Raw genomic sequence first — 64,654 nt, 5'->3', positions numbered from 1 at the left:
CCCCCACTCTCCTCACCCCCCGCCCCAACACTTATATTCTTGATGTGGGAATTATTCAAACACAATGTTTACAATCAAATACAATCAGGGTGTGTGGTGTATGTATTTGGGGAAGTTACAATGTAGGTTTAATTCTCTTTTGATTCATCCCACCTCATTCTACCTTAGCCAACCTCATTTTGCCTTATCCAGTCTCATTCTGTCTTAGCCAACCTCATTCTGACTTATCCAACCTCATTCTGCCTTATCCGACCTCATTCTGTCTTATCCAACCTAATTCTGTCTTATCCAACCTCATTCTGTCTTATCCAACTTATTTCTGTCTGTTCCAACCTCATTCAGCTTTATCCAACCTCATTATGTCTTATCCAACCTCATTCTGTCTTATTCAGTCTCATTCTGTCTCATCAAACCTAATTCTGTCTTATCCAATCTCATTTTGACTTATCCAACTTCATTCTGTCTTATCCAACCTAATTCTGTCTTATCCAACTTTATTCTGTCTTATCCAACCTCATTCTGCCTTATCCAACCTCATTCTGTCTGTTCCAATCTCATTCTAACTTATTAAATCTTATTTCATCTCATCCTATCTAATCCTAACTCAGCATAACAAATCTAACCTGATCCAATTCATTACACCTTATCCTTCCTAATCCTGTTTTATCCTACCTCATTCTAGCTCATCCTACCATATACCAATTCTTATTTTAACTGAAACAACCTGCATCCTTCCATATCCTACCTTTTCCTTCTTTCTTCTCCTAACTCAAACAACTCATACTTCCACATCCTATCTTTTCCTTTATTCTTCTCATAACTCAAACAACTCATCTCTTCCTCATCCTATCTTTTCCTTTTTTCTCCTCATAGCTCAAACAACTCATACTTCCTCATCCTATCTTTTCCTTTTTTCTCCTCATAACTCAAACAACTCATACTTCCTCATCCTATCTTTTCCTTTTTTCTCCTCATAGCTCAAACAACTCATACTTCCTCATCCTATCTTTTCCTTTTTTCTCCTCATAACTCAAACAACTCATACTTCCTCATTCTACATGTTCGATGTCTTCCTACCTTTTGTCCTTTCTCTTTCTAACTCAGCCATCTTTCCCAGCCTTCCTCATCCTACATTTTTATCCTTTCTCCTCTTAACTCAGCCACCTTCACTATCCTTCCTCGACCTACCTTTTTCTCTTATCTTCTTCCAACTCAACCAATCCATCTTCCCTAATTTTATCTCATCCTCTTATCTTACCTCATCCAACTCATCCTTCGATTCATCTTACTTTAACCAGTTTCTTCTGTTTTACCCTTTCTCACCTTACCTAATTCTCAATAAAAATTAATGCGGGGGCGGGGTGTAAATCATCCCACGATACCTTTCAATATAATTTCTACGTTTCAACCCTGCTTATTCCATCATGGCTAGCTAGCTCCAACCATTTAAGCTATATTTCCAGGACCTACTGTTAGGTTAAGAATACTACTGTTGTGGAGTGATAATAATTCAATAATTCAGTAATAATCCAAACACATGCAGGATTGGGCTTAGAAGGAAAAGGGAGTGGAATGGAGGGGGGGGGGGGGTATTCTTATGTTTTACTAAACGCGACGGTTTTGTTGATCCTGATATATATTAAATATTCCTGGCTCCGTCCCCCCCAACCGTGCAGTCTCCTATAGATTTGAATATGTGATATATAATCAATATTTTGACAGATTGTAAACTTAGAACAGTATCTAGGCTTGGTTTGAGAGATATATACGGTAACTGATATATTAAGGTTAAAATGGCCTAAGGTTATGAAAAATATAGAAGAAGGTTCCAACCAAAAAACCGTTTTGAAAAATTAGAATCGTGGATATGTTGATGGATCGATCGATTGCAGTGATAAATGGATATTTTGATTGTTTGATTGATCGAAATAAGTAATGGATTGCTTAGAATATGGATCACAAGAATACGGATTAAAGAAAGGATGGATCAAAGAAACGATGGATTAAAGAAGGGATGGATTAAAGTAAGATGGATTAAAGAAATGATGGATTAAAGAATGGATCACAAGAATATGGATTAAAGAATGGATCACAAGAATTTGAATTAAAGAATGAATGGATCGGAGAATATGAATTAAAGAATAATTGGATCACAAAAATTTGGATTAAAGAATAAATGGATTGCGAGAATATGAATTCAAGAACAAATGGATCACAAGAATTTGGATTAAAGAATGGATCACAAGAACATGGATTAAAGAATGAATGGATCGGAGAATGTGAATTAAAGAATAGTTAGATCACAAGAATATGGATTAAAGAATAAATGGATGGCAAAAAAATATGGATTTTTTATCCATATGAATCGAAGAATAAATGGATTGTAAATATGAATCAGAAATGAACGAACTAAAAGAATAAATGAACTAAAAACTATTGTAAGTACCAATGCAGCGAAGAAAAAAATTTATAAATGAATTAATTGATAAATAGATAAGTAAAGGAATAAGGATAATTGAATAATTGAATTGAAGAATAAACAAAGTAAAGGAATAATGATAATTGAATAATTGAATTAATGAATAAACAAAGTAAAGGAATAATGATAATTGAATAATTGAATTAATGAATAAACAAAGTAAAGGAATAAGTATAATTGAATAATTGAATTGAAGAATAAACATAGTAAAGGAATAAGGATAATTGAATAATTTAATTGAAGAATAAACAAAGTAAAGGAAAAAGGATAATTAGATAATTGAATTGAAGAATAAACAAAGTAAAGGAATAAGGATAATTGAATAATTGAATTGAAGAATAAACAAAGTAAAGGAAAAAGAATAATTAAATAATTGAATTAAAGAATAAACAAAGTAAAGGAATAATGATAATATAATAATTGAATTAAAGAATAAACAAAGTAAAGGAATAAGGATAATTAAATAATTGAATTGAAGAATAAACATAGTAAAGGAATAGGGATAATTGAATAATTGAATTAAAGAATAAACAAAGTAAGGAATAAGAATAATTGAATAATTGAATTGAAGAATAAACAAAGTAAGGAATAAGGATAATTGTATAATTGAATTGAAGAATAAACAAAGTAAAGGAAAAAGGATAATTGAATAATTGAATTAAAGAATTATTGAACTAAAAAAAGTTTAAGTAAATATATATGATCTGAATGATGAATAGTTGAATAGATGAATAGATAAATGCAATTATGAGTCAATGATAAAAAACATATTGATTTAAAGATTGATTAATTGCTTAAAGGGACTGTAAGGGTAATTCCAAAATGGCAATGCCCGATTCACAACGGTACCCTTAAAACCATTGTCTGATCAAGTATGAATTAGATATCAATTTTTATAATTAAGAATACAATATTTTCAAATGTGTTTCTCTACAAAGGTGGCTTGCGCATTTCTACAGCAGGAAAACATATAGGAATTATCAGAATTAAACACTAAATTACAAAATTTTCCATGTTATTGATTAGAAAACAGGTTTTAAGAGTGCCGTTGTGAATCGGACATTGTCATCTTTGCATTGAGGGTCTTTTGAAAATACACTTACAGTCCCTTTAATGTTGAAGGGTAGAATACCGAATTCCCACAACACAGTAAGTAGCGCTAGGACCAAAAACCAGTTGATGACGATTTTTTGTCAATCAATTCTGAGAAATCTTGTGCTCAAGGCAGCAGAGCTAATGGGTTCATAGGGTCAGGTCAACACTACTGCCTGTATAGTTGCCTTGTTGCCTTGTTACAGAGGGACCTTGTTTACTTTGTCGTAGTTTTTACTTTTAAATTTGCAAACTTGTGTTGCCTGGGAGCTTGAGATTTAATAAGCTGAGTAGCATCAGTGCAGAGGATTAATTGTTAATTGAGGTGTAATTGGTGAATATAATTCAACAATCTACCAATATTTAAGCGCAAGAAACTGAAAGATCATGAATAAAAATTATTGAATTAAAATTATATTTTTTTATTTTATTCATTTCTTTAACTATTTAAAGGGCCTATTGTTGTAATTTTAAGTGAAAGGGGCATACATACCCTTTAACCCCTTAATCAATCTTTTCCTAGCTTGAAAAGTGTTCAATTCTGAAATTTTTACATTGTTTCTGAAAGAAAATGATGGAATTCTCAATCTCATTAATTCCTGATCAGAAACCCCTTTTAAAGGTACCATTGTGAATAGGACCTGCTACTCTAAAAATGGAGAGTCACTTGGAATTACGTCTTCCCCGAAATTTCATTTGGGTTAACAAGGAGGTTTTCAATTTTAATATGATTATAATTTGTAATTATCATATTATAATCATAGATCGTGTTCGGTAAGTGTGAATCATAAATCGTATTCGGTAAGTGTAATGATTTCTGTAAATCAAATAATAATACTTCAACACTATAATTAGATGTTAAACCCATAATTTAGCCGGTGGGTAGTTGAATTTTATGAATTGTAGGAGGTGTGGATATATGAGTGATATATTGTCATGTATCAATATAATCAAGGTCTTAGATAATCAGACCTTAGTCGGCTTTATATAATTGGTTAGGCCTGGATACCAGGTGCTCAACCTAGACCTTGAATTATGATATATCAAACTAAATACTTGGCCCATCCCCCTCCCTGCCCCCCCTGTTCCTCCGCCCCCTCCCCCATTTAAACAGGTGGGAAAAGCACTTGTTAACCTATTTCTTTGTTAGTTTTATACTTTAAATAACCTCCCTGCACTCTACCCAATTGCAGTCATGCATCTAAAATATTTTGGCAAGAAAAAGATTTCCTGAGGTTTAAGATGGATAATTCCAATGAAGAATGAAGCAAGCAAGGTTTTGAAATAAAGTGTAAACCATAAACAACATGGTTGAATAGGCCAATTAGTTTAGAATTACTTAGGGTAAATAGTTACAGGAGTATATATAATTAAATCATAAAAAGGAATTGAGTTTTGGCCGCTACTTCATGTTTTCTAATCCCAATATCTTTTTAACCTTTGATTTTTCAATCCAACATAAATCATAGTTTGAAATATCTAAGGTCTACGACATCGGGTTGCAAAGTTACAGGGATTAGAAAATCAGAGTTTTGGCAAAGACGCAATTCCTATAGAATGGATTAGATCAAATAGTTCAAAAATGATTAGATCAAATATTTTAGGGTTCTTTTGGTTAAATAGTTTAGAAATTGATCAGATCAAATATTTCGGAATTGATCAAATCAAATTGATCTAAGAGTTAGGTTAAATACTTCAGAATTGATGAGATCAAATAGTTAAGAGTTGGTGAGATCAAATAGTTTACGAAGATCGATGATATCAAATTAGTTCGTTGCGAATCAAAAGATCAAATCTTCATAGTAAAATTAAATAAATAATTGGATGAATTACATATTTAATCAAGAAATTTTTTTATTCAGAAAAATGAAAATACAGTGAAAAAATTTCATTTCAGTACGTGTTCAATTGTGAAAAATGAGATACTAAAGAACAGAGTCCGGAGAGGGGGGGGGGGAATGCGGGATAGAGGGGGTGTTCTAATTGCCACGTTTTCATAGACATCCTGTAGTAACGTACCTCTATTGTTCATTGTCTTAAAGACACCTGTAATTTCAATACAAAAGGTTTCTCAATCCTTCATTTATCCAGACTCCAGGCTCTACCACTAGCTACTCATATATCAACCCTGTATTATATCATACCTGGATACAATGCATGATTATTTATACTTGAATACCTGAAACCAGACGATTATAAAACCTCAAACATCTACATTTAGCCAGCATATAAGTTTATATATTCCAAGTTCTCATGGTATAAAATAAATAAAAATCTACAATCGTTAGTAAATACTGCTAATTATCCGTCTTAACCTTTATACCCATCACCATCTGTTTTTTTGCAGTAATATATAGACGAATCTAATTACCGCATTTCCAGATCTTAATCGTATTCTGTTTGATTATCTCCAGATTATTATTGTATGACTATCTCCATATTATTAGTGTATGATTATCTCCGGATTGTTACTATAAAATTATCTCCATATTATTACTGTATGATTATCTCCATATTATTACTGTATGAATATCTCCAGAATATTACTGTTTGATTATCTCCAGAATATTACTGTATGATTACCTCCACATTATTACTATATGATTATCTCCAGAATATTAGTGTATTATTATCTCCAGATTATTAGTGTATGATTATCTCCAGAATATTACTGTATTATTATCACCAGAATATTACTGTTTGATTATCTCCAGAATATTAGTGTATGATTATCTCCAGAATATTACTGTATGATTATCTCCATATTATTACTGTATGATTATCTCCAGAATATTACTGTATGATTATCTCCAGAATATTACCGTATGATTATCTCCAGAATATCACAGTATGATTATCTCCATATTATTACTGTATGATTATCTCCAGATTATTACTGTATGATTATCTCCAGAATATTGCTGTATGATTATCTCCAGAATATTACTGTATGATTATCTCCATATTATTACTGTATAATTATCACCAGAATATTTCTGTATGATTATCTCCAGAATATTAGTGTATGATTATCTCCAGATTATTACTGTATGATTATCTCCAGAATATTGCTGTATGATTATCACCAGAATATTACTGTATGATTATCACCAGAATATTACTGTATGATTATCTTCAGAATATTAGTGTATGATTATCTCCAGAATATTACTGTATGATTATCTCGAGAATATTACTGTATGATTATCTCCAGAATATTACTGTATTATTATCACCAGAATATTACTGTATGATTATCTCCAGCATATAAGTGTATGATTATCTCCAGAATATTACTACATGATTATCTCCAGAATATTACTGTGTGATTATCTCCAGAATATTAGTGTATGATTATCTCCAGAATATTACTGTATGATTATCTCCAGAATATTAGTGTATGATTATCTCCAGATTATTACTGTATGATTATCTCCAGAATATTACTGTATGATTATCTCCAGAATATCACTGTATGATTATCTCCAGAATATTACTGTATGATTATCACCAGAATATTACTGTATGATTATCTCCAGAATATTACTGTATGATTATCTCCAGAATATTACTGTATGATTAACTCCAGAATATTACTTTATGATTATCTCCAGAATATTACTGTCTGATTATCTCCAGAATATTACTGTATAATTATCTCCAGAATATTACTGTATGATTATCTCCAGAATATAAGTGTATGATTATCTCCAGAATATTAGTGTATGATTATCTCCAGAATATTACTACATGATTATCTCCAGAATATTACTGTGTGATTATCTCCAGAATATTAGTGTATGATTATCTCCAGATTATTACTGTATGATAATCTCCAGAATATTACTGTATGATTATCTCCAGAATATTAGTGTTTGATTAACTCCAGAATATTACTATATGATTATCTCGAGAATATTACTGTATGATTATCTCCAGAATATTACTGTATTATTATCACCAGAATATTACTGTATGATTATCTCCAGAATATAAGTGTATGATTATCTCCAGAATATTAGTGTATGATTATCTCCAGAATATTGCTGTATGATTATCTCCAGAATATTAGTGTATAATTATCTCCAGAATATTAGTGTATGATTATCTCCAGAATATTACTCTATGAATATCTCCAGAATATTAGTGTATGATTGTCTCCAGAATATTGCTGTATGGTTATCTCCAGAATATTAGTGTTTGATTAACTCCAGAATATTACTATATGATTATCTCCAGAATATTAGTGTATGATTATCTCCAGAATATTATTGTATGATTATCACCAAATATTGGAATGAGTTCTAGTACTTTATGAAGATGCAAAGAAGGAAAAAGGCGGAAAGGGAAGTTGTTCAGGTTTAGAGTGTCACGGGGTAGGACGGAGAGGATTCAACCTGTAGTTACAGATGTATTCAGATCAAGTGATGGACATCATTTTAAAAAAGTTTTTTTTAATAAGAAATATATTTGATTTATAAAATAATTCCCCATTATAAGGATTATTGCAAAAATATGTTTGTGGTTTCAATACTTTTGACACGGTTTATGTTTATGTATTAAAATAAGTCAGAAATGAAGGTTATATGATAAAACATCATTTTTAAATTAATCTTTACTAAAGGGGAATTTTAACTTTGGAGATGTGTTTTAAAAATCTGAAGTTGTCTATCCCTACTGAGATATGTAGTTAGGACCTGGAGTTAAACCCGCAACATTAAACCCATCTCATTCTTCACAAAATCACGGTAAATGATATCTAGACTCATTCTCCATAATCACCTAAATAGCTTCCTCTAATTTTAGAAGAATTTGTCTTTTTTTACCCCATTTAGTAAAATCAAATCTTGATACAACTTAAATATATTCATACAAAGAAAGCATTATTAAAAAGGGTTGGCGTTAAAAATTTAAAAAGGGAAATTTTACATCTTTCTTTCCTTGTTTAAAAATGATTTCTCAGGTATTAAATTTCCAATTTCTGGATATCTATATGTTTATTTCTGCATTTTATTTTTTTTAATGGACAAAGGTTATCTAAAATACGCTAATGAAGTTTTGTTTAGTTTAGTTTATTTATTATCCAATATGAAGATTTAGTTTAGTTTATTTATTATCTAATATGAAGATTTGGTTTAGTTTATTTATTATCTAATATGAAGANGGAACAACACTTCCGACCTCCAAAATTATGGAGATGTTTTTGTTTTGTTGATAAACAAAAATGGTTTTAACACATAAAATGGAAAAAAATGTTAAAACTGAAAAAGATTGATTTTGAACTCGTCAAAAACAACACATGATGCTGCTTGCTACAGGGAACCAAGGTTATAATGCAAGGAAACTTATTTCAGAGATGTGCGCATCTTTTGTACTGCAGTGTACTGTTTCTTGGCGGTAATGTAAACACAAGGCGGATGTCGAAGCCTGACATGTGATCCATCTTTCACATAAAAAATTAATGAAATATTCTGGTCAAAGAAAACTATTATGTGAATTATCAAAATGTAATGCTTTTAACCTCCTCGGATACTAAACGAACACTGATGCATCTATTTCTGTTTACAAAGTACACCCAGAGAGAACTGGTTTCACATGTACGCAGAGTATACGCAACTGCAATTAACATTCCTTGCATTATAACCTTGCAGGGAACCTAGAACTGCGACTAGGATTAAACAGAAAAGAATTTTACGATAAAGTTGATTAGATGATATTCCAGCCAACTAACGCACTCCATCCTAACTACATTCATCTTAAACGTTGTCTTCTTATTTTACACTTTCTTGGGTCTCACTGTATATGTAATTTTTCTTATCTTTAGCTTCAGTTTAAAACAATTTATAACGTTTTGTAGGATTTAGTTTAATCCGACATTTTTAAGCATTCGAAATTTTATGACTCCGAAATTTGCTTTTTAAGGTTTGTAACCCACGACTCCGCTACTTGATGAAATTATGAGAGAAAACTGGGTGAAAATGTGCACAGATAAGTACAATGTCTGCAAAAATAATTTAACCGACCATTGAATTAAAGTTTGCATAATCCCTGTTATTTATATCTTGGGTTTAACCTGAGCTACTTCAAACTATGAATTCTGATTGATCAATCTGAGTATGAAATAGCAAAGGTTTACACCATCAGGTTGCATACATATAGGGATTAGAAAATTTGAGCTTGTGGCAAAAACTCAATTCCTTTGTACATTCGAATTTTAACATTATTTTCTGAAAGTTTAAAGGAATCATTCATATATTTGAGAAAATACGTAGGTGCCTAGTTTTTTTATATAACCTGGATCAGATTTTATTTTTCGTCGTTAGACTCTTTAAATGGGATGACCGACAAGGACGATATATATTAATACATTAAATAGACACAACTTTACTCTTTAAGTTGAATGCGCATCAGTCGAAAATTCCAAATTTATTACAGTATTCTGTTTTTAACTTAATAATTTATTTTCAATTAAATTTTACAATATTTTGAAATATTTATATGATATCAGTTGAAAATATTTTGATATTTCTATATTTCTTCTTCTCTTTTTTCTTGTTCATATTTTATACATCGTTCAATCATATAACGGCTAATTTTGAAAAAAAGGATGTTTTTGTAAATTAGCCATTTTTACAAGAAGGACCATTTTTACAGTATTCTGTAAAACTTCCACCACCTCTCATACATTTTTTTTTTTAAATCATCCCCCCCCTCATTATGTTAGGAATATAATTTAGTTGGTTTTATATCTTAATTGGTGAAAATTAATATTGAATAAAAAGTATGAAAAGAGGGTAAAACTTTCCACTTTGAAGTTCTATTTTTTATTTGTTCTTCAAAATCTTTGAAAAACAGATTAAAAAATGAATTAATAAAATTTATCTGTCATGTAAAAAAATAATTAAAAAAAAACATTTTAGCGAGGAATGTAATTAGGGAAAATCAAATTGTTTCACTATTTTAAGTTCAGACTTTTTTTAGAGCCTGAGATAGATCTTAAATCCATTCCTGTCTTCATTATTCTAAACTATCCCATGAAGTGCATATAATAGTACTGGGTGTTACAGAAAACATGGGAGTTAAGTGAAGGCTTTAACATCGTCTTTGATACTTATGGCACTGTTTATTTTCTTCACTCTACAGGTGTCGTATATTTCCAAATTGTAGTCTGTTGTTTGATGGAAACATCTCAAAATGTATAAAATATTATTATTTATTACACGCTTTGATGTATATTAATAATTCAAAATCAAAGCAGATATAAAAGTCGTCTTCAAATTCTTATGTTTATTGGTTCACCCTGTAAAACTAAGTATCCCTGGACCCGGCTAATCTTTGATCTGCAGATTACTAAAACTGCATCAAATGACCGGGCTGAGAAGTTGAAAAGTTTTGAATTGATCAGAAGGAAGCAGATCAGCTTTACACATGCAAATCTGTGAACCGTTAATATTTTATTGCAAAAGCAAAAAAGAGTTTAATTTCCGGATATTTTATGATTCAAAAAATGTTTTGTTATCACGCCATCACAAGCTTGTGACTATATACATATATATTATATAAATATATTTATATACATTTAAAATATACATAATATATATTTTGAATATATCGGAAGTGGAAGTATTCTTCATTTTTGGAGTTTTTATGCCATAGAGTCAAAAGAAAGTTTTTTGTGATTAGATGTCTCTGACGCTATTTTCAGAAATCAAAATATAATTAAAAATTTTCCTATTCAGACAGGCTGCACTTCGTTGTATAGTTTGTTTTGTGTTGACCGTATGTTTTAAATATGGCGCAGCTTTGGTGAAATACTTTTTGTAATTTTGTAATTTTTTTTGTAATTTTAGTGCAATACTTTTTGTAATGTTTGTTTTGTTTTTGTAATTTTAGTGCAATACTTTTTGTAATGTTTGTTTTGTTTTTGTAATTTTAGTGCAATACTTTTTGTAATTTTTGTTTTGTTTTTGTACTTTTTTTTTGCTACCGAAAAGTTTCAATTATACACCATACACGGTCATTTATAATTAACAAATAACAATTTGTAGCGGAGCCGTGCAAGCCATAAACAATTAGGCCACTATGAAAGATGTATTGAAGAAAAATAAAAAATAATTTATTCACAAGATTAAATTAATTGAATTTATATTTATGTTTATTGTTTAAATATGTTTAAATGTTTATTGACTTAAAATAATCAAAATTCAGTTGAGGTTCTCAAGTTTATAAACATTATGATTGTATAATGTGAGGATGCAAGAATGTGTTTGAGTATCCGCGGATTTAAACCAAGGGTTGGTTCGACCCGGGTTCGGAGATTCCAACGGTAGACGGCGGCTCTGGGACCCGTTCAATCCAATTCTTGAGATCAGTTCAACCTTATCAGTGGAGTTAAGAAGTGAAAACCAAGGGAAGAAAATCTGTGAATTTTGCGGAGAAATTTGAATATATAGTTAAAAAGTGCATTCAGTTGTTTACCAATTCAAATTGAATCAATATTAAGTTGTTGTATCATTGTGTATCATCAATTTTAAAATCATAAGTTTTTAAATCTCAATTTTTTTACTTTTGCGTCCTCAAAGAAAAAACGAAGGCTGTAATTTGAGACATTAACATTCTGTAATATGCAAATCAATCAATTTCGAACAATTTCAAAATGCGTAGCAGAAAGGTTTTTTTTTCACCTGTTCTTCAAGAGGGATTTTATAGATGATTTTTCGGTGTTAGTTCAACTTTTTCAGTATCTATACCACCAAACTGTTTCAGTATCCAACCACCAAACTGTTTCAGTATCTATCCACCAAACTGTTTCAGTATCTATCCACCAAACTGTTTCAGTATCTATCCACCACTAATTACAGAAAATGAAAATATCTGAAGAAGTGGAGTCTTTGCCACAAATTCAGATTTTGTAATCCCCCATATCTCTCCCACCCAATGTCGCGGATTTTTGATACTTAAAACTATTAAATATGATAGATCAAATAATCTAAGTTGAAAAGTCAAAAGATTTACACGTATATCAGGTTTAAAAATAGAAGGTTTAGAAAATTTAGGTTTTTGACGAAAGCTCAATTTCTGTGCAAACTGAAAAACATTCCCGATATTTAATATTTAAAGCAAATAATAAACAGTCTACACATTTCAGACTTATGTTTAAGAATTTACAATTTCATGATTTATTCTTCATTGTTAATCGATAAGAATTTATTTTTGAAAATAATATTTGCTAGCTCTATTTTAGGGGCAAATGTACAGTTCACAGAAATTATTGCATTTTATCAAATACGGTTCTGTTCATGGAAAACCATTCAATCTATATCTGGGTCTGTTCTTTGCATTCTGGTTCTATTCTTTATATTTTTATATTCTGGTTCTATTCTTTATATTCTTACTATTCTGGTTCTATTCTTTATATTATTTATATTCTTTATATTCTTTCTATTCTGGTTCTATTCTTTATATTCTTTCTATTCTGGTTCTATTCTTTATATTCTTTATATTCTGGTTCTATTCTTTATATTCTTTCTATTCTGGTTCTATTTTTATATTCTTTCTATTCTGGTTCTATTCTTTATATTCTTTCTAATCTGGTTCTATTCTCTATATTCTTTCTATTCTGGTTATATTCTTTATATTCTGGTTCTATACTTTATATAATAGTTATATTCTTTATATTCTGGTTTTATTCTTTATATTCTGGTTCTATTCTTTATATTCTGGTTCTATTCTTTATATTCTGGTTCTATTCTTTATATTCTGGTTCTATTCTTTATATATTGGTTCTATTCTTTATATACTGGTTCTATTCTTTATATTCTGGTTCTATTCTTTATATAATAGTTCTATTCTTTATATTCTGGTTCTATTCTTTATTTTCTGGTTCTATTTTGTATATTCAAGTTCTATTCTGTATATTCTAGTTCAATTCTTTATATTCTAGGTCTATTCTGTATATTCTAGTTCAATTCTTTATATTCTAGTTCTATTCTTTATATTCTATTTCTATTCTTTATATTCTAGTTTTATTCTGTATGTTCTAGTTTTATTCTTTATATTCTGGTTCTATTCTTTATATTCTGTTCTATTCTTTATATTCTAGTTTTATTCTTTATATTCTAGTTCTTTTCTGTATATTCTAGTTCAATTTTTTTTATTCTAATACTATTTCTTATATTCTAGTTCTGTTCTGTATATTCTAGTTCTGTTCTGTATATTCTAGTTCAATTCTTTTCATTCTAATACTATTCTTCATATTCTAGTTCTATTCTTTATATTTTGGTGCTTTTCATTATATTCTAGTTCTATTCATTATATTATAGTTCTATTCTTAATATTCTAGTTTTATTCTGTATATTCTAGCTAAATTCTTTTCATTCTAATACTATTCTTCATATTCTGGTTCTATTCTTCATATTCTGGTTCTGTTCTGTATATGATAGTAGTATTGTCATATTCTGGTTCTATTCTTCATATTCTGGTTCTGTTCTGTATATGATAGTAGTATTGTCATATTATGGTTCTATTCTTCATATTCTGGTTCTGTTCTGTATATGATAGTAGTATTGTCATATTATGGTTCTATTCTACATGTTTTCCTCTAATTCTAAATATGTTTCATATTTCTGATCTTCATACTATGATTCTGTTTACATAATTCTTATTTTTTTCCTTCCAAGATTTGATTTTGTTTCTATATTCTGAATTTCCTCTGCATATTACAGTCCAAATTACAATTATAACAATTTGTAACATGAACTTGAAACAAATTCTTTTGTTATGTTAAAAGTCGTGTTTTATTCAATATCATTGTTCAGTGTTCAACACCCAAATCATATTCAATTTGTCACATTTCCGATTATATTTTTCAAATCAACGTCTACATCCGGATCCGTATTCCAGATCTAACATCCGGATTCCGTATTCTATGTCTAACATCCGGATTCCGTATTCCGGATCAAATATTCGGACTTACCGTTCTGATACAAATATGTAAACTGGAAACGTAGAAGCTTTAAAAAACTTGGTGTCCTCAGCATGGTTGCGTTTTTTTATATACCTTTTAAAGGAACGTTATTTTCCATTTTCAACACTATTTAAAATATAAAAACGACTAAGTTTGCTCAGATAAAGGTGGTGTACAGAGTACCGTTGTGAATTNGTCCATTTCAGTTTCGGGCAGTGTGGAGCAGAGTAATCTATGGGTCCTGGTTATTAAGTCAGATAAACCTTAACTTTGGGACCCATTTTCCACTGTTAAATGGATGTTTTCATGTTGGCTATTTAATGGACAGGATGTACTGCCTTGTAGTTAGTTTTACGTAGAAGGTGCACTGTAAAGTCTAAATATTGAGCTATGACGTGAGCCGAACTCAATCATAATCATCATTGTAAACCCAATCCAATACGTAATCATTGTATAATATTTTCATGCTTTATCTACATATATAATCTTCCTTTTCTCTCCTTCATATATCCGGAACCATTTGCAAATAAGATCTTATCTATTCGAGAAATCTGTATCGTGAAGGATTGATCAAGTTGAAACAAAATATTTTTTAGAAGAACGCGATATTCTTTTAGAAATCATTAATTTTGTAAGCAGTGGTATTTATGAAAAGTTATTGTGTCCTGTTTTCGTAGCTCTTCCTATTAATTCTAAAAGTTGTGAAAAAAATAAATGTACGAAGTCAAAAAAAAAACATCCTGTGAGATATTTAAAATCAACGAAATATTTCCGATCCACCGATGAAAACAAATTAGAGTTTTACGGCACAAAAATTAGGGAAGTATGGCCAGTTTCAAGTTTGTCATTTTGTAAACTCGAATCATGATCAGAGCTGTAGTAGTATGTTTATCGACCCATGATCAGAGCTGTAGTATGTTTAACGAACCAAGATCAGAGCTGTAGTATGTTTAACGAACCAAGATCAGAGCTGTAGTATGGTTATCGAACCATGATCAGAGCTGTAGTATTTTTATTGAACCATGATCAGAGCTGCAGTATCTGTAAAAGGTTTTTTTTGACACCCTGTACATTTTGGCACACAAGCAATTTGAAGCAGAAGTGTTCATTAAAGTACCAAACATCAAACGTCAAAAAATACTTCATAATTTTTTGACAATAATCGAAAAAAACGCAATTTGATTAATTTGATGAATTTTCGCAACCTGTCTCTTTTGAATCAATTTTCCCTGACACACCTTTTCTTAGCTTGCTTTATTATAATTAGATACAGTTTCCTTTTTAGGGTTTCTACAATCTCAAACAAGCTCCAACGCCCTGTTTATTCGAAATTCATATTTCTGGCATTTCTTCCGGAGATTTTTCTTTCAGTATTTCCTGCAAAAGTCTGATTTTTTTAAAAAATTTTCATCTTTTAAAGGGAGTGTTCGCGAAAAATGAAAGGGGGTTAGGCTTAATCCTAAAAAGTCTGTTTTGCTCGCTACTTATTTTTCTTCTATTTGTTGTGTATATAAGAGTAGAAAATGATTGAAAACGCTTAGTGCCGGCCCAAGAGCGTAGAGCCCATAAAAACTAAAAGTTGCGTTATTCCACTCAAACCGTAATTAATTAGATTTTAAACTGGGACCGAGCTGGTTCAAATTTGAAACACTGATTTAAATCCTTTCTTTATTAGTAGATTATTCAGCAACGTAGCTCAAATTCATTAAATTCTATCCCTGGTTTCCTATGGGACGATAAAACGTATTTTATCAATAAAGGAACTGAGTATTTGTCACAAACTCTGATTTTTAATTCTTATATCTTTGCAACCTAATGTAGTACACCTTTTATATTTCAAGTTGTCAAATTGTATCAAATTGTAAAAATATTTGGATTAAAAAATTTGAGTTTTTGGCAAATACTCATTTCCTTGTTGGATATTCAAGCTTTTTTACAAACAGTTATAAAGGACAACAGTGGGAAAACACAAAATTATCTATATCTTAAATCTAGACATTTTTCAGACGTTTATAAGAAAAATAATATAAAAATGCAAGGAAAGGGATGAATAGATTGTCTCAGTATCATTCCTCCATGTCCCCTGTATCCCCTGTATCCCCTCCTCCCTCCCTGCCTAGGAAAGGTATCCTAGTATCCTCTCCTTCCTCTCTCCTTCAACCCTTCAACCTTAACTCAGGGCCTCAATCTTTACCCTGGTCTGGAGTTTCAGTAGGTTAGTTATTCCTCTAGTTTACTCTCCCTGGTCTAGTGTATCAGTTTATTCTAGTTTACTCCTCCTGGTCTGGTATATCAGTATATTCTAGTTTACTCCTCCTGGTCTAGTGTATTAGTATATTCTAGTTTACTCCCGGCCCCTGGTCTGGTATATCAGTATATTCTAGTTTACTCCCCCTGGTCTAGTGTATCAGTATATTCTAGTTTAATTCCTCTGGTCTAGTGTATCAGTTTATTCTAGTTTACTCCCCCTGCTCTAGTGTATCAGCATATTCTAGTTTACTCCCCCTAGTCTAGTGTATCAGTATATATTTTAGTTTACTCCCCCTGGTCTAGTGTATCAGTATATTCTAGTTTACTCCCCCTGGTCTAGTGTATCAGTATATTCTAGTTTACTCCCCCTGGTCTAGTGTATTAGTATATATTCTAGTTTAATCGCCCTGGTCTAGTGTATCAGTATATATTCTAGTTTACTACCCCTGGTCTAGTGTATCAGTATATATTCTAGTTTACTCCCCCTGGTCTGGTGTATCAGTATATTCTAGTTTACTCCCCCTGGTCTAGTGTATCAGTATATTCTAGTTTAATTCCCCTGGTCTAGTGTATCAGTATATTCTAGTTTACTCCTCCTGGTCTGGTATATCAGCATATTCTAGTTTACTCCCCCTGGTCTGGTATATCAGTATATTCTAGTTTACTCCCCCTGGTCTAGTGTATCTGTATATTCTAGTTTACTCCCGGCCCCTGGTCTGGTATATCAGTATATTCTAGTTTACTCCCCCTGCTCTAGTGTATCAGTATATTCTAGTTTACTCCCCCTGCTCTAGTGTATCAGTATATTCTAGTTTACTCCCCCTGCTCTAGTGTATCAGTAGGTCAGTTTTAAGTAAAAGTTTTCTATTTCATGGGGTAAGATTCTAAAAACTAGCTTTTAAAGTCACGTTTTATAATAATTTTCAAATTGTGCAGTTTATGATGCAACAGTGATGCAACCCCAGATGAAGAATTGAGATGTGAAAAATATTATCATCAACAAATACTAAAATCGAGACACATCTTTATATTAGTGAATTTTCGACAACTCATCGTTTTTAATCTGAAATTTCTGGAAATCAAACTTCGATCGGTGGTTGATTACTGACAAATCAAAATCTAGGTGAAGTGAAAGAAACGTTATAGAGCTTTTCAGCTGGCCCAGGGGGGGGGGGCACCTTAATACTCCTCATCTGTGTCGATGTTTTTTGATTATCCTTTCGACCGTGATGAAGTTATTTATTGTATTTTTAGGTTCTAAGTCCGAGTTTAACTCTGTAACGTTCAAGGAGAACAGTTTAACCTGGGAGAAGAAAATACCCAGGTTGGATCCATGGAGGAGAGAGGAGAAGGAGATAGTTCCCAGGTTAGACCAGGAGACTAGGTTTAAGGAAAGGTATAACTCTAGGTTAGATTCCTGTAGAAGAGAGGAGAAGGAGATAGTTCCCAGGTTAGACCAAGAAACTAGGTTTAAGGAAGAGTATATCTCCTGGTTAGATCCCTGGAGAATAGAGGAGAAGAAGATAGTTCCCAGGTTAGACCAGGAGACTAGATTTAATGGAGAGGAGAGGAGAATGAGATAGTTTCCAGGTTAGACCAGGAGACTAGGTTTTGGGGGGATGGGAGGGATGTTAATGAAAAGAATAGGAGATTAAAACTGAGGAGCGAATGTTTACTATGGGGGAAGATATTATGGTAAAGACAGGAAGGAAAAGAGTACGCTTGAATAGTAATGAATAATGAAGTTTAAGAAGTATAAGAAGGAAGAGAATACGGAGAATCAGGAGAATCAGGAGAAGAATGAGAAAGTTGAAAAGGGTAAAATAATTGAAAACATGGGGAGGAAAAGAAAGGTGGGAGAAACAGGAGAAACAGGACAAGGAGGATACAGAGGCGGGGGATGTACAAGAAATTGAAGGATAATAAAAGGAGTAGAAAAAGGAGATGAGGGATGAGAGGGATAGGATGAGGAGACGGATGCAGGGAAAATAAATAGTAAAAGGAGATAAGAGGTATAGGAAGAGAAGAAGGAGGCAGGGAAGGATAAATAATAAAAGGCGATGAGAGGTCTATGAGAAGAAGACAGGGAAGGATAAATAGTAAAAGGAGATGAGAGGTATAAGAAGAGGAGAAGGAGGGAGGAAAGAAAAATAGCAAAAGAGGATGAAAGGTAAAGAAAGAGGAAAAGGAGGGAGGAAAGGAAAAATAGCAGAAGAGGATGAGAGGGCTAGCGTAATGTAAATGAAGCGTACATATATCTACGTATATGAATAGAAGGTAATGAGTATAAAGGTGAGATTACTGCATGGAAGAAGAGTAGAGAGAGAGAGAAGATTTAAAACTTCTTAACACTAGCGGTGAAAGGTCAGGTTTTATTGCAGCTGTTAAACTTGAAGATTCTTTTCAAAATTAACTCCAGCTCTGATTACAGGAGGAAACAGTACTCTATGTATTCCTCATGTAGGTTGGAGCAAATCAGAGTTACAGATAAATCGAATCGGTTCCACAGTGATACAAGCAACCCGGAGCAGAAGATAAAATCAGAGTATGTCGGGTTGGATGAGAAGAGAAAGAAGGGGCTCCGGGTACCCTGGTACACTGCACTGGATGAAGATATCTCAGACCAGGTTCATTTCATCAAAATATCCAAATCCTTTTAAGATGGGGTTAGATATCAGAACCCGTTATTTTCTTATTTAACCCAAACAAATTCCCATGTCATTCATTTTCAAATCTTGGACTACACTCTCTTATTAACTGAAGGTTTTAAATCATGTGTTCCAGGGGAGTAGGTTCTCTGATTCCCGGGGTGGAAGAGGAGGAGGAGGAGAAGGAGGAGACCAAGATAAACCTAGGACCCGTCGTGTACTCAGAAACCAGGGATTTAAATAATTAAAACTTTCATAATTTTTATTATATTTTAAATTCTCATCAAAAGAACTTGAATGAAAAAATTACACAAAGAAGAACAAATTTTACTTCATTTTCATAAAATAATAAATAAAACGAGATATGTTTCAAGTTTTGGGATTTGAAATGTATTAAAATTACCTTACCAACCCTTTTTAGTGTAATCTGAGACGGTTTTGATATTCAATTATTATTATTGATTGTTCTGATCAGGGTATAGACGGAGAAAGAGTAGGACGTCTGGCAAGTTTAAGTATTGCAGATATGTCTCCGAAACTTGCTCTTCAGAGGATACTCACCCTCTGGCAGCGGAGACAGTATAGAGAAGCCGCGGCATTTCTCAGGTTTGTCTTGATGAATGAAGATCTACAGGACACCTCCTAAGTTTTGTTTACAAAAAGTGCACTTCAGTTTCTATGAAAGAAAGTAATCAAAGAAATTGAATTTTTGCAACAAAGTGTAATTATCTAACCCATATAAATTTGAAACCTTTGATATTTCAAACTTAGATTATTTGATATATCTAACAGAAGTCATTATTTAAATATCAAAGGTTTCGACAATGGGTTGCAAAGATATAAGGATTAGAAAATCACACGTTGTTGCAAAGACTCAATTCCTAACTACTGCATAAAATATTTAAAATCTGGAATTGAATAGTTTTTATATTTCAAACATGACACATTGGACCCTGCAGGAACAATTTTTGTTGTGATGAACAAACCTTTGGTGAGGGTGGACATAAGTCTATTTCACACTATATATGTTGTCCGTTGGCATTTTCTTTATGTCACCCTAAATAATACAGTAGACCGTGATCTTAGGTTAGGTTTTTGCTGTAAAATAAATCCCATAAATCTCGTAAATTAACGCTAATAAAAGATTGTTCTCTAGGCGTCTCTCCCTTGCAACCTTTAAGCAGGTTTCTTCCTCTCTCCCTACAGAACATTTTGTAGACTGTCTCCCGCACTCTTTACCCATCCTGGAGGCTTATTATTCTAAACTATTCCTAGCAGGTAGATAAACTAATCTGTATCTGTATCTGTATCTGTATCTGTATCTGTATCTGTATCTGTATCTGTATCTGTATCTGTATCTGTATCTGCGAAGATAATGAAAGTGAAAACTAATGTGAAATGTTTTTGTCAAAATAAATGTGATATTTTGAAAATACATTGCACAGTGGGGAGGGGGGGGGGTGTACATGGGAAAAGGGAATTATGAACTTGTATGAAGGGAGGGGAGTAAGATTTATGTGAGGGTGAGAGGGTTGTTAAGTGTGCTTGAGAAAACGCTAATTAAACTCTCACCCTTAATGTTTGTATTGTCATTGTATATTTTTGTCTTTGTCATTTTCTGTTAGATTTCACAATTTCCGGATGTTTAACCATTAAACCCAACCCAATCCATCCTTTAGGATTCTTTAATCCTAACACGTATTATGTCATGACCTGACCCATAGATAGATAGGATAATATCTGCTCATTTCCGGGGGAAACTTTATATTAATCTTTTCCCCTTCTCTTTTCAGTGTAATTTAAGTTGAACGCGTGGTAAATTATAGATTTATCTCTCTGAAATATTTAGACTTCATAGTTCCATATATGGAAGGATTTCAGAGAAATCTTGTTGAAAGTTCATCTCTAAAATCTTTAACTAGTACCATTTTACTGCACTGTTTGCAATTTTGGAAATTTCACAGAAAAACTTACATAAAAACTTTCATTTACAAAATTTAAAAATGTGCACATCTGATTTATTATATGAGATTAAGACATTATCCTGGTTTGTAATATATAATTACTAAATCTAAGCTGTGACCCACTTTAAACATACAATTAGCAAGGATTATAAATGGATTACAAATTGGAAACCAATTTTAATCCAGAACCAGAGCCTAGACAAACTTCTTTAAAATTGAATATCAAATCAGATTTCAGTAGAATTATCGAACGTAAGTGTATTTTCAACCTTTTTTGCAAGAACATGTCTCCATCATGGCTCAATTAGATAATCATATAAACACATGTTAGATGTTATTGTGAATCATCACCAAAACATAAATTTTTCTCCAGGAGGACAGAAGAGTAGGACGAGTGCTCAGGTGTCCCCGGAGACTGTAGTCTGGCAGCTTGTCAAGTTCTTCGCCAGTCAGGAGGATCAAACCCTAGTCTCCAGGGAGGGCAGGTATACAATGATACAAACCTAGTCTCCAGGGGTACGGTATCTAGGAACATGACAATGACCAATCCCTTTTCTCCCTGTAGAGAAAGTATACATAATATAAGGAACATTATAAGGAGTAGCCAGATTTTTGACAATACTTAAAAGTGTTGTAAGGATGAATATAAGATTAATAAAAAACGATGCAAATCTATTGAAATCCAATCTATTTCTAGATGGGAGTTCTGTGGTCCGTTCATGAATACCTGTAAACGTCTTCTCTCAGTCCTCATCTCAGTAGATCCTAATATACGGAGAATAGTTGGGGAGAGAAAAAAGGTAACAAGTTTTTTTTGTAGTTCACTTTTCATTTTTCATGAAAACCAAGGTATGATAGTTAAAAAAGGGCTATACATACATTGAGTCCTGGGTAATGTATACAACCCCTGTATTTGATTAGTTAAAGTGAGGAAGATGGTAAATATAAAACCCTCTCCTACAATACAAATTCATTAACCCCAGAGAGAACCTCAACCATAAACCTGTAGAATTATATATATATTATATATATATATTTTACTCCGAGTATAAAACAAAAACAAAATATTGTGAAATCAGTTACTTGCACAATTTGTGTTTAATACATTTTTCCTGTTTTAAACTCTTCAAACTGCCATGTAAACAAATTATTATCATTTTCAAAATTATTTCAACTGCAGCCTTCAAAGCTAAATTTGCGTTGGTTGTTTGAATATAAAAAGATGGTTTTAAGAGTTTAAAATTGGTAGTAAAACTATTTTGATTCTTTTTAAACTAAAATCTTTAAACTGTTCGCAGAAGAAATAAACCGCGTCTGATTCGTTTAGTTTTAAATCATTCTCCAGGATATGATTTCTCTCGTAAAGCAACATTTTAAAACTAAGCTTGTTAATAGCAAATTATTTAATACAGGTTGTCCCAATAAACTTCTATATCGACTTTGTTCTGCGTGGCATTATTACGTGAACACATTGTTTGTAGTATTCCAACAGTTAATATTTAAAACTACTAGTCTTGGGGATTTCAAATTGTGGTTTACCCATAGAGAATAGAATATATATTAGAGGAGAATTTATAGAATCTCTCGGGAGGAATTTTTTCAGTGCCTTTCAGCCTGAAAGGTAGTTCAAAGTGTACAAATCATGTAAATGTTCACAAATTATATGCAGTAGAGTACATTAATACATTTTGTTCCCTAGACTATTCATTTCAAATTCGAATTTTTTAAAACTGTTAAATAAACGTTATAATGAATTATGTGAATAAAAAACATCATTTGATTTATAGTTAAAACGGAAAATCATCGTTTGTGAAGTGAAAGGCATAGAGTCTATGTGAAATGATCATTGGTCAATTATGAAACCAGCCTATTTCATAATTTGGTTTTCTTTTAACATTAATTTGAGATTTTCTATAAAATGATATTCCAGGGTCCAAAAGGTTATATAGCATAAATATGTGAAGTACACCTGCAGTAAGGAAACAGTACAACAAAATGGCCGTTTTACACTTTTTTCTAGTAAATTCCACTCTAATATATATTCTATTCTCTTTGGGTTCACCATATTAACACCCTCAAAATTGACGGAGATAATCAGAAATTTGTCCAGTTTTTAATTCAGTAAAACAACGAAATCTTTCAAATATTTAATATCTCCGTCAATTTTGAAGATACAAAGAAGGCAGACCACATTTTTAGAAGCTAATAAGACGTTCAGTCTTTATTATCAACTATCGTAAATAGAAGACGATTTTCAAGTTTAATGAGACATCCTGCATAATATTTAAAATTGACATTGAGTAATATTGATTTATAAATGTGTTGCGTACAGGTGGAGGAGCTGGAGTGCTAAATATTTAAACATTCAATTCATATCTGTCAAAGGGTTTCTATACATTTACAATGACGAGATGCCCATCATCACAATAGATAGAATAGAGTACACAGTCCAAAGTACACACCCAGATATTCTTTAGTACGGGGGGGGGGGGTACAATCATTACTTGACAAATATTACAAAAGAATTGGGGGTGATTTGAGGTTTTCTTGTTTCATGACGTCTTGGTGTTAAAATCTGTAAATATAAAGATAATGATTATACAAGGTGTCATTTATGTATTCGAATGATATATCTTTACAGTAATTATTTCGAGGATGGGTTTCCGTAGATAGAGTTCCGGGATCATTCATTAATTCATCAGATACTTTAATGGAAAAATCGAAGGGAATGAAGAGGGATCCGAGAAGACGAGGGATCGGAGGAAAGGCAGCAAGATCAGAGGAGAGTAAGAAGATTTTGGAAATATGTCGAAATATCAAAGAAATGAAGTAAGAATAGAAAGAAATAAGAAAAGGAAATATCAGAGGAAAAAAGATTAAGAGAAAAGGAGCAACTATAAGAGAAAAGAATAATGATCAGAGGAAATGGAGAAGAATTGGAGGAAATAAGGAAGGATCAGAGGAAAGAAAAATAATTAGAGGAAAAGGAAGTGAGATAAGAGGAATAAAAGAAGAATTTTGAAACGGGGGGAACCAAGTAGAATCGGAGAAAGAAAAGAAAGATTGGAGAATATATGGAACCAAGAAATATCGGAGGTTAGAGAGAAACAAGAAATAGCGGCAAAAGGAAGCGGGATCGATGGATAGAGGGAACCAAGAAGGAACAGAGAAAAGAAGAGGGATGGCAGGATAGTAGGAATCAAGAAGAATGAGAGAAAGTAATAAGGATCCGTTGAGGTAGGGAACCAAGAAGAATCGGAGAAAAGAAAAAGAATCGGAGGATCAGAGAAAGGAAGAAGGATCTGAGGATAGAGAGGAGCAAAAAGAATCATGAAGAACATCAAGAATGATACGAATTATAGAAAGAAGAATATTGGGTTAGAATAAGAAGGATGGGGGGGGGGGTGACAAGCGGGAAGAAGAGTTTATGTTATGTTTAAAATGCAACATTTTCATGTTTATTCTTTAGGTTCAAAAGGTTGCTTAAATCTTAAACAAACTTAGGATGAGGAAGTTTAAAAGCTTGACAGGTTGAAAGAGGATTACAGGAGAATATCCTTAAAATTATATTTTATACTCCCTATACTACATACACTTGAACACTCTTAGGTCCTAGTATTACGTTATTTATGTTTAAAAATACATTTTTAAGAATATTTAAAAGGGAGGCTACAGAAAAGTAAAATATACCCTACACATGAACTTAAAAGTCCAAAAGCTGAAAATCTAATGTTTTTCAGTATTTTCAGCAAAAGGGAAAGAATGGTATTAGAAATAGCGGAAAAATGCGTAATCCGGTTTAATATTTCCGCGTTTACCGGTTTCAGATTCTTGCAAATACTTTTACCGGATTTGAAGAGCAAGAACTGTTGAAGGATTTTATCATCATGGTTTGGTTTGGATAAAAAAAACCTATTTTCAGATTTTGACGAGAACTATAGAAGGATTAGGACAGCATGGTATGGTTGGAACCTCAGACCAATCTCTGATGAACCTCCATGATGCGCTCAGAATAGAACTACAGAAGGTTTTATTTTTAACTTTTACTTTTATACACTAATAACGCTTGATATCGATATCCACCAGGGGAAATTTGAAATGAAATGAGTTCTTGCCACATTCTCAGATTTTTTAAAACCTTTATCTTATCAATTCGATGAAGTAAACTATGACTTCTGTTAGTTGAAATAGTTTTAAATAACAAAGGTTTACACCCCAGGTTATACAGATATAGGGATTAGAAAACTAAATTCCTTTCAGAGAAAAGTGACCAAATTAAAAGTTATCACTGCTGGTTTTCAACAACCGACTATCTAAGATGTATTTAATAAATCTGTTGGACAACAAAAGATACTGCTTGACCCCGGGATTAACAATATAAAATTTCTGACCCCCTCTAATGGTTCTTAGTTTTTCAAAAATTACGAACTCCGTATTTCCAGGTGAAAGACCAGTTCTCCAGTGCGCTGAGTAAACTTGATGAGCTCGCTTTATCAGGGAAGGAACCGGTCACGAATTCAGGTTAAATAAAAAAATCTTCTTTCTGTATATTTCATATGAATGTACTATTACTGTATCCCCCGAGCCTGTCTCCAACAAAAATTTAAAAACATTTCATATAGATTTTAGCGCAAGAAAAAATCTAAATTTTTACTTTGAATGATCTAAAATTAGTATAAGGTATTCTGTATACAATAACATTATATATATATGGTGGCCCAATAAACAATAAAAATTAAGAATTTCTTTTACAAATCATGATGATTTAAAGTTGATACCTAACTTCCATGATTGTTGACACAATTTTTTAAAAGCATAGAACACACGTAACCTTTGTAATATGTTAAAAATAATATCTTTACATTTTCCGGGCCACCTTATATGATAAAATGTTTTGGCTAAAACAGACTGTAGTGTCCGAGGGGCTGCCAGCTGTTTCATGTCAACGCTAGAAACTGTGTGGGAAGATATTATAATTTCTGTTCGACATTAAACAGTGATTTTACGAATATTCATTTGAATTCATGAGAAAACAAGATGGAGGAACGGATATTCACGTCTCTAAACATAAACATTCTTGTATTAACGGTTTTTATCATTTGTTGCCATCGTAATTAAAGAATTCTTAAACAAAATGGCGGTTTGGGCCCTTGAAGGAACACCTCTTGTGAATTATAACATAATTTTCAGGTTCATGTAAGGTTCCGGTTCTATCAGGTCATCAGAGACAGCTTTCACTTCATCTTGTACAGGTTAGTTGAACCCGGAGTAAAACCCTGAATACAACCCATTATTTAAAACAAACACTTTTTTATATGTATTCAAGCTTCGGAAAAAAATAACAGATCATGGTCCCTTTAAAAGTGACTTGCGCATTTCTAATTTCTAATACAGGAAAATATGTAGTGGTTATCAGAATTAAACACTTTTAAACCTAGAAAATCGATAATATCTTCCACATTGTTGATCGGATAAAGGCTTCAAGGGTACCGTTGTGAATCAGACATTGACATTTTGCATATTGGGTCACTTGAAATTAGGCTTACCTTTCCTGTAAGGCAAGGATGTAATGGAAGGAAAGTTATTTCAGAAGTGTACGCATCTTTTGTACTGCAGTGTACTGTCACTGGGCGGTAATGTAAATACAAGACGGATGTCGAAGCCTGACATGGGATACATCTTTTACATAAAAAATCAATGAAATATTCTGTTCATAGGAAACTAATATGTGAATTATCAAAATTATCAAAATTTAATGCTTTTAACCTCCTCGGATACTAAACGAACACTGATGCATCTATTCTTGTTTACAAATTCCGCCCAGAGAGAACTGGTTTCAATATGTACGCAGAGTATACGCGACAGAAATTAACTTTCCTTGCATTAGTGCCTTGTGCCTTGCTGTAAGGTATAGATAAGAATCCTTGATTAGTCTCGTTAAACCAACCCGAAACTGATTCGGAGAACACAGTTTTGACACATTATAATTCCTGATTAAATCTTCGTTGCTCCGATCCATCCTAACTGTAACATGGGTTAAATCTAATTCTAGGTTCAGGAGAGATTGATAAAGAACAAGTCTCTGCTGACTACAGTTGAACCTGCTGTTTCCTCAACTAGTCTAGAGGTTAGAGATTAAATGATTTATCCGGGATCTGGATTTATTCTACAACAAGTAATCGTTTCCGGCTGGGTTTAAGAACATCTAAAAATACAATAAATTTTAAAATTAATTCAAAGAATAAAATTAGAGAAGAATAAAAGACAGGAAGCATAGCGTAAATTGGACAGATTTAAAACAAACTTTTGATATGAATTATCTAAAGGAATTGAGTCTTTCACACAAACTCTGATCTTATAATCCCTTGACCTTTGCAGCCCAATGTCGTAGACCTTAGATATTTCAAACTATGAAATCTGTTGGATAAAATATCAACGGTTTACACCATCAGGTTGCAAAGATATAGGGATTAGAAAATATAATTTTGTGACAAAGATTCAATTCCTTAGTATGTTGCAAAAACATGTCCAATTGAAAGACATAATTGTATTTCTATAAATACAGAACTAAATTATATATATGGAGGGGATGGATAACTAAAATAAAGGTTAATTAATTTACTCTATAAGATTGAGCTCACTATTGTATAAATATATATAATTAAAGTATACAGTCATATCTGAGATAAAATCTCGAGCTCAGATATTAATTTTTTTAATATTTCGCGTTTTGGGTTTTATTGGAATTGATGCGCATGTGTCCAGGTACTACTGGGTATACTGGAGCGAAGGGTTCAGCTGGATAAGGAGGTAATGTTCCAGTTTACAAGCATCAAGAGAGAAACAAGCCTAGTTGGGAACCTGGAGTCAGACCCTGCAGTTGCTCCGATACTCATGAAGTTCCAACGAGGTTGTCACCAGGTATATTATATCAGTTTATAGTGATTGTTAACGTTAATTAAAACCACTCTTTGATTAAAGAGTGCCATAAATAATTTAAGTTTACCTGATAAAAGATGACAAACAGTTTTCAGTTTTTCAATCAGAAATTAAAAATTATTCTTCCACAATCCTGTAAACATCATCAAAATCTAGAAAAGAAAAAATTGAATAGAACGGAATGGAACTATCAAATCGGTGGGGGTGAGGGGAGGGATAAAATACTTAGGCTATCCTCAAAATGATAAGGATAATCTTAGAAAATTATTTTTAAAGTTGTTTTAACATTAAAATACTGTCTCCTGTTCCGAGTTGAAAATAGTTCAATCTTGAATAGCCCCNTGTAAAGATATATATTATATATATTTCAGTTTTTAACTTCACATTTTATTTAAAAAGAATTGTACATAAACAAAATGTTTCATGTCTCACGACGATCTTTGAACACCAAATTCAAATAAATATTTTTCTGAATATTTCAAGTCAAGAATTCGGTATTTGGAAGTTTTCTATTTAGCATTATTGCACAATTTGGCATTCATATATGCCTGAACCTGGAGGTTTTGCGGGCGCAGGGAATTCAATGAAATTCATGTTTTTGTTTTAATTTTAATTCAGGAGAAACTGGTCGATCAAGCAGTCCTGAATTAATCATTTAATTCTGACACATTCAGTATATATTATGCAGTTTTTTTTTAATTCACTTTTAGATATACACGACTGCAGCGTAAACCAACACAGTGAATAAGAATTGCAAGAATGAAAACTGATTTGGATAGAAATTATGTTTAAGGTTTTGGAACTTATCCGCGAAATCAAGGAGGAGGAAGAGGAGGTTGCTGAACCTGGGAGTGATATCTCCGGGTACCATTCAGATTCAGACTCTGCGATCATGATGTCTGGAAACTCTCCGTTCGTTTCTAAAAATGCAAGATCTAACTTTTTGTTAAGATCAGGTAAAAACAAAAGAAAATGTAGAACAAATATTTATTTCTAAATTCCATATTTTACAGTGCGCGTAGGGAGCAAGGATAAACCTCTGATTAGTATAAAAGAGGAACCTGGATATCTCTCCTCATCTAGTGGGTTCTCCTCCCTCCCACCCTCCGCCTCTTTAAACCCTTCTCCTTCCACCTCCTCGGCTTCTCCGCCCAGCTCCTCCTCCAGTATGCAGGATAGTGATAGTAGTGAGGGGGCAGAGATTAAGGTAATTTTACTTTACTCCGGGTTATGTACAGAGAGACCCACAAAACTTTGGAATAGGAAGACGACATTTAAACAATATTATGTGTAGTTGGTGTTTCACAGTTGCACAATTACTGTGTTTCAATTACATCTGACGATTTAAAATCATGACCTGAGTCCTTTTCCACATTATTATAATTACCATTGTACTACTTAAGTCAAATTATATAAATTTATTTGATTATATTTCATATTTGTTTCCACATTGTTTTGAAAAGTTGTTAATTCTATGAAAAATATTAAATGATAGGAAAGGATTCATCTAAAAATTGATTTATTGTATGAGGAGGAAGATTAGGAAATCATTGTGTAGTTAGTTAGAGAATTTGTTACGCCATTGCAGATTTTAAACTCTAAACTCAACCATCGGTTTTGGGGGGAGGGAGGAGGATAAATAAGAAATAAACAAGCTCAAACTTGTATTTATCCCTTAAAGAGACAGACCGGCTATGTAATAAGTATGTAATATAAGATTAATTTTTATTTTCTCAACCTGTTCCTAAACAACTAATTAGTTTACTGTAGAATTTTTACTACATTTTTTGTCGTCGTTATTTAATAATTTAAAAAAAAAAAATTCTGAAAACGTATCTATCCAAAAGTACGACTTTGAACGTCGACTTTGCGCTCAAACTAAGGATTTACAGATCTTTAAAAAGTTTTATAAGTCTCAAATGAATCCAAAAGAATTTGTCCTCAACACTGCATACTCAATTCAACTACCTTACATAGCCGGTCTGTCCCTTTAAAAGTATATTTCCAACAAAATTTCACCAAAGAGTGATGTCTTTCCTGATCAAAATCACGATTTTATTTGTAAATGAATGATTGATGTTAGAAGCATTTTCACGATGTAAAGAAAATTTAGATTTTAATTTTGAAAATTGCAAGGTTTGGCAAAGTAGTGTTCGGTTGCCAAATAGTCCATCTGTCTAAGGTTAACACTGAGAATGTTAGTTACGTCTCATCAGAATTATAAAACCTTATGTTTTGTCGGATTGTTTGTCAAGTTTGGTTGAGTAACTCAGAGTTTAAAGTTTAAAGAAAAGTGAAACCAGTTCCAAACTGTTGGTTTGAATGATAGGGTTTAGTTAGGACCTTGAGACGCTGAACTAGGTTCATGTCACCTGTCAGCTCTTACAAGCCGAAACCAACGAGTCATATATGGAAAAGAATAGGTTAAAGGATACATGCTTTCATCGTGGTAGAAGCTGAAATTATACTGGATATTCACGACTACGAGACCAGGTCAAGGACTCAACACTGTAAAATATTCGATGAACATTTTACAATTCATTTGAGGATTTCTTTTGATTCTGATTTTTTTATAATCTTATTAAAAGCTTAAAATAACGGTTGTAAAGTTAGCAATTCTGGTCATATTTCGAGCAGAACTCTCCGGTTTATTTTTAAGATTGCGGGCAAAGAAAATATACATTTAAGCAGAACTCCCGTGCATTTATTCGTCATTGATACACAGATAAAGGTTTTAAAGCTATGCTTGTTGATTAGGGGGTCACTTGAACATACTTTAACAATTTCTTAAATAAGATTTTAATTTAGAAGGATACCTTGAGGTTTACTGGGAGAGGGAAGGTTAAGCGAGGAACGGGTGGAGGAGTGCAGTGTTTGAAGTGCGAGGACGGAGAAGCAGAATCCTTGAGGATTGAGGTTGAGAGGTTGAAGAATGAGCTAACCGCTACCCGACAAACCATTGTGAGGATGCATGAACGAGAAGACAGAGTTAAACAGAGGTAAGTTGTAACTCAGAGTTATTTTTTTCAAAATAATTCTGAAAATTAAAATTCTATTTCTCTAATCTGTTTAGGATAATAGATATGCAACTAAAGGAGGAAGATATTAGTATTTCTTCAACTGGGAGCCAGGTTTATTTATCCGCGACCCACGGAGTAAGACTGGTTGCCAAGTATGGAGAACTGTATAGTAGAACCCGACTCCGAACCCTGGCAAGCCTAGACGCACTCCCTGAGCTCTCCTCTGCCGGAGAACTGAAGAATAAACTTCTCTTCTCTGTTGTAGTTCTAGCTTTCCGTTCTGTCAAGCAGACAATAAGTTCTACCAAACTTCAGATTAAGAAAACACTAAATGTAAGAATATAGTTTAATATCTGATTTAAAGGGACTGTCAACGTAATTTCAAGCGGTGCCAGCTCAATGATGGAGCTATCTTTGCTTCTCTATCTGAAAATATTCACCCGAGCCCAAAAATGAATTTGTCAGAATTTACAGACAGAAAATCGACGAAACCTTCATTATTGTTTTTCAGATAACGGTTTATATGGTACCGTTGTTAATTAGACATGTTACTCTATAAACTTAGTTCGACGAATTCGACAGTCCAGGCAACGAAGGATCTAAACTCCTGTATTGATATATTTATATCTCTAGGTTCCTCCTGGTACTGAGTTAGATCCGGCGACGAAGGATCTAATCTCCTGTATTGATAGATTTCTCTGCTTTAGGTTCCTCCTGGTACTGAGTTGGATCCAGCAACAAAGGATCTGAACTCCTGTATTGCTATATTTCTCTGCTCTAGGTTCCTCCTAGTACTGAGTCGGATCCAGCAACAAAGGATCTGAACTCCTGTATTGATATATTTCTCTGCTCTAGGTTCCTCCTGGTACTGAGTTGGATCCAGCAACAAAGGATCTGAACTCCTGTATTGATAGATTTCTCTGCTCAGGATATCAATCCTCAGGCTTCAGACAAATGTGCGATGTGAGTAAAATCTAATAATTCTCATTTAGATTTTCTTAATAATTTTATTACCAATGACGTGTCAATATTCTAAATCCTAGGACGTATACTCATGCTATGAAGACCACTGTAGACAATTCAAGACTCTTTTAGACATTTCCATAGACTTTAAAGATACTTGTAGGTTCAAATCTTCAAGAACTTATAACACTCAATTAAATCTTCTTAACTTTTGACGAATTCTGGACTTTTCTTAAATTTCTTAAATCATTAAGAAATTTATAGACTTTTACTCATTTATAGACTATGATGAAATACATTTTTGATTCCATGTGTTTAACTGTTGCACGAAATCTCGTGATATCTCAATATTTTGATTATACTGATGGACAGTGTACACGGTCAAACATTTTAATTAAACTGTTAAGGTTTCTCTTCTCCCAAAATTATATGATTTTCGTGCCAACTTTCGGGAGCTGATGGTTTTTATTAATCTTTGTTTTCTGATAACACGAAGCTAAACCTGATTGATTTTTAGGAAGTTATGAATCAAATTTGTTCGACATTATTTGATTACCCTGGGATACGACACTGTGAACAATTATCCAATTATATCAGAGAAACTGTCTCCGTAGCCTGGCAACTCAGTACTCATGTAAGTATTTTGTTTTTTTTGGTTTGTATGACTTTTGATGCGTATTCTGGTGTCTTGGTTTTTCGTGTTTCTGGTGTCTCAATTTTCCTTAAATCTTTAAACTCTAATTTTTTAATCCTACTTTTGATGTTAGGTCTCCAGTGTTCCTTGTCTATTAAATGTGTCCAAGGTTCAATGCTAATTAATGTTTTACCCTTGGTGTCATATGTTATTTCTGTTCTAAGGACTTTGGTGTCTAATGTTAAATATCTACAGTGTCTAGTCTTCAGAAACTATAGGGTTTAATCTCTAGATTCATGACGTCTAGCTGCTGTCTGGTATTTTTTCTGGTCTCACAAAACTGTTTCTAATCCCTGGATCGCAGATTCTGTCTGGATTTAATATCCAGATTCTGGTGTCTATTGTCTGGTCTCTAGATACTACGTTTTAATCTATATCTCTAGATTCTGGTGGCTCCTGTCTAGTCTCTAAAATCGGTTTTTAATCTATGGATTGTGGTTTCCACTGTATCTATAAACTCATTGTTTAACTTTTAGACTTTAGTGTTTAATGTCTGATCTTAAAGAACTAGTTTCAAATCCTCAGATTCTAGTGTCTGGTGTCATATATCTCAAATTCTAGTGTCTGGTGTAAAACCTCAGATTCTAGTGTCTGGTGTCATATATCTCAGATTCTAGTGTCTGGTGTAAATCCTCAGATTCTAGTGTCTAGTGTCAAATCTCTCAGCTCTGTTTGCTCCGATATCTTGTTTTTGATCTAATCTAGCTGTTTTCTGTTTAGAAACCTGCATACTATATTGAATATGAGGAGAGAACCTTCCTACCGGACTTGATGGTTAGGACGGGAGAGAGAAGAGAAGGGAGTAGAGTCTCCACATATATCTGGCCAGCTCTACGGGAAGGAGATGGCGATCTAGTTTATAAAGCAGTTGTGGTAACCACACAGTAATATACTGTGGTCAACCAACCATGACAATTATCTGCATCAGAAAGACGTGGTTACCACACTATTTAGTTGTGGTTACCACACTATTTAGTTGTGGTTACCACACTATTTAGTTGTGGTTACCACACAATTATGTTGTAGTGGTTACCACACAATCATGTAATAGTGGTTACCACATAATCATGTAGTAGTGGTTACCACATAATCATGTAGCAGTGGTTACCACAGAGTCATGTAGTAGTGGTTACCACATAATCATGCAATAGTGGTTACCACATAATCATGTAGTAGTGGTTACCACAATTATGTGGTTAACACAATTATTTAGTTGTGGTAAAAACACAGCACTAAGCCAAAACATTCCACAATATGAAGAGTTGAAGCTCAATATCAATATATCCATATAGTAGTGGGAACTCAATACTATCCGGTTTTTAATATTAGAGACATTGATATGAACCAGTTTGTGGTACGTTAAGTACCTAGAAATATGGTGGAATAAAACCCAGTTTTGAAAATATAAACATTAAATCTAGTCGAAATAATATTACCTAGTCAAAACATTGGCTTTTACAGCTATCTACCAAGGACCACCGAGCTCTAAAGGATTAATTTTTGATGTTAGGTACTTATCCAAGGGATTTTTCCCATGCGACAACTTCCCAAAGGTTCAATTTCCCAAGCGGCAACTTCTCAAGCCTGTGCTTTCCGCAGCCCTCGGCCCTCAGCCTGTTTTAACCTCGGTGCTTAGCTCCCTAGCCAATCCTAGCCGCAGCACTCAGCCCCCGTTGGAGCCTGCGGGGCCTCAGAGGGCCTAACCTAACCTCTGGGAAGTTGCAGCTTGGGAAATTGCACATTCGGGAAGTTGCCACTTGGGAAATTGTCACTTGGGAAGTCGCCCTTTGGAAAAGTAACTAAAACCTAATTTATTGTGGGCTCATATTGGAGATTTGAATACAGTTTATTTTAAGACAATTAAATACGATTCCAGGATCGGAAAATTAAAAAACTTCTGGAATATTTTATTTGGTTTTTATATAAGCAGATGTTTTTTAATGAAAATTATATTTTACATAAAAAAGTTAAATATTTAAAATGCTCAAATGTATAATATTTTTTTTTTACACACATTGTGTTTTGATATGATTTTTGTATTTTTGATAATTTTTATATATTGTAAAATATTTGTATATATTGTAAAATATTTGTATCTAAACTGTTCTTTATAATTATATAATTGCACTGGAAACAATAAAAATAATTAAAACTAATAATAAGCAAGGTGCCTGTTCTATCATTAATCTAAACTATGTGAAGGTTAAGTAAAGCAACCAAACAAGAGCCTGCCCCCCCCCCCAGAAAAAAAAAATACGTATAACTACTTTACACTTGAACCTGAACACATATCAGCTCAAATCTTAAATTATTTGGCATTTTTAGGGCAGGAAAAGGGTAAGGATAAACATACAAATCTCACAAAATCTTTAACATACAGTTTGGTACAGTGGTGCACTTTAATTTATATAATTACTGGCTTGTGAGTTTAACTACTAAAAAGTAAATGTAAAAATTAAAGAAACAGTGAAAGCTGAGTGTCTTGAATTTTGACCGATTTTAGAATTTTTTAAAACAAAATAACAGATTTCTCTTTTTTTCTTTTCTCTTTCTATATATTATACTTCTGCTGATAGTGAATTCTGCAACATCAACAGATGTAGGGATTAGAAAATTAGAGTTGAGGTGAGTAATCAGTTCCGTTCATACATTATAAGTAAATTGTACAATGTACAAAAGGTACAATGCGCATGTTCCTCTTAGATCTATAAATATACTTTGCTTGTCTGTTTTTATGTCTGTTTGTCTCAATTAACGTCAAAACAGCTGAACCGATCGGGCCCAAATTTTGTATGGAACCTCACATGACCTCAGGGAAGGTTTACTCACTATACGATAGAAATAAATAATCTAAATTAAAAAAAATTTAAGGTTCACACTATCAAGTTGCAAAGGTATTGAGATTGGAAATTTTGAGTTTGTGGCTAAGACTCAATTCCTCAACGCCAATCAAATTTAAATTAACTGACGAAGCAATTCTTGTTTTCATATGAAAATCGATTATTTTTAATTTTGTGGTTTCTCTGTTAAGTGACTTGCGTATAAAGTGCAGGATGAAAAAAGGAAGAAATCAACAGAATTCAACAAGTTTTATGATGGAAACACAAACACTACCTTCCTCATTGTTCCTCAGCTAAAGATGTAAAGGGAATCGTTGTGAATCTCGCATGCACTAGATATTACGTTGTCAATCCCTTTAGGTAAGGTTCGGTTTATGTTCAGGTTAGGTTTAGGTAAGATTTGGTTTAGGTAAGGTTAGGTTTAGGTAAGTTTAATATGTCTCAAATGAATCCGAAAGAAGTTTTCCACAACACTGCATACTCAGTTCAACTACCTTACATAGCCGGTCACTCCCTTTAAGAGTACGTTTTCAAACATTTTGAGTAAATGTGAGCGGTATTACTCATGTTCTGAAGCAAACATTTTTTTAACTAAAGGAACTATTATCAGAATTAAATACTTTTAAAAACAAACACTTTCAAGGTTTCAAAGGTAACGTTGTGAAATTTTGCATTGGGCCGGAGGGTCACTAAAAAATTACGATTACAGTACCTTTAGAGTACGTTTTCAGTCTAGTTTATTCTTTATACTCCTGACATAAAAATACTTATTTATGATATACAAGTTAAATTTATTTTAAATTTGAGATTTTATATAATTTTTGATTAATTTATTAGGAACATTTTGAGTAAATGTGAGCGATATTCCTCATGTTCTGAAGCAAACATTTTTTTGGAACTGTGGTCTTGTTACAAACTAAACTAGTTCTTATATTTTTGCAACCCAATGTCGTAGATATTTTATTTTTCTGTTGGATCAAAAGGTCTAAGTTTGGAATATCAAAGATTTACACCAGCAGGTTGCGAAGATATGGAAAATTTCAATTCTTTTTTAAATAAATATATATCAAACAAACTTCTTCTAAAAATGAATATTGGGAACATTTTGTGTCATGTAAAAGGATTTGTTTTAACCAAAAGTAATCACAAACTGTCACTAAATCATCCCAGGACCCACGTTCAGCTGATTTAACCTTTTTCAGCGAAAAATATAAAGACATATTTAGGCAGATATTGATGATCACTTTGCTTTAATATATAAAAATACAGAATATTTATCAGTTCGGTTTATATATAGTCCAGTTCATCTGCAGCAGACAAAGGATTTGAAATCATGATTTGAGAAGTTCGGGATACACCAGGGATATGATTCGGATTGACACTTGAAATCTGTCTTTATAGCACTATCCTTACCCTACATCTTAAACCCTGGGTATACTCGTATACAGATACATATTTAACTATTCAATATATGTTTATTCTACATCTTAAACCCTGGGTATACTTGTATACAGATACATATTTAACTATTCAATATACACTTACCCTATATCTTAAACCCTGGGTATACTTGTATACAGATACATATTAAACTATTCAATATATGCTTACCCTACATCTTAAACCCTGGGTATACTTGTATACAGATACATATTTAACTATTCAATATATACTTACCCTACATCTTAAACCCTGGCTATACTGTATGCAGATAATATATTAAACTCTCCTCCAGATGGTTATTAGGCCATGTTCCAATTTACAACCCTGACGATCTTGGCAAGACGAGCTGATTATATTATTCTCAATGAAATATATCTTCTCTTCTTGAAACCTAAGATTCTTCAAGGGTTTTTAGGTTTCAAGGTTGGTCTAGCATTGTTTCAAAACCGACCTTTTCTGTTTGAAGGATACAGATCTCTAGAATATCACGGTTTAGGTCTCCTCCAAACTCAGAAGAAATATTTGATAAGCAAGGACATTCCGTCCATACGGACCAGGACGGAGTACAATACTATAGAAATATGTCAAAATAACACAATATCTGGCAAATTTTAGAATTTATCTGATGCTTGAAATTCCAGTAAATGCGCGGGTACAATGTTTTTAATGTTAAATCTACGTACTTTTATATCTGTACACTGTACAGTGTACAATGTTTAATTTCGCTCTTATTTTTAGTCTACATATTTGGCTTGTTTGTTTGTATCCAATAATCGTCAACAAGGCTAAACCGATTCGGCCAAAATTTGTTGTGAACCTCATTTTGTCTATAAAAACCTACGAAATTTTTAGTTCAGATTTACAATCTACATCTCATAATGAATTAAGTTTTTGCCACACACTCTGATTTTCTTTGCAACCCGATGTTGGAGAGCTTTTATATTCAAACTACGAAAGTATGGATGGGAAGAAAGGGGGGGAGTGAATAATAGACTCCAAGTATAGGTTTGGAAGAAGAAGTACGGAATGAGAAAACTAGTCTCCAAGTATAGGTTTTGAAGGAGGAGGACGGAATGAGAAAACTAGTCTCCAAGTATAGGTTTGGAAGGAGGAGGACGGAATGAGAAATTAGTCTCCAAGTATAGGTTTGAAAGGAGGAGGATGGAATGAGAAAACTAGTCTCCAAGTATGGGTTTGGAAGGAAGAGGACGGAATGAGAAAACTAGTCTCCAAGTATAGGTTTGGAAGGAGGAGGACGGAATGAGAAAACTAGTCTCCAAGTATAGTGAATAATAGTCTCCAAGTATGGGTTTGGAAGGAAGAGGACGGAATGAGAAAACTAGTCTCCAAGTATAGGTTTGGAAGAAGGAGGACGGAATGAGAAAACTAGTCTCCAAGTATAGGTTTGGAAGGAGGAGGACGGAATGAGAAAACTAGTCTCCAAGTATAGGTTTGGAAGAAGGAGGACGGAATGAGAAAACTAGTCTCCAAGTATAGGTTTGGAAGAAGGAGGATGGAATGAGAAAACTAGTCTCCAAGTATAGGTTTGGAAGGAGGAGGACGGACTGAGAAAACTAGTCTACAAGTATAGGTTTGGAAGGAAGAGGACGGAATGAGAAAACTAGTCTCCAAGTATAGGTTTGGAAAGAGGAGGGTGGAATGAGAAAACTAGTCTCCAAGTATAGGTTTGTAAGGAGGAGAATGTAATGAGAAAACTAGTCTCCAAGTATAAGTTTGGAAGGAGGAGGATGGAATGAGAAAACTAGTCTCCAAGTATAGGTTTGGAAGGAGGAGGACGGAATGAGAAAACTAGTCTCCAAGTATAGGTTTGGAAAGAAGGAGGACGGAATGAGAAAACTAGTCTCCAAGTATGGGTTTGCAAGGTGCGGAACTAACTGAATTAGCTGAATACAGATGAAACCCACGTAAATTCACGAATTCTCGTCAAGCTTTGTTTAGTCCATGAAATTTCGTTATCATGCGTGATTCACGAAAAAATGTCAAAAATTCATTACATATAAGCAAAAATATTATGTATTCATAAAGTTTTTGAAGCGTATTAATGTGTGGGAAACCCCCTGGGCAAGGTTGAATATATAAAAGATTTAATCCTCAATGGTTTAATGATATTAATATTATATTTTGTTATATTACGTTTATTAGATGAATTACAAACACAATTCTAACTGAGTCTTAATTAAGAATTCACAATGGTTTGTTTTACATTGCTTTCTAGTCAAATATATATAATTGATATTTCTGTCTTAAAATTTACAACTTGCAAATCCACGCTATTTCACGAGATCCGATTCTTTGAATAATAAAGTGAAGAAGAAAAGTTAGAAGATAAAGGTTGAAAGGGTGCTATTGCAGATATCGTTTATGGAACAAAGAATTAAGAAAAAAATATTTAAAATTGTCTAGATTCCATGCATTCCTCCTACTCCTAAACGTTTATATACTAGTTCCATCCATCCTTCTCCTGCTAGTTATTTATATATTAGTTCCATCCATCCCCCTACTGCTAGACCTTTATAAACTAGTTCCATCCATCCTTCTCCTGCTAGTTATTTATATACTAGTTCCATCCATCCCCCTTCTGCTAGACCTTTATATGCTAGTTCCATCCGTCCTTCTTCTAAACCTTTATATACTAGTTCCATCCATCATTATAAACATCCTTTTTCCATGTGATTCATTCCTTTCCTTTAAAAACTTTTCATTCAATCAATTCTTTTCAATTTCAATTCCCACAATTTAAAAAATTCTCTCATTTATGAAAACATTTCATCATTTCTAGATTTTTAAAATCATTCTTTCATTTACAGATTTCCTATTTCAATATATTTAATTACTGAACCCTGGGATTTTTAAACAATAGTCGGACAAGGTAGCAGTTTAGCTCTATTTCTCCGGACTAGACTCCGAACACTCCCAAGGTTTGTCCAGTGTGAGAAAGAAGCATGATTCCAATCCGCCCCGAGATATTTGTAAACTTTGTTTTGAAAATATTTATCGAAACCGTGGGTTCTGCAACTCTAGATTACTCCATTGTTTGTGCTCCAGACCTAGACTTTAACTACACAAAGACGGAGATTATCATCAATATCAGGGTAGACTCTGAGCAAGCAGACCATATTTAAATCTATCAACAGAGAAATCTGACATGCAAACGTGTAAAACTACTTTTATTTAACTGATAAATATCTCCTAAACAGCATGTTATAGTTGTAAAACTATCAAGTTTTTTAACTGTCAATATTTCGGGGAAAATTGTAAAAATTTCCAGATTTCAAAGCTTATTAAATTTTTAGTTTCTTGGAAGTGTTGTTTGATATGCTACAGCTGCCACATCATGGGCATAAATATATTAATCATTTTCCCGGCATAAAACAATATCTTTAATCATAAAACTAGAACGAATTGTTTGTTGGAAGAAGGGAAGCGAAGGAAAGAAGGTAAACATTAAGTTTGACAGAGTTAGTAAAGAAAAAGGTATGTCAGTGGAGGTCAGTGTAGACCAGGGGGGATGATGGATTAATAGAAGGTTTGAGAAGGTTGGATGAGGTAAGAGAAGATTGGATGTGGTGAGAGAAGGTTGGATGAGGTAAGAGAAGGTTGGATGAGGTGAGAGAAGGTTGAATGATGTGAGAGAAGGTTGGATGAGGTGAGAGAAGGTTGGATGAGGTAAGGGAAGGTTTAATGAGGTAAGAGAAGGTTGGATGAGGTAAGAGAAGGTTGTATGAGGTAAGAGAAGGTTGAATGAGTTAATAGGAGAAGGTTGGATGAGGTGAGAGAAGGTTGAATGAGGTAAGAGAAGGTTGGATTAGGTAAGAGAAGGTTGTATGAGGTAAGAGAAGGTTGGATGAGGTAATAGGAGAAGGTTGGATGAGGTGAGAGAAGGTTGNCAATAAAAGTTTTGTCTCTAGATTTTACATTAAAAGTATTATCTCACGATATTACAATAAAAGTTTTGTCTCAAGATTTTACAATAAAAGCATTATCTCACGATATTACAATAAAAGTTTTGTCTCAAGATTTTACAATAAAAGTTTTGTCAGATTTTACAATAAAAGTTTTGTATCAAGATTTTACATTAAAAGTATAACCTTAAGACGTTACACTAAAAGTATTATCTCAAGATTTTACAATAAAGATTGAACGGGAAATATGATGTTATGATTGATCTTCGTTAACACACCCTCCTGTTTCAGATGATGATGAGAATTTAAGGAACAAGAGTGTCGGAGAAATATAGATTAATAGATTGGTCGATGTTGTTCAACAAGGCAGGAGCTAGACCTTTAACCTGCCACACATTAGAGTCACATTGTTGGAAGATAAATAATAACTCAACTTAGTGTTTACAGTCAACTTTATAGGTAGGTCTGTAGGATATCTAGATACAGGTGGGGAGAGAGAGGGGGGAGTTGGAATAGTAGCGTCAACTGGTTAGGAGGCAGAGTCTACATGTGTCGGGGGAGAAGAGTCTTCTGGATGGGTACCAGAGTCTACCGGTTGGGAAAGAAGAGTCTACAGGTTGGGGGAGCAGAGTCTTCAGGTTGGGGAAGAAGAGTCTACAGGTTGGGGTAGAGGAGTCTTCAGGTTGGGGGCGAAGAGTCTTCAGGTTGGGGGAGAAGAGTCTACATTTTGGGGAGAAAAGTCTACAGTTTGGGAAGTAGAGTCTACGGGTTGGGGAAGAAGAGTCTACAGGATTGGGTACAAGAATCTTCAGGCTAGGGGATCAAAATCTATAATTTTAGGAAGAAGAGTCTACAAATTGGGAGAAAAGAGTCTATTGGTTGGGGGAGCAGAGTCTACTGGTTGGGAGAGAGTTTACAGGTTAGGAGAAAGGAGTCTACAGGTTGGTGGATAAGAGTCTACAGGTTGGGATAGTCAATATAGAGGTACGGGGGAGCAGAATCTAGGTTGGGAAGCTGAGTCTTCATGAAGGAGCAGAGTATTTATGGAGGGGGGAACCAAATCTTGATACATAAGTTAGAGAAGGGTCTAAAATACGTTTTAAATGTTTTCCGTTTGCTTATTGTTTAATCTGACTTACAGTCCCTGCAGGAAGACAATTAGTGACCGTGAATTAGAATCAAAGAACAAAAATAAGCAAAGTTGTAATATCGGATTTGACCTGCTAACCTTCATTTTTGTCTGATCTCTCCGTGCCGGCCAACTTGGGCAGATACGAATACGGAATCCAGGATTGTGTGTATACAATGTCCGTATTTAGGGCAAGGATTATTTATGCAAAAAAAAACAGTGTTAACACTTTGTCAAGGTAAATGCTCAATTCAGACCTTTAACTTTTTCCTTATCAGACCCCCCCCCTTCCCTTTAAGACGCAAATAAACGAGATCACGTTTTAAAACGTTACTAATTTTTTTTAACGAAATGTTCTTAAAAGAAAACTTTAAATTATGCAATCGTCTTTGTCGAGCTTTAAAAGTTCCACCTCTAGATTTTTCAATAAAAGTTTTGTCTCAAGATTTTACAATAAAAGCATTATCTTACGATATTACAATAAAAGTTTTGTCTCAAGATTTTACAATAAAAGCATTATCTCACGATATTACAATAAAAGTTTTGTCTCAAGATTTTACAATAAAAGCATTATCTCACGATATTACAATAAAAGTATTATCTCACGATATTACAATAAAAGCATTATCTCACGATATTACAATAAAAGTTTTGTCTCAAGATTTTACAATAAAAGTTTTGTCAGATTTTACAATAAAAGTTTTGTCTGAGATTTTACAATAAAAGTTTTGTCTCTAGATTTTACATTAAAAGTATTATCTCACGATATTACAATAAAAGTTTTGTCTCAAGATTTTACAATAAAAGCATTATCTCACGATATTACAATAAAAGTTTTGTCTCAAGATTTTACAATAAAAGTTTTGTCAGATTTTACAATAAAAGTTTTGTATCAAGATTTTACATTAAAAGTATAACCTTAAAACGTTACACTAAAAGTATTATCTCAAGATTTTACAATAAAGATTGAACGGGAAATATGATGTTATGATTGATCTTCGTTAACACAAGATTTAAGAATATTCTTGACAGGTTCGTACAAAACATTGTTACAATGATATCTTTCTGAGGTTTCTTGGGAGTTTCCGACCCAAAGAAATGACGAAAACATATTCATATTTTCTTTATTTCAAAAAAAAATGCGATCTGTTATGGGGTGAATATAAATCACAAGACACCAAAAAAGGCAAAAAGATGGATTTTTAATTTTTGTTTTTACTTTTCAAAATGTAATTTTTATCTGTAGTGAGGTGATTTACACAAGGTTCACACATCAGAATATAAATTCGTCAATAAGCTTTCATTTTTTTTTATTAGACACACAAGTGCATGTTTGCATTTGTTTTAAACATTAAAATACAAGCTTAAAAATGAACAATTACTTTTCTAAATTTAAATTGTTTGTAAAACATTAAAATGACCTAAAAATATTTAATTTGTGTTTTAAATTTGCGTGTTATCAATAATTGTTATTAATTAATATATTGTAAATTTGAAGGGGGATAATTACCCGAGAGCCTTTAAAAAAGACGTCCAAAGGACTTTGAACTGACACTTATTCGTAAATAAAAGTTCAAGACACATTTTCAGAGATAACAATTAGAAAATCACTTGCAGCAATTAAAATCAAGCATTGCAACTGACCAATCTTAGTCTTAAATCATATGTTTAACGTTAATTTAAAAATTATATTTTCATAAAAAAATATTCCAGAATAAGCTTTGTTCTATACTGACTAGAGACTAAACGGATTTTTGTGACGCAAGCATCTTAAATTTTAAAATCCTATATTTAGAAACTTGGGGGTAACACCCATTACATAATCAATTCTATATCCGGATTGTTTGTTTGGTGGTGGGCAGGGGGGGGGGGGTTATATGAAAAAATGTTTAATCATACCAAATAAAAGTAACAAACATTGCAACCATGCACCCCAATATATAAAAGGAAAATTCAATCTTGAAAAAATGTGTTCTGAATAAAATGTCTAGGGGATTAAAGGATTTGTTAGAATTCCTTGTTGTTGCCCCTAGACCCTGTAGGTGACCCTGAATCCTGCAGTAGATAGATAGATACTAGCTGAGCAGGTCAGTAGTTGAAGGAGGTTAGACACACCAGTGTATACTTAGTACTCTCAGGTTCAGGTCAATACAATATACAATATACAATATACCTAGTCTCCAGATATACAATATACCTAGTCTCCAGGTATACAATATACCTAGTCCCCAGGTATACAATATACCTAGTCTCCATGTATACAATATACAATATACCTAGTCTCCAGATATACAATATACTTAGTTCCCAGGTATACAATATACCTAGTTTCCAGATATACAATAAACCTAGTCTCCAGATATACAATATACCTAGTCTCCAGGTATACAATATACCTAGTCTCCAGGTATACAATATACTAACCTAACCTTAGATAATTTACTATATTTTCTTAAATAATGTACTATATTTTTTTTGAACAAGTAATAGCTGAAGCGCTCGGCCCCCAAGCCCATCCTACCTAACCATAAATAATGATAAGGATCTTTTAATACAATTTTATACTCCTTGAAGAAAGGGTGTAGGCCGCCTTAACTAGCTAAGAGAAACTGAAAGAATTTTTTTTGAAGTTGCGTATTTTTCTTAAAAAGTTGAAAAATTCTTTTAAAAATGTAACATTTAAATGTTCATTTAATACTTCCTTCATGGGGAAAATGCCGTTTTTCCTTCATGGGAAAGTTGTCACTTGGGAAATTGTCACTTTGGAAGTTGCCCTCGGGAAAATCCTTTGGGAAAATACCTAACACCTACAATATCACTATAGTTTCCGGGTATACAATATTATAGTCTCCAGGTATCTGATAAACCTAATGATTTTAACAAGAGTCGAGTCCTGTTTATTAGAATTAGATTATATTAGTATAAAAAATGTAGAGATAGAAGGGAGTAAACATGTTTTTCTCATGATATTATTCTGTTTAATTGGATTTAAAATGATTGTTTTTTAAACTTTACTGCCATTTAGTTATATTTTTGTCAATAAACCCCTCTCCCCCTTTCATCCTCTTATTTCGGGGGAAATATCCTTCAGTTGTCAACAAACTGAGGATTTGAAAATTTAAAGTATTTAACAAAAGTTTAATGTTTAAGTTTAATGACCAAACTTTCCTAAGTTTTAGAATTTTCTAAATTTACCTAGAAAACTTATAGGAAGTGGTTCAACTATTGAAAAGTTTGCAAGGCATAAAAAGACGCCGCGTTGAATTATATTCTAGAAAATGGAAAACCAGAAACTTATTCAGTCCTCGTCGTTTTTATATAGTTAACTGTTTTATACAGTATTTATATTTCAATAGGACATAAGGGTCACATTATTTTATTCTATCTCTAAATTTAATCCTGGAAAAGATTATCTCCTTCGAAATTAGATGGATGAAGATCTTCTTGGTTAGTGTAAGAATTTTTAGGAACAACTAATGTTATGTCAAATCTGTATCTGTATCTGTATCTGTATCTGTATCTGTATCTGTATCTGTGTCTGTATCTCTGCATCTACATCTACATCTGCATCTGTATCTGTATCTGTATCTGTATCTGTATCTGTATCTGTATCTGCGGAAAGTTGTATAAATGTCCTGAACTATTTTCGTAATTTTGGCTCAAAACACAGAAAATAAAATTGAAAAACACAATTTTCTTATATTCTTTATGTTGACATAATATGTGAACGTCATCACTGAAAACTATGAAATGATTTACCAGAGCTGAAAACTTTAGAATTGTGGATATCGAGATCAATTAATGTTGTTTTGAGTTAAGTTTTATTTGGAATTATCTTGGACCATACATTTCTGCATTTTATTCATGGATGAATTGATCCATCCAAGATTTTCTTCCATTGCATGGGGTTGATTTGAACCATTTGTAAGACGACATTTAATTTCATGGTTTAAGATTTTTATATCTTTTTTTACCTTACAGATACACATGTTCATTACCAACATATGTATATATTTCTTGTGCACATTATATCAGCATGGAATTTATTAAATGATTTTGCAAAACTAAATATGAAAACTTGAATGATTATGTTATAGAGAAGAAAAGTACTGATAATTATAATAATAGAAATAAGAGTAATAATTGTATAAAAGTTAAAAAATAATATTATTGTGTTAATAATACTGCTAGTATTTTCTACAAACTCTGATTCTCTAATCCTTATCTTTGCAACCCAACGTCGTAGAACTTTGATATTTCAATCTATGAATTCTCCTAGATCAAAATGTCTAAATTTTCTAAAGTTTTACAACATCAAGCCGTAAAGATATGGTGATTGGAAAGACTCAATTCCTTTAACCAGAATTATTAAAAAAATTCTTTTTTCAGATCTGTGAAAATGCTTGTAACCTTGTATCCTCTGTTCAAATCCAGGTTCATGGTTTTCCTTTTTACTTGACGAACTCTTGAACAACGAAACCTCTTGAAACAAACTTTTTAACATTCCAATATCTTTGAAACCCCGTAATACAATGTCGACAGCTCTGAGCTACCACTCCTCGAGGTCTCGAGCCTCAAGTCGGCTGGAGGCCGTTAGGACGGAGATGGATCGGAGCTCAGCGTACATGTACGGGTCCAGCACCCTCTCCAACAGGAACTCGTCCTATGAACCTCTGAAGAGAGAAACCAGCTACATAGATACAGGACGGAGTAGAACCAGAACCAGGGATCATTCTGCTGACTTCTCAGCAAAATACAGGTACAGTCATGTATATCTTATAATATTTCTGTTTTTGTTTTCTTAAAGGGATTGTAGGCATAATTTCAGGTAACCCTTCATGCAAAGATGACAAAGCCCGATTTACAACGGTACCCTTAACAGGTTTGTCTGATCAAGTATAAATTAGATTTTAATGTTTTCGTTTCTTTAACTCTTTATTTTTATTTGTGATTTCTCTGCAAAAGTGACTTGCATATTTCTTGCTTATAAAATTCAATAAAATCAACACTTTTCAAGTCAGAAAAACGACGTTATCTTCCATATTTTTGCATGGAGGGTCACTTACATTACGCAAACAGTCCCTTTAAGTATTTACAAAATGAAACATGTAAAATAAGATCAGTTCCTGAAAATTATACTTTTAAAATCAAATTTATAATTCTAAACCTTTAACGTAAAACTACCAGGTTTTCTCCTCTAGACTACCAGGTTTTCTCCTCTAAACTACCAGGTTTTCTCATATAAATTACCAGGTTTCTAATCTAAACTACCAGGCTTTCTCCTCTAAACTAGCAAGGTTTCTCCTCTAAACTACCATGTGTTCTCTTCTAAACTACCAGGTTTTCTCCTCTAAACTGCCAGGTTTCTACTCTAAACTACCAGGTCTTATTCTCTGAACAACCAGGTTTTCTCCTCTAAACTACCAGGTTTTCTCCTCTAAACTACCAGGTTTTCTAATCTAAACTACCAGGTGTTCTCCTCTAAACTACCAGGTGTTCTCTTCTAAACTACCAGGTTTTCTCCTCTAAACTACCAGGTGTTCTCTTCTAAAATACCACGTTTTCTCCTCTAAACTACCAGGTTTCTACTCTAAACTACCAGGTCTTCTCCGCTTAACAACCAGGTTTCTCCTTTGAACTACCAGGTTTTTTCCTTTAAACTACCAGGTTTTTTACTCTAAACTACCAAGATTTCTCCTCTAAACTACCAGGTTTCTCCTCTAAACTACCAGGTTTTCTCCTCTAAACTACCAAGTTTTCAGCTCTAAACTGCCAGGTTTTCTCATCTAAACTACCAGTTTTTCTCCTCTAAACTAGCAGGTTTTCTAAACTACGCCTCTGGGGTAAAGATGAGTCAAGGAAAATTAGACTTTCTAGAGTTCAAGGCTAAAACATCCAACCTTGGACGGACGCCATGTTTTGCTAAACATATTTTAAATCTAAAGTCTGACCACCGGAGGACAAAGTAAAGTTCAAACTTACATAAAAATAGTTTTTGTAAAATTATTCGGTGAGTGCAGAGTTCAAGGATAAATACAGCTTTGATTAAGTCTTTTCTTCGATTTTCAAAACATTGCTTAACCAATCCATAATATATTTATATATATATATATATATATATAAAGTTGGTTTGTCTGTCTGTCTGTGTCCAATAAAAGACTAAATCGATCGGGCTTACATTTTTGTAGCAACATGACCACGTTAAAGACTCGTCGAAATTCAAAAAATCTGCCTGAAAAAAAATTTAAAATTGATGTATTTTGAAAATTTAATAATTAAAGCATGAAAATCTGCGAAATTTTGTGTTTAATATTGTTCACAGCAAAATGGCGCCTTGAGAAGCAACATTTAATAACTGAAATTGTTACTGAAAGCGCTCTAAAATCCTATTTTAATAGAAAAAATAAAGAGGGATGATCAAAAACGTGTTGTCATCTTTTTCAAATTTTATTGACTCATTTTAAATGTAAACAAACTCTTGTTTTATCCACACCATGCCCATATAGTTGCAAGGAGCAGTAAAAAATCTTATTTTGGAAATGTATCTGTTAAATATCGAGCATAAATATTTATCTAACTCCTGCCAAGCTTTTGATCCACCCTATATTTATATAAAAATATACAATTAAGCAAATAGGAAAAAATTCGAAATTATTCAACGTTTCCCTTTTCGCTTTCATTTCAGTTTCAGTCTAATGTAATGAATGTTCACAGTATAGTTTATGAAATTGCAAAGTCCCCGCGCTTTTTTTTCGTTTACGCTTGTCATGTCTTCGTTTAACTGATGCGTTAAATATTAATACATTTTCCATGGTAAATTTTGCAAACTTCAGCTTTTCAAGTAAAAAACTAAATTTTTTTTAAAGAGAAATGCATGAAAGTTCTTTTGAAAAAATATTTTTTTAGGAGAAGTAGCTCCCTGGAGATAAGTGCACCTATAAAACCTAGGTTGAGGGATAGATCCTCAGATTTCAGCCTCAACGGTATTGAGAGGATTTCAACCCGACCTCGAACCTCGATTTTAGACTCGAAATATGAAGCAAAGGATTACAAGGTGAGAAACGTGGCTTGTTCAGGAAGGGGAGGGGGGGGGGGAAAGGGAGCAAAAAACAAAGGGAAAAGGGCGCAAAAAAGAGTAATTAATTTAAAACAATTGTTTAGCATGGTAATTTTCCTGATGAAAAGAATTCAGAAAGGGTTTTAAAGACACTGCTCACAAAAACGAAAACCTAATCCTAATCCTAAACCTGATTCTGAACCTAAGCAAAATTTTATAATAGATCGAATTCATGCTATTATAAATATTAATTCTACCTAATTTTCTAGAAAAGGAGTTGATTTTTTGCCACAAACTCTGATTTTCTAATCTCTATATCTTTGTAACCTACTGTCGTAGACCTTAAATATTTCAAACTATTAATACTTATAGATAAAATAATCAAAGTTTGAAATATCAAAACCTTGCACCATCAGGCTGCAAAGTTATTGGGATTAGAAGATTTGAGTTTGTGGCAAAAACTCAATTCCTTTATAGTAAACCATTTACCCGCAAACCAAAAACTCTTATATGTAGATATTTACTAATTTGAGTATTGATAAAATTTTATTTAATAAATGCTGATCTGATTCTGTAAAATATTAGAAATGGACGTTAGCGTATTTAAAAAGAATTGATTAATTTTAGTATTGTGAGAAAAATAAAAAATTAAGATTTTCTATCGCAACAAAATGTCTTATCTTTTTTGTTTTGTTTTGAATGCACAAAATCTCGATTTGAAAGCAGAAGCGGCTCAGTAAGTTTTTCAGGTAGAAATATTAATTTTTTGTTCAGGATTTGACGACGAACGCCGACAAGTACCTGACAATGCAGAAGTACAGGGACTACGACAAGACGAAGGAGATTGATAAGATAGTTGAGGAGGAGAGAAGATCGAAAGCATATTCAAAGATCATAAACCAATCAAGCACTTATCAGCAGGTAGGATTGAGAACTCCAGGTTTGGAAGATTTTCAATTATCTTTTGTCTTGCGGGACTAGTTCCATGTCTTCAAAAAAAGATCTTTTTTTAAATTTGACGTTTATAGATATAATTTGATCTCAGATAAGGCCAACCGAATTTTAAAAAGTCGATCAACTTTGTTCTGATTTTATTCTGCGAGTGTCCCTTTTTTAAATTATTGCATAATTAACTTTTTGCAAAAACTAAGTAATTAACTACAAGGTTTTAATATTTCAAAGCATGGATTCCCCCACCCCCTTCAATTTATTAAAAGGACTAAAGATTAAAGTGACTTAGAATTTACTGAATAAAATGTTCAATTCACAACGGTACCTTAAAAGCTTTATCTAATCAAGAATTAGTAAGCTCTTCATGTTTCTCTTTCTGAAAATTGATCATTTTAGTTGTGGTTTCTGTATAAGAACTATTGCTGATTTTGCTTGCAGAAACAATGAATATAAATATTATATATATTTAGGAGCAGGACGCAAGCAGAGCCTGTTTATCCGATATATTCATGAATACAGGAGGATTTAGTGCTAAAACTTGTGCTGCCATCACGAAAGAAATTATCTACAAGGTTTGGAAACATATTAAACCATTAATTTGTAAAATTAGGATTTTTATTTGATAACAATACCAGGCTTCCAGAACACTCTTTACAATATTAATTTATAGTGTGTTTTATAGAGAAAATAATTAAATCTCAGCCACAAACTCTGATTTTCAAACTATGAATTCAGTAGAGCCACAGAGAGGATACATACGAATTTAACTGTTCAACTATTTAGACGGCTCACTTTTCTAAAAATAGTTTTTAGCCTGACTATAAGCTGCTCCTCAACATTTTTAAGAAAATAAAATGTTTTCAGCATACACGCGATAAAGTTTGTTATTCTTACACTAAGCAAAAATTTTACTCTAAAAACAGAAATAATATAAGACATAAGCAAACTGAGCTAAATGGAAAACATTTTTTGCAGGGATTTATACCATGTTTATTCTCTCAAGAGTACGCCATTTAAACATTCTTTGATAATTTTAACAAAAAAAAAAATATTCAACCAAACCGAGAAAAAACAAACAAACAAAAACCCTAAATTTTGTGTTCACATAAAGAGAGGGGGGGGGGGATCAAAATAAATAAGCCTGCATGCCTCTGTGAGAGTGAAAATGTTTGTAAAAAAGTATTTAAATCTGATCCAACCCGAACCCTGCATGTGTAGGAGGATAAGGGGCCAAGAAACTATGGATGGAGGAAGGAGATGGAGAGTTATGAAGAGAAACTAGAAGTTCTCTCAGCTCATAAACGTGTTGCACAAGAGAGCACTAAAGCCACCAGGTTGATATTATTTCACCTTTTTTTTAAATCTTAAAACGAAACAAAGGGATTAAGCTTCTGACACAAACTCAAATTTTGCAATCCCTATATCTTTGAAACCTATTGGTGTAAACCAGTAAACCATCAAACTTAGATTATTTGATTCAAACTATTCAAGGCCGGTCTATAGTACTGGGTTGCAAAGACATAGATTGTGCTGAAGACTCTATTCTTTTACTTACAATTCAGGATGGGGGGGGGGGTATGATAATCTTCCCCACCCCTGAACAAAATCAATTCTTTAAAAGTGTAAAAAATGACATGATTTTTATTTTACTTGATTTAAGGGATGTTTACCGAAGTACAGACGCAAAGATTCGGGACTATGCTCTGGAGTGTAAAAGAGATGTGGATTCATCCACCAAAGATATAATCATCCGCCCTGTTGTTATCTCCGAACCTAAAACTTACACTTCCTCCTCCGGAACACCCAAGACGTATTCCACCTATAGCCGGGAGAAATCTACTGCAAGAGATACTGATTACTCCGAACCTGCTCCTAAGAAAGGATCCTGGAGAAAGGATCTGGAGAGGTATGAAGAGGATCTAGAACTTAAAAAGGTTCAGAGCGAAAACCAGAAAAAAATAAACTCATACACAGAGACATCAACATTCCAGAAAACTGCTACACCCTCCATTCCAGTTCACTCTAACAATGCCAGTAGGACTGAACATAAATCTAAACCTGGAGAATATCAAAGGAAAAGTTCCAACTCAGAAACTAGTTCTACAACTGTTTCTAAACCTCTGACCAACTCCTGGTCTAAACCTGCTGCAGCTAGCCAAGATACTGTTCCAAAGCAGGACGAGGAGAAAAAACCAACCTACAGCTGGAAAAAATCAGAAGCAGTGCCTGGAATTAAAGAGAAGACTGTCATTGTAGATCTTACACCAGACATCGGCAAGAAAGAGAAATCTTCTAAAGAATCCGAAACTTTTCCAAAGTGGAAAAAGCCTGAGGCTATAAAGAAAGAAGAACCTAAAATTGAAGAACCAAAATCTACTCCAAAATGGAAGAAACCAGAATCAATTTCTCCAGAAGAACCTAAAAAGGAGGAACCCAAAGTAGAAGCTAAGAAAGAGGAGCCCAACCCAGCTCCTAAATGGAAGAAAACTGAAACAGCTGAAAAAGAACCTAAAGTTGAAGAGCCTAAACCTACACCGAAATGGAAAAAACCTGAGACGGTAATGAAAGAAGAACCTAAACCGGTTGAGGAGTCCAACCCTGTTCCAAAATGGAAGAAAACTCAAACCATTAAAAAAGAAGAACCTAAAGTTGAGGAATCTAAACCTGCTCCTAAATGGAAGAAATCTGAAACCGTTAAGAAAGAGGAGCCTAAGGTTGAAGAACCTAAACCTGTTCCAAAATGGAAGAAAACCGATACCATTAAAAAAGAGGAACCTAAAATTGAGGAACCCAAACCTACCCCTAAATGGAAAAAACCTGAAACGGTTAAGAAAGAAGAAACTAAACCTGAAGAGCCCAAACCTGTTCCTAAATGGAAGAAACCTGAAACCACTAAGAAAGAAGAATCAAAGGTTGAAGAACCGAAACCTACGCCAAAATGGAAGAAACCTGAAACCGTTAAGAAAGAAGAACCTAAAATTGAGGAATCAAAACCTGTTCCTAAGTGGAAGAAACCCGAAACTGCAAAGAAAGAAGAGCCTAAAGTTGAAGAACCGACACCTACTCCCAAATGGAAGAAACCTGAAACGGTTAAGAAGGAAGAACTTAAAGTTGAAGAACCTTCTCCTGCAGCAGAAGAAGAGAAGGTTGAGGAGAAAATGGTTCCTGCGGAAACTAAAGCAGAACCAAGTAAAGAAGCTGAAGGTAAGGAAGGAGAGAAGAAGGAGGAAGAGGAGGAGGAAGATACTACAGGAATGAGATCTATGAGAAAGGAGACGGATAACAAGTTTGCTCTTATGGACGCTGAGTTTGAAGCTGGTAAATCTAAGCTAGCTGCTCTAAGAGCTAAAATGAAGCGGCTCAGAGAAGCATCTAAAGCTGCTGCAGAGGCTGATGCTGCTGCTGATGCTGCGAATAGGAAAGGATAAATTTGTAATTATGGAAGCGAACGAACTATTTATTATTTTTATCTATTTTTTAATCAATTTTTCGAATCTGCTTTTTTCATTGTAAATTAATGCAAAAAATAAAGCCCCAGGCCTACGAGTAGCTGATTAGCTATGGTTTAATAATAACAAATTATGTATAATGTGTTTGCTTAAAATTGTGATAAGTAAATAAATTTTTACCCTAAAAAACCGCAGAAAAATAGGAATAAATAAAATATTTAACTTATTTTTACTTGAATTTTTTTTTGTCACAACATCAAAGCTGTTAGACTTAGAACACAACTCATAAATAATATAAACCTATCAAATCTATCTAGAAATTTTTAAAGAACTAGGCTTTCAGGTCCCCTATTTTAGTTACAAGTTTCGCTTGGAAGTCTAAAATTTCCTCATAAACTTTACCAAATCAACTTTTATATCAAGCTACATATCCCTAACCATAACTACTTTAAGTACGTAGATATATATCAAATAATCAAACACGATTTAATAAAATCGTTCATGAAAAACTTTCTTGCGCATTTCTTTTGAAGAAACAATTGAAGTAATTATCAGAATTAAACACTATTAAAGCTTGAGAAACGACGAAATCTTTTTGATCAGATGAAAGTCTAAAGCGCACAGTTGTAAATCGGTCATTGCTGCTTTTTAAACCGCAATTTTTTTTATAATTGTAAAATTTAAAATTTCGTGGATTTTTTTGTTAACATTGCACTGTAAACTCCTGTTCATATCAAGTACAGGGCCGACTTTCAACTAGCTAAAGCAAGCTGTTATAAGGCAAAACTGGACAGTCACCAAAATGAATCATCCGCTTCTAGAGAGATTCTAGGGGCAATGGCTTTCTAAAATTAAAAAATTTTTTCAGGGAAAATTTTCATATTTCTACCAGCCTTTTGGTAATTTGAAATGCCAGGAAAAAATTAGAACCCGTTTTAACGTTTATTTGACAAACAGACAAGCAAAATAAAGGAATAAGGGAATGAATGTTTATAGTTTTATTCTAAATATTTTTATTAAGCAGTTTAAATATCTTTGATAACTATTAAGTCTACTCAGCTGTGCTTTTCAAAATATGCCGTATTTGTATCTTAACAAATTGTTAAGATGTGAAAAATTTGGACTTTTAATACCTTCATTCAAGATTAGGTTGATTTATGTTTTAGATATTTTCAAAATTAAAAAAAATGTTTGGCACGACTTCATCTATCGTCAATTAAAAGAGATAAAAATTAAAAATAAAATAAAAATCTGCGAAAAATGATCTGTGCAAATCTGTTCAAATAAGAACCATTATGATAATTCTTTGACTTCCCTTTTTTTGTGCCTTTTAAGTTAAAAAAATCCGATTGGTGTGCCGCAATGAATCCATGTCAGTCAACATTTTATTTTACTCATATTATTTTGCGAATTTTTCGTTAAATCTTATTCAATTCTAAAGAAAATTCCGCATTTTCCTTTTTTTTGTTTGTTAGTTTTTAAAGAATTGCAATTATAAATTTTTTCTTAAACAAAAACCAAAAAACACATTCTTTTTAGCTTTATTATAAACAATGACTAGAAAAACAATAATAATATAAAATATATGGTTTATACATTTGAACTTATTGAGAAGGAAGGAGTAACGAAAATTAAGAAGGAAGAATATAATCAATATTCAGAAGGAGGAGCAATAAATATTAAGAAGGAAGGATCGTAATGAATATTGAGAAGGAAGACGTAATGAATTTTAAGAAGGATCGTAATGAATATTGAGAAGGAAGGAGTAATGAATATTAAGAAGGATCGTGATGAATATTGAGAAGGAAGGAGTAATGAATATTAAGAAGGATCGTAATGAATATTGAGAAGGAAGGAGTAATGAATATTAAAAAGGATCGTAACGAATATTGAGAAGGAAGGAGTAATGAATATTAAGAAGGATCGTAATGAATATTGAGAAAGAAGAAGTAATCAATATTAAGAAGGATCATAATGAATGTTGAGAAGATAGGAGTAACGTAAATTAAGAAGGATCGTAATGAATATTGAGAAAGAAGAAGTAATCAATATTAAGAAGGAGGAATAATAAATATTGATAAGGAAGGATTAAAGAGATGAATATTGAGAAGGAAGGATTAAAGAGATGAATATTGAGAAGGAAGGATAAAAGAGATGAATATTGAGAAGGAAGGATTAAAGAGATGAATATTGAGAAGGAAGGATAAAAGAGATGAATATTGAGAAGGAAGGATTAAAGAGGTGTATATTGAGAAGGAGAGTAGGATGGTTGAGCTGGATGAACAGGTTTGGATGCATGACCATAAACAAGCTCAACACAAACCTGCTTCGGTAGAATCAGTTCGATCTAAACAGAAAAACGGTTTTTACTTGTGGGAAAAATTATTAGACATTTAAATCTTTCTTTTTTAATACTTACAGGGTTACATTCAGGAGGTCCTATCTGTACAGTACACTGTTCAGCCTGTACATCTGCAGGTTCAATAGCTGGTACAGATACACATCTAGAGTAAATATAATGTACAGTACACTGTTTAGCCTGTACATCTGCAGGTTCAATAGTTGGTACAGATACACATCTAGAGTAAATATAATGTACAGTACACTGTTTAGCCTGTACATCTGCAGGTTCAATAGCTGGTACATATACACATCTAGAGTAAATATACTGTACAGTACACTGGTTAACCTGTACATCTGCAGGTTCAATAGCTTGTACAGATTCACATCTAGAGTAAATAAACTGTACAGTACACTGTTCAGTCTGTACATCTGCAGGTTCAATAGCTGGTACAGATACACATCTAGAGTAAATAAACTGTACAGTACACTGTTCAGCCAGTACATCTGCAGGTTCAATAGCTGGAACATATACACATCTAGAAAAACAAAGTAAGCACTGGAAAAATAACTTGTGTTTAAGTATAAGTTCACATAGGACCCCAATTTTTTCTAAAATTGTACAGTTTTGCCCAGCTTGCCTGCTGTACTCAGTACACTGAAGTTAACACTCACTGGACTTTTAATCAGGACCTCTAGTTTACCGTGTCTTGAGATATATTGTGGCAGTCGATCGTGAACAAAATTTTACCAGTTGTATTCTTTAAACCAAGGTTATAATGCAAAGAAAGTTATTTTAGAGGTGTGCGCTGCATCTTTTGTACTGCAGTGTTCTGTCTCTGGGCGGTAATGTAAACACAAGACGGATGTTACAGCCTGAAATGGGATCCATCTCTCACATAAAAAAATCAATGAAATATTCTGGTCAAAGGAAACTATTATGTGAATTGTCAAAATTATCTAAATTAAATGCTTTTATCCTCCTCGGATACTAAAAGAACATTGATGCATCTATTCTTGTTTACAAATTTCGCCCAGAGAGAACTGGTTTCAATATGTTCGCAGAGTATACGCAACTGCAATTAACTCTCCTTGCATTATAACTTTTCTTAAAACAATATTTGTAAATTCCTCTCCGAAACATACAGAATATCGTAAACGTTTGAAAGCTTGTAACCCATACGACCTATTGTATAAGGTACCTTTTTAAATTCATTAAACACAGCTAATGGAGATCGAAGACGATTTTCAATTTGACTCTGAATTATGATGTTTGCCGGAAAAAAAATCTTGATTAGATTTCTCCGAAGAATGATAAAAAAATGCTTTTCAAAGAAACATCAAATTAAATCCTAACGATTATTTTTTCTCTTGTCTTCCACTTGAATCCTCCATTTAACAGTTGATAGAGTTCTATTTCCGTAGAATTGGATAAATGAAAAATCATGTTTATAATGTTTTAAAAAACCTGCTTCAAGGATAAGTACCAGGAGTTATTATAAAGTAAATTGCTAAAATATGATTCATCATGATAAACTTTAATCGATGTCCTAATTATCTTGCTTCACTAAGCATTTGTCACCCCCAACGAGGTTATAATCTATAGAGTGGTGATGTACGTTAATCCTTTAACAATTTTTTAGGTCATAAACTATACCGAGAGCGTACTGCATATTTGATTATTATAAGTTGATTCTGGCTTAATCTTTATTAGTAAACAGTTGTAAGTGTACAGTAAAGCTAACTGAGCATACAGGTAGAGAACTATCATCCCCCGGAACACATAGACACCCCCACCTTACCCCCTGGGCCAATAAAGGCTCTAATCTTGTTATGTTTCTTTCTGAGGATACAGGTCAATAAACACTATTATTACATTTTACACCGGTAAGGCATACAGGGTTACCCACAAAGGATGAGACTTCATAAACGACTTTGCAAAATTTATTTAGTTTTGGTTTCCTGCACCTGGAAACTTGTTTTTTTTTCGATACCAAGACATTCAGCAGAACCTTAAAAGACTAGTTTTAGTGCAAAAAAACAAAATCAACCTTTTTACGGTTAGATCATAGATTTTTGGTCGTTATTAAAGTCTCATTCTTTGTGGGCAACCCTGTATAAAGTTTATGTCGGGTTACCTTTGAGATCTTTCTATTATTTTTTATTTCTTATGTTACGGCTAACGCCATTTATTGTGAACTATGGATATACCCAAGCATAGTTGTTTAAGGTTCAAGTTTAAGTGAGATATAATTGTGTAATTCTTGAAACCTGATCAAGAACAGGAATAATAAAAATACTTACTTTTCCTCCGTAATATCCTCACACTCTATACTTGGCAGAACAACCTTTCTGGGTCCACAGTCTTGAACAGGTTCAGGTACCTGTACCTCTACCTGGAGTATATGTATTAGAACTCATGTACCTGTGCCTCTACCTGGAGTATATATGATAGATAAATAAATAAACATAGATAGATTATGTACGCAAAATCACCAAGAATTGTACAGTCCGCGAACTCATACTTCCAGGGGTCAAAGTGTATTTCAATGATAAGCGGGGTGGTTTGGTGTTTTAATGGATTTCATAATAGAGTGTAAAATATCTCCGGGAATGGAACTATTTGAACAACAATATTTCACAGAACAATATATCATATTGACGAGAACTGAAGAAGGACACGAGAAGGACTAAACTAACTTAAATTTCTCTCTACAGAACTCATGTACACCACAAGAACTCAATGACATGAGAACAGCCAATGTTCACAACCGACCTAGTTAATCTATATAATAGGAATATCTTTAAAACATCTCTGTACATTATATCTTTCAAGATGAAAAATGTCGTCTTATGCGCAATCTATCTTTATCTATGGATAGAACTCATGTACCTGTACCTCTACCTGGAGTATATATGATAGAATTCATGTACCCGTACCTCTACCTGGAGTATATATATTAGAACTCATGTACCTGTACCTCTACCTGGAGTATATATGATAGAACTCATGTACCTGTACCTCTACGTGGAGTATATATATGAGAACTCATGTACCTGTACCTCTACCTGGAGTATATATATTAGAACTCTGGTACATGTACCTCCACCTGGAGTATATATGTTAGAACTCATGTACCTGTACCTCTACCTGGAGTATATGTATTAGAACTCAGGTACCTGTACTTATACCTGTTTATATAATATTAGAACGTTAGAGGTGTTTATATAATACAATATTATAATATATAGAAAAAAAAATCGAATTTGTTTGCCTCTGTTACTCCAGGGTAAATATGGGTTCCCTCAAAAATTGTTCCAGCCGTTTGGCTATAGCTTATATATGAGCATTGCAACGCTTGGAATTTAAAAAACGCTTGCATTTTTTTTTAATTTTGAAAAACAAATTTCGAATTTTTTTTAGCCTATGTTACCCATGGGTTCCCTATAAAATTTTCAGCCAATTTTGGTCCAGGCGTTTGGCCATGTATAGCTAACATATATACAAATATATATAAATATAAATATATGAGATTTATTATAAAGTTATATTTTCAACCTGGGTAGGTTTAGGGTGTACTGAAGGAATATTGTAGCAGGTTTCTTGAGCTATCTCCTTACAATGTTGATACGAACCTATATAGACAATACACTTATAAAGATTATTATTTGGGATTTATCTAACGCATTTAATTTGTCCTTATATACCTGGTGGGTTATAAGATATAAAATATTCTTAAAACACGATTTTTAACATAACCCTTGAAGACGAAATGGAAACCTCAAACTGCAAATAAATTAAATAGACTTTCTTATAAAGCTAAGCTTGTATCCAATAGTTCTAATATTGTTCAAAAAGTTCAAAATAATATTGTTAATCTGCAACATATTTTAATTAGTAGTTTTAAAGTAGTCCTCAGATGAAGACTTTTAGATAATGAGTTTAAAACATGATCTCTGCACAATGAGATGAACTTATACCTTATTGGTTAAACTTTTTATTTGACCAATGAGAAAGATAAGAAAAGATAATGAGCTAAAGGGACAGTGAGCGTAATTTCAAATGATTCTCCAAGCAAAGATAGGAATTGTTTTACAACGATATCCAATTAAAAGCTTTGAATTAGATATGAATTAGATATCAATGTTTTTTCCTTTAAACTGTTTATGTTAATTGGCAGTTGCCCATCACATTTTGATGAAGGTTTCAAGGATACCGTTTTAAATTGGACATTGACATCTTTGCATAGAGGTTCACAAGAAATTACGCTTACCCTCCCTTTAATTTATTCTATTTAATAAAACGTTCTAGAAATTCTAAAATTTAATAAAACGTTCTAGAAATTCTTAAATTTAATAAAACGTTCTAGAAATTCTTAAATTTAATAAAACGTTCTAAAAATTCTTAAATTTAATAAAAAGTTCTAGAAATTCTTAAATTTAATAAAACGTTCTAGAAATTCTTAAATTTAATAAAACGTTCTAAAAATTCTTTAATTTAATAAAACGTTCTAGAAATTCTTAAATTTAATAAAACGTTCTAGAAATTCTTAAATTTAATAAAACTTTCTAGAAATTCTTAAATTTAATAAAACATTCTAGAAATTCTTAAATTTATCAACTGATTAAAATATGTTCAACCTTGTTGGTAGCTGTATCCATGATGACGAGGATAAGTAGGTTCACATACCGTCACCATCTGTTTATTACATTCCTTCTCAAATCCAACCTCTACCAGGGTACCCTGACATATACAAAGATAATTTACAGGTTTTTAAGATTTCATTAGGGATTTTAAGATTTCATTAGGGATTTTACGATTTCATACACATTACACAATAATGCACATAACTCCTGGACCACTGGAAACTTACTAATTAGCTCATGTCCACAGTATTGGGGCAAAAGGCCTCTGCAAGGACCTTTAGAAAACCCTCCAGAAACATATGGCGTCCCGAAAAAAAGGATTTTTGAGCCTTTTTTTTCTTTGTTAAAAAATAAACTGAAATACAAAGTAAATGAACCTACCTCAGCTGTTCTAGGTTTGGATTCATATTTGATAGAACAAAGATTTACCATCGCTTCCTCTAAATAAAAAAAAACAGAATAATCATTTCAAGAGTTCAAAACTTTTATATGAACAATTGATCTCGTTATCCACTGAGATAACTTTAGGAAAAAAAATGCTTGATCCTTCAATTTAAATTTTCTTTGTCATGGACCCAACACACAGGATATTGAACAGGAATTAATTAATAAAAAAATACGGATTTAATTGCTTGATCCTCCGGTTCAGAAATTAAAATGTTGACCTTTAGGAATAAAAAAAAATATTTTAATTTTTGAAATATTTGTTCCTCCTTACAAACAAGCGTTTGCAGATTAATCTATTCAAAATTGATTAAAATGAATTTCAGAATTCCAATTATACTCAGGAATAATTCAAGCAATGTATTAAACTCTAAGAATAATGAAATAGACAAATGAAAATGTACATTTTTAATTGTGAAGTACAATTGACATTAAACTAACTCATCAAGGCAACAACAGCGCAAGATTTGGTGTACCGTGCTGTTTTGCCAATATATAGTCTGTATGTGTACTGCGGAGCTTGCTCTAGCGGCTTAAAAGTCAGCCCGGAGTTTAGAGTGCTATGCCATGCTGGTTCAAGAAGTAGATTAGGAAAAGTTTAAGTAAACAAGAGCATAAAAGTAACTAGTATAATAGAACTGAAAAACTTTTTTTCTATAATTTTTTTACTATGGTTTCTTTGCCAAGTATTTATCTTTTCTGTCCCGCAGAGAGCAGTTCATCAACTTTTTGCTTATTCTGTTCTTTATACAGTTATGCAACTATATAAATATGTAAAGTTTAGAACAAACAAAATATTAGTTTCCTTACAATTCTTGTAACCACTGTTTTCAATAAAAATAAAACAATATTTCAGTTTATCAATAAATAATGACAGGTTTATTTAGAACTAAGTATCCTCCATCTTGTTTTATCATCTCTAAAAAACCCTCATTTATCTTATTTTCTTCGACATCGTAATTCCAGAGAAAACATTTTAGTTTGGGGTTTTAGATTGATAGCAACCAATTCCTTTGTTATTATGATATTATCGGTAAAGGGCGTATTAAGGGGGGGCTATAGGAGTTGAGCCCCGCCCCACCATGTATATTTTTGCAACCCGATGCTGTCGATCTTTGAAATTTCAAACTGTTTTTTCAAAATAATCTTAGTTTGAAATATCAATGGTTTACACCATCGGGTTGCAAATATACAGGAATAAAAAATTAGAGTTTGAGGCAAAACTCAATTTCTTAAAAGGTTAAACCACCTGTAGTTTGAGTGCACACTGTTCTAGTAATAGTTAAACATTTGTCTGTTTCTCCAATCCTAGTTCCCTGCAGGGTTACAGGTTCACAGCTAGATATAAAACTAGGTGTACAAACCTCAGCAGTAAGTTTCTCATCCTACAATAATAACAAAGGCTTTCCAGATAAATGAGAAATGATATAACTGAAAAACAGAAATGTTCTAACCCCTCTATCTCTGCATCCTGATGGTGTACACTTTTTATATTTTAGACTTAGGCTATTTGATTTATCAGAATTCAGAGTTTGAAATATTAAGGATCTACGACATAGATATATAGGGATTAGAAAACCAGAGTTTATGGCAAAAACAATCGGTTAAAGACTCAAAATACTTGCCTAATTAAAAAAAAATGAGTTTTGAGCATTCAAAAGCTACCAACCATAATAAACAGAATATGTCATCTGAAACTATAATAAACAGAATATATCAGCTGAAACCTTGATAAACAGAATATGTCAACTGAAACCATAATAAACAGAATATTTCAGCTGAAACCATAATAAACAGAATATATCAGCTGAAACCTTGATAAACAGAATATATCAGCTGAAACCTTGATAAACATATTAAGTAAGCTGAAACCATAAAAAAAAAACAGAATATGGCCACTGAAACCATAAAATAAACTAATAAAAAACTCGTTAATCTAAATGTTTATTTTTCATATATTTATAATATATACAGATCTATTATATTTGCTAGATCAAACAGTCAACGTTTGAAGTATAGCGGGTTTACACCATCAGGTTACACCGATATTGAAATAAGAATATGAGACGAGTAATATATTTCTTTTTTTAAAACTTTTACTGCAGGCTTTAAAATACTAGATTGGAAACCCAGCTTTGCCTTGAAACTAAGTTTGCTTCAGAAGAGTTAAGAACTTTTACAAAGATACTCAATCAAAATTTGAGGTAAACCGAGGTTTCTGGTTTATGATCGGACAAATAAACAAAAAGAGATTACTACTTTATATATATATTTAGATATATACGAATCTAACCTGGACTGTGCAATTGTGTGTTGGTGACTCTTCATAGTTGGAGTATGGAGCATGTTTGGAATACTTCGGAGCAGGTTTAGAATATTTAGGAGCAGGCTGAGAATATTTGGGAGCAGGTTCAGCGTATTGAGGAGCAGGCTGGGAATATTTAGGAGCGGGTTCTGGATACTGTGGACCAGGTTCAGCATATTCAGGAGCAGGTTCAGGATAGTTGGATAGAGGAGGTGGAGTTGTGAAGGTTGGAGGAGAGGGTGGAGAATACGGATTAGGAGATCTAAACAAAACCAAGATGATTAGATTTTTTTTTAGAAATCCCTAATCCCCTGTGCAGTATTAAATATTTTATTCTTTAAGTAACTGTAAGGAGCCCTCAATGTAAATAGGGGATGCTCGATTTACAATGGTACCCTTCAAACCTGTGACTGATAAACAAAGGAAGAGAACTCCTTGGATTACTGTTTGTTAGGATTAACGATCAAAACGACTATAGTCCTCAAATGTGATAAAATATGTGTTTAAATAAGTTCATATTAACATGATTAAATTTATATTTGTTTAAATGCTATAAAAGCCGGCTTCAGTTCAATCGGATATTAGTCCAATTGATATAGCATCGTATATGTATTTGTAATCAAACATATCTTTATTACATGTAGTGGGAAATGAGCTCCTTTTTTTGTTAATCTTAAAATTATTTTTATCTTTAGTTTGTATCCAGGAAAGTATCTAAAATGCAACCAATCAGAGTGTCGATTGTAGAAACCAAACAGCCAATTAGAAGCCGAAAAATGTGAAATTTTTCGTGCCATTTAATGAGAGAACTCTTAATGATCTGAATCCGGAATAGGGAAAAAGGAATCAAAAGTGGATATTCAGATTAAGCGATCGGTATTAAGGGTCTCCAATTCTGAAGTTTTCAGCTCTTAACGATTAAAAGGATTGATCAAATTTGCCGACCCTGTCTTCTGATTTAAAATAACGTAGTATAGTACTTGCCCAGATGATGCCTCGTAGCCTATTGGATTGGGTTGGGAGGAGAAGAAGCTTCCTGAATTAAAGGAACCAAACCCTTGATCAGATTTTACTAGGTTTAGTAGTCCTAGGATCAGTAGTTTCATTTTGC

The 64,654-nt window shown here is 32.9% G+C and overlaps 3 protein-coding genes across 6 annotated transcripts in view; 2 read left to right on the top strand and 1 right to left on the bottom strand.

The window, feature by feature from the left end:
* Positions 1 to 16,434: 16,434 nt before the first annotated feature.
* LOC111701481 (uncharacterized) lies at positions 16,435 to 34,967 on the top strand. 4 transcript variants are annotated; one of them, XR_002765199.1, is made up of 21 exons: positions 16,462 to 16,752; positions 18,042 to 18,153; positions 19,252 to 19,414; positions 19,572 to 19,667; positions 19,911 to 20,041; positions 20,592 to 20,713; positions 21,773 to 21,884; positions 22,097 to 22,199; positions 25,322 to 25,426; positions 25,842 to 25,920; positions 26,590 to 26,651; positions 27,452 to 27,526; positions 28,165 to 28,320; positions 29,132 to 29,294; positions 29,352 to 29,545; positions 31,147 to 31,337; positions 31,412 to 31,691; positions 32,214 to 32,321; positions 32,839 to 32,955; positions 33,736 to 34,525; positions 34,812 to 34,967. XR_002765199.1 is itself a non-coding variant. In XM_023472778.1 (20 exons), exons 1-20 carry the CDS (start codon positions 16,584 to 16,586, stop codon positions 33,901 to 33,903), a joined length of 2,706 nt encoding a protein of 901 aa, XP_023328546.1. In that variant the 5' UTR covers positions 16,462 to 16,583; the 3' UTR covers positions 33,904 to 34,967. The 4 variants fall into 4 exon arrangements, 2 of the variants coding, with proteins under 2 accessions (XP_023328547.1, XP_023328546.1); XR_002765198.1 differs by having other exon boundaries at positions 34,796 to 34,967; XM_023472778.1 differs by having other exon boundaries at positions 33,736 to 34,967.
* Positions 34,968 to 44,457: 9,490 nt separating this feature from the next.
* Positions 44,458 to 54,033, top strand: LOC111701478 (proteoglycan 4). The gene is made up of 7 exons (XM_023472774.1): positions 44,458 to 44,494; positions 46,740 to 47,109; positions 49,257 to 49,404; positions 50,182 to 50,328; positions 50,829 to 50,930; positions 51,577 to 51,692; positions 52,019 to 54,033. The coding sequence occupies exons 2-7, from the start codon at positions 46,883 to 46,885 to the stop codon at positions 53,784 to 53,786; spliced, it is 2,508 nt and encodes an 835-aa protein (XP_023328542.1). The 5' UTR covers positions 44,458 to 44,494; positions 46,740 to 46,882; the 3' UTR covers positions 53,787 to 54,033.
* Positions 54,034 to 55,332: 1,299 nt separating this feature from the next.
* Positions 55,333 to 64,654, bottom strand: part of LOC111701477 (protein piccolo) — a 30,006-nt gene continuing 20,684 nt past the window's right edge. Inside the window, exons 6-14 of the mRNA XM_023472773.1 lie at positions 64,528 to 64,654; positions 63,532 to 63,805; positions 62,488 to 62,623; positions 61,176 to 61,234; positions 60,789 to 60,891; positions 59,707 to 59,783; positions 58,452 to 58,543; positions 56,227 to 56,311; positions 55,333 to 56,154 (exon numbers count right to left, since the gene is read on the bottom strand). The exon at positions 64,528 to 64,654 is cut by the window's right edge and continues 147 nt beyond it. Of these exons, the coding sequence (XP_023328541.1) occupies positions 56,041 to 56,154; positions 56,227 to 56,311; positions 58,452 to 58,543; positions 59,707 to 59,783; positions 60,789 to 60,891; positions 61,176 to 61,234; positions 62,488 to 62,623; positions 63,532 to 63,805; positions 64,528 to 64,649 (1,062 nt within the window). The 5' untranslated portion in view covers positions 64,650 to 64,654 and the 3' untranslated portion in view covers positions 55,333 to 56,040. The remainder of the gene's footprint in view (positions 56,155 to 56,226; positions 56,312 to 58,451; positions 58,544 to 59,706; positions 59,784 to 60,788; positions 60,892 to 61,175; positions 61,235 to 62,487; positions 62,624 to 63,531; positions 63,806 to 64,527) is intronic.

Source organism: Eurytemora carolleeae, unplaced genomic scaffold, assembly GCF_000591075.1.
Source record: "Eurytemora carolleeae unplaced genomic scaffold, Eaff_2.0 scaffold372, whole genome shotgun sequence".
In the NCBI taxonomy this organism is placed as follows: domain Eukaryota; kingdom Metazoa; phylum Arthropoda; class Copepoda; order Calanoida; family Temoridae; genus Eurytemora; species Eurytemora carolleeae.
The sequence above is the reverse complement of the archived record's forward strand: the minus strand, read 5'-3'. Positions and strand labels throughout refer to the sequence as shown.

What these genes read in the sequence shown, in the direction of transcription:
- LOC111701481 (XM_023472778.1), top strand. Translation starts at nt 16,584, where the DNA reads ATGAATAGATTGTCTCAGTATCATTCCTCCATGTCCCCTGTATCCCCT. An exon ending in GAAGCCGCGGCATTTCTCAG is followed by an intron (nt 20,042 to 20,591) that starts GTTTGTCTTGAT and finishes ATTGTTCTCTAG; the next exon opens with GCGTCTCTCCCTTGCAACCT. An exon ending in CTAGTCTCCAGGGAGGGCAG is followed by an intron (nt 21,885 to 22,096) that starts GTATACAATGAT and finishes ATCTATTTCTAG; the next exon opens with ATGGGAGTTCTGTGGTCCGT.
- LOC111701478 (XM_023472774.1), top strand. Translation starts at nt 46,883, where the DNA reads ATGTCGACAGCTCTGAGCTACCACTCCTCGAGGTCTCGAGCCTCAAGT. An exon ending in ATGAAGCAAAGGATTACAAG is followed by an intron (nt 49,405 to 50,181) that starts GTGAGAAACGTG and finishes TTTTTTGTTCAG; the next exon opens with GATTTGACGACGAACGCCGA. An exon ending in AATCAAGCACTTATCAGCAG is followed by an intron (nt 50,329 to 50,828) that starts GTAGGATTGAGA and finishes ATATATATTTAG; the next exon opens with GAGCAGGACGCAAGCAGAGC.